The sequence below is a fragment of the Lissotriton vulgaris genome, chromosome 7 (genome assembly GCF_964263255.1).
Source record: "Lissotriton vulgaris chromosome 7, aLisVul1.2, whole genome shotgun sequence".
NCBI classification, from domain to species: domain Eukaryota; kingdom Metazoa; phylum Chordata; class Amphibia; order Caudata; family Salamandridae; genus Lissotriton; species Lissotriton vulgaris.
This window is the reverse complement of record NC_141695.1, coordinates 1,777,820,028-1,777,892,116: the sequence shown is the minus strand read 5'-3', so window position 1 is coordinate 1,777,892,116 and position 72,089 is coordinate 1,777,820,028.

Here is a 72,089-nt window from a genome sequence, read left to right as displayed (position 1 = left end):
CCCCCCTCCCCGCCCCGTGTCCAGCGGCCCCCCCTCCCCGCCCCGTGTCCAGCGGCCCCCTCCCCGGCCCGTGTCCAGCAGCCTCCTCCCCGCCCCGTGTCCAGCGGCCCCCTCCCCGCCCCGTGTCCAGCGGCCCCCTCCCCGCCCCATGTCCAGCGGCCCCCTCCCCGCCCCGTGTCCAGCAGCCCCCTCCCCGCCCCGTGTCCAGCGGCCCCCTCCCCGTGTCCAGCGGCCCCCTCCCCGCCCCGTGTCCAGCGGCCCCCTCCCCGCCCAGTGTCCAGCGGCCCCCTCCCCGCCCTGTGTCCAGTGGCCCCCCGCCCTGTGTCCAGTGGCCCCCCTCCCCGCCCTGTGTCCAGCGGCCCCCTCCCCGCCCCGAGTCCAGCGGCCCCCTCCCCGCCCCGAGTCCAGCGGCCCCCTCCCCGCCCCGAGTCCAGCGGCGCCCCCGCCCCGTGTCCAGCGGCGCCCCTGCCCCGTGTCCAGCGGCCCCCTCCCCGCCCCGTGTCCAGCGGCCCCCCGCCCGCCCTGTGTCCAGCGGCCCCCCGCCCGCCCTGTGTCCAGCGGCCCCCCGCCCCCCTGTGTCCAGCGAACGCCGTGCCCTGTGTCCAGCGCCCCCCTGCCCCGCCCCGTCTCCAGCACCCCCGCTCCGCCCTGTGTCCAGCACCCCCCGCACCGCCCTGTCCCGAGCGGCCCCCCCTCCCCGCCCTGTGTCCAGCACCCCCCGCACTGTGTCCAGTGGCCCCCCCTCCCTGCCCTGTGTCCAGAGCACCCCCTCCCCGCCCTGTGCCGAGCGCCCCCCTCCCCTCCCCCTGTCCAGCGCCCCCCCCCAGTCCAGCGCCCCCCGCCCCCAGCGCCCCGCCCTGTGTCCACCCGCCCCCGCCCCGTGTCCAGCACACCCTCCCCTCCCTGCCCACAGCGGCCTCCTCCCCGCCCCGTGTCCAGCGGCCCCCTCCCCGTGTCCAGCGGCCCCCTCCCCGCCCCGTGTCCAGCGGCCCCCTCCCCGCCCCGTGTCCAGCGGCCCCCTCCCCGTGTCCAGCGGCCCCCTCCCCGTGTCCAGCTGCCCCCTCCCCGTGTCCAGCGGCCCCCTCCCCGCCCCGTGTCCAGCGGCCCCCTCCCCGCCCCGTGTCCAGCGGCCCCCTCCCCGCCCCGTGTCCAGCGGCCCCCTCCCCGCCCCGTGTCCAGCGGCCCCCTCCCCGCTCCGTGTCCAGCGGCCCCCTCCCCGCCCCGTGTCCAGTGCCCGCCCCGTGTCCAGCGGCCCCCCCTCCCCGCCCTGTGTCCAGCGGCCCACTCCCCGCCCCGTGTCCAGCAGCCCCCCTCCCCGCCCCGTGTCCAGCGCCCCCCCTCCCCATGTCCAGCGGCCCCCTCCCCTCCCCGTGTCCAGCGGCCCCCTCCCCGCCCCGTGTCCAGCGGCCCCCTCCCCGCGTCCAGCGGCCCCCTCCCCGCCCCATGTCCAGTGCCCGCCCCGTGTCCAGCGGCCCCCCCTCCCCGCCCTGTGTCCAGCGGCCCCCTCCCCGTGTCCAGCGGCCCCCGCCCCGTGTCCAGCGGCCCCCTCCCCGCCCCGTGTCCAGCGGCCCCCTCCCCGCCCCGTGTCCAGCGGCCCCCTCCCCGCCCCGTGTCCAGCGGCCCCCTCCCCGTCCCGTGTCCAGCGGCCCCCTCCCCGTCCCGTGTCCAGCGGCCCCCTCCCCGCCCCGTGTCCAGCGGCCCCCTCCCCGCCCCGTGTCCAGCGGCCCCCTCCCCACCCCATGTCCAGTGCCCGCCCCGTGTCCAGCGGCCCCCACCTCCCCGCGTCCAGCGGCCCCCTCCCCGCCCCGTGTCCAGCAGCCCCCCTCCCCGCCCCGTGTCCAGCAGCCCCCCCTCCCCGTGTCCAGCGGCCCCCTCCCCGCCCCCAGCGGCCCCCTCCCCGCCCCGTGTCCAGCGGCCCCCTCCCCGCGTCCAGCGGCCCCCTCCCCGCCCCATGTCCAGTGCCCGCCCCGTGTCCAGCGGCCCCCCCTCCCCGCCCTGTGTCCAGCGGCCCCCTCCCCGCCTTGTGTCCAGCGGCCCCCTCCCCGCCCCGTGTCCAGCAGCCCCCCTCCCCGCCCCGTTTCCAGCAGCCCCCCTCCCCGCCCCCAGCAGCCCCCCCCTCCCCGACCCGTGTCCAGCGCCCCCCCCTCCCCGCCCCGTGTCCAGCGCCCCACCTCCTCACCCCGTGTCCAGCGCCCCACCTCCCCGCCCCGTGTCCAGCTCCCCGCCCCGTGTCCAGTGCCCCACCTCCCCGCCCCGTGTCCAGCGGCCCCCCCTCCCCGTGTCCAGGGCCCCCCCTCCCCGTGTCCAGGGCCCCCCCTCCCCGTGTCCAGGGCCCCCCTCCCCGTGTCCAGCGCCCCCCTCCCCGTGTCCAGCGCCCCCCGCCCTGTGCCGAGTGGCCCCCCTCCCCACCCTGTGTCCAGCACCCCCCGCCCTCTGTCCAGCAGCCCCCCCCTCCCCGCCCCGTGTCCAGCACCCCCCCCTCCCCGCCCCGTGTCCAGCGCCCCCCCTCCCCACCCCGTGTCCAGCGCCCCCCCTCCCCGTGTCCAGCGGCCCCGCCCCGTGTCCAGCGGCCCCCTCCCCGCCCCGTGTCCAGCGGCCCCCTCCCCGCCCCGTGTCCAGCGGCCCCCTTCCCGCCCCGTGTCCAGCGGCCCCCTCCCCGCCCCGTGTCCAGCGGCCCCCTCCCCGCCCCGTGTCCAGCGGCCCCCTCCCCGCCCGGTGTCCAGCGGCCCCCTCCCCGCCCTGTGTCCAGCGGCCCCCTCCCCGTCCTGTGTCCAGCGGCCCCCTCCCCGCCCCGTGTCCAGCACCCCCCCCAGCCCTGTGTCCAGCGGCCCCCCCCAGCCCTGTGTCCAGCGGCCCCCCCAGCCCCGTCTCCAGCACCCCCCGCCCCGCCCTGTGTCCAGCACCCCCCACCCCGAGCGGCCCCCCCTCCCCGCCCTGTGTCCAGCACCCCCTGCCCTGTGTCCAGCGGCCCCCCCCTCCCTGCCCTGTGTCCAGAGCACCCCCTCCCCACCCTGTGCCGAGCGCCCCCTCCCCGCCCCCTGTCCAGCGCCCCCCCCCCAGTCCAGCGCCACCCCGCCCCCAGCACCCCGCCCTGTGTCCAGCGCGCCCCCGCCCCGTGTCCAGCACCCCCTCCCCTCCCCGCCCACAGCGGCCCCCTCCCCGTGTCCAGCGGCCCCCTCCCCGTGTCCAGCGGCCCCCTCCCCGCCCCGTGTCCAGCGGCCCCCTCCCCGCCCCGTGTCCAGCGGCCCCCTCCCCGCCCCGTGTCCAGCGGCCCCCTCCCCGCCCCGTGTCCAGCGGCCCCCTCCCCGCCCCATGTCCAGTGCCCGCCCCGTGTCCAGCGGCCCCCCCCTCCCCGCCCTGTGTCCAGCGGCCCCCCCCTCCCCGCCCTGTGTCCAGCGGCCCCCTCCCCGCCCTGTGTCCAGCGGCCCCCCTCCCCGCCCTGTGTCCAGCGGCCCCTCTCCCCGCCCTGTGTCCAGCGCCCCTCTCCCCGCCCTGTGTCCAGCACCCCCCCTCCCCGCCCTGTGTCCAGCGCCCCCCTCCCCGCCCTGTGTCCAGCGCCCCCCTCCCCGCCCTGTGTCCAGCGCCCCCCTCCCCGCCCTGTGTCCAGCGCGCCCCGCCCCGCCCTGTGTCCCCCCGCCCCGTGTCCAGCAGCCCCCCCGCCCCGTGTCCAGCAGCCCCCCCTCCCCGCCCTGTGTCCAGCAGCCCCCTCCCTGCCCTGTGTCCAGCGGCCCCCTCCCTGCCCTGTGTCCAGCGGCCCCCTCCCTGCCCCGTGTCCAGCGGCCCCCTCCCTGCCCCGTGTCCAGCGGCCCCCTCCCTGCCCCATGTCCAGCGGCCCCCCCGCCCCGTGTCCAGCGGCCCCCCGCCCCCCCTGTGTCCAGCGGCCCCCCGCCCCGTGTCCAGCGGCCCCCCGCCCCCCCTGTGTCCAGCGGCCCCCCGCCCGCCCTGTGTCCAGCGAATGCCGCGCCCTGTGTCCAGCACCCCCCTGCCCCGCCCCGCCCTGTGTCCAGCACCCCCCACCCTGTGTCCAGCACCCCCCACCCCGCCCTGTCCCGAGCGCCCCCCCCTCCCCGCCCTGTGTCCAGCACCCCCCGCCCTGTGTCCAGCGGTGTTAGAAACGGGACCCTGGCCGGCCAAGACTCGCGTCGAGGTCAGTCAGGGATCACCATTCCTAAGGTCAGAGCAAGGGAGTTACACGCCAAGCTAACCCCTACTCGCCCTCTAGGTAACGTGGCGCGAGCAGCAAGGCTAAACTTGGAGGCGATATGAGTTAAGTATTTGCGCACGCACCCCAGCAACAACACCCAAGGCCCACCACAAAGGAAACTCCACACAAGGTTATATATAAAAATAGCCTTTGTATTCCAATAAACATACATTAGATAAACCACACACTTTACATTGTGCCAGAGGCACGGGCAGAATTTACAAGGGATATTTACAAGACAGGGCCACCTGGACCACTGTCAGGAATCAGCACTTTTAGAACATAGAATACAATACTTGTAGGCCTAGAACTTAATCAGGTAAGTACTCCCTACGCAATCCTAACCACCCTAGGAACAGGTCACGCAGGGAACCAGGACCTCACTAGCACCACCTGCACTAGCAAGAACAACCAACTAAATATCAACATACATTTAGGGGTATAGACCTGGGGACAAAACACATGATGTATCAACAACACATTCAGCGGTGTAAGGAACACATGACGCATCAACATACGTTCAGCGGTGTAAGGAACAAGGCACATGATGCATCAACAACACATTCAGAGGTGCAGAACACAGGGTGCGCAAAACATACTACACATTGTACATTTCCTAGCACCCAAAAGCAATAGGACATAGATCATAACAGCATCTAAACCTCAGTTAGCGCATAAATCACCTTTAGCGCAGAACTCACAAAGTCCAGGTTGCGCCACTGCGCCAACACCTAAACGTAGCAGCTGCCCACTACTTGCTGGGCAGCTGAGGGACAGAACAGGGGGCCTAAACGCTGCAGCTGGCACCAAGTGCTGCGCAGCTGGGGAAAGGCCAGGGATGAAGGAGTGCGCCTCACTCCTAAAGTCCAGAGTACATGTCCCTAGGAAGCAAAAATACCTAAACGGTGCAGCTGCCCACTAATTGCTGGGCAGCTGAAAACAGAACTGCGACAGGGCTCTTACTAGCCCTCTGGGACAAAGATGCGCCAAGACGTGGGAGCCCTCTAGGCTCTTGAAGAACTGGGCCCCTTGGAGCACTCTGGCTCCTCTACCACAAATGCTGCGCAAGCTGGGAGCCTACTAGGCACAACCACTTGCCCATCGTGGGAGCCCTCTGGCTCTAGAATCAGCTGGCTCCTAAATACTGATGCCCCAAAACGTGGGAGCGGCCCGCTGCCATCGGGGGCCGCTCAGTGCATGAGGAGGGGGGCACTGTGCCTTGAAGGCACCAACAACATAGGGCCCCCTTCACTGGGGCAATGCAGGGGACAACCGTTGGGGCAGCCCTCTGTCGAGCGGGGCTGCCCTAGAAAGGAAGCACCGACCAGGTCTCCCGCCCCCCCTCCTTCACTCACCGGGACTCGGGGGGACTCGCGGGTCTCCTCTCGGTGCTGGGGCTCTTCCAGGCGGCGGTGCGGGACATCTCGGCTCCTCTCGGTGGCAGTCTGGCCAATCACAGCGCGGCGGTGGGCGGGACTTCCTCCGGCAAACCGGAAGTCCCGCCCCGCATCAGGCACCGTCGTGCCTGACTTCCTGTTTTGCGGCGCTCGGGCCGCGGCGGTGAATCTCGGGGCATTTCAGAGGGGTGGCACCCTCGAGATTAAAATAAACAGCGAGGTGGGCACTCGCTCGTTTTAACTAATAAACAGGGGTAAATAACGCCGGGTGGGCACCGGCTGAGATCAATAGCGCTTCCAAGCGCTAACAGGCAAATAAAGCGCTCGCCCAGCGCTTGAGGCAAAGAGCAGCGCTCCCAGGCGCTTTAAGGCAAATAAAGCGCTCCTTGCGCTACGAGGGGAAAGAAAGGACTTTCAGGCGCTGGGAGGGTAAATACAGCGCTCCCCAGCGCTATGGCAAACAAAGGTCCAGCAAAAGGTCCTCAGGAGTCCAGGGGCTGGGCAGAGCCCAGGGGAGGCAAGCCTTCCCCTGGGCCCAAGCAGCAGCATGCCCCTGGTCAGATTCAAGCAGCAAACAAGAACATCTTCATGGGGTCACAGCCCCTCTTTTATACACCTTTTCCCTTTGTCTTTAGGTGCAGGGTGGGGGCAGAACCAGTCGCAGCTGGTCTGTGAGCACTGTTGATGGCTCAACCACCCCTTTCATTCATCAGGCAGGCTAGGGTCATCAGTCGCACCACAGGGGGCGGAGCCAGCATTGTGTGGGGGAAACCCAGCCTCATTCAGGACACAGGCGCAGCCCCTCCCTCACATCAGCATGCTAATCTCTCCATTCACCACTGGGGCAGACCCACACAGACTTCTGGAGCCTGGCATCCCAGCCAGCTCCAGCCAATCACACGCCAGCACCTTCACAGAACATACACAGCCATGTCTAGAAGTGCTGCTTCCGCACAAGACACATACACACCGCACATACCATTGCGTAGCATTCACTCTCACGAGTTCGCACATACCAAGCTTGACCATGCACGCCTCACGCATCAGGAACTACCAGGGACACAGACATTCCCCATGCATTCCTATGGGAGAGCAGGCCAATCTCACACACGCACTCAGGGAGAGGACGCACTTTACACTGCGCCAGTGTCAAAGTGCACAAAGACCAGAAATCACTAGGCAAAAAGTTCAGGGGTGAACCTGCCAGAAGGCCAAGTCCAACACAACCCCCTTCCAGCCAAAACGCAGGGGAGAACAATCACCACCGTGATGGACTTCCCTGCTTGGGGCGATAGAACACGGACGCGGGCCCGCACTGCAGGGACACCCTCCGGTTCTACGCCACGTTGATCCATAAGACAGCACACACTTAAAAAAAAACAGGCCCAACTAGGCTACCCCACTGGTACTCCTTAGTTGTCCACGGCTAGGACCAGGCCCTAGGCCACCCAGATACCACTGGTCCCTGCCAATACATAGAGTGGGGGATGGTAACCCCTGGCCTACATAGCCATTCTCCACTCCCTTTCTCAGTGTAGTTCCAAACTACCACTGATTCTTCAACCTAGGGTCCGCACCCTCAGGCTGACCAGAGGTCACGGGCAAGAATTTACAAGGGATATTTACAAGACAGGGCCACCTGGACCACTGTCAGGAATCAGCACTTTTAGAACATAGAATACAATACTTGTAGGCCTAGAACTTAATCAGGTAAGTACTCCCTACGCAATCCTAACCACCCTAGGAACAGGTCACGCAGGGAACCAGGACCTCACTAGCACCACCTGCACTAGCAAGAACAACCAACTAAATATCAACATACATTTAGGGGTATAGACCTGGGACAAAACACATGATGTATCAACAACACATTCAGCGGTGTAAGGAACACATGACGCATCAACATACGTTCAGCGGTGTAAGGAACAAGGCACATGATGCATCAACAACACATTCAGAGGTGCAGAACACAGGGTGCGCAAAACATACCACACATTGTACATTTCCTAGCACCCAAAAGCAATAGGACATAGATCATAACAGCATCTAAACCTCAGTTAGCGCATAAATCACCTTTAGCGCAGAACTCACAAAGTCCAGGTTGCGCCACTGCGCCAACACCTAAACGTAGCAGCTGCCCACTACTTGCTGGGCAGCTGAGGGACAGAACAGGGGGCCTAAACGCTGCAGCTGGCACCAAGTGCTGCGCAGCTGGGGAAAGGCCAGGGATGAAGGAGTGCGCCTCACTCCTAAAGTCCAGAGTACATGTCCCTAGGAAGCAAAAATACCTAAACGGTGCAGCTGCCCACTAATTGCTGGGCAGCTGAAAACAGAACTGCGACAGGGCTCTTACTAGCCCTCTGGGACAAAGATGCGCCAAGACGTGGGAGCCCTCTAGGCTCTTGAAGAACTGGGCCCCTTGGAGCACTCTGGCTCCTCTACCACAAATGCTGCGCAAGCTGGGAGCCTACTAGGCACAACCACTTGCCCATCGTGGGAGCCCTCTGGCTCTAGAATCAGCTGGCTCCTAAATACTGATGCCCCAAAACGTGGGAGCGGCCCGCTGCCATCGGGGGCCGCTCAGTGCATGAGGAGGGGGGCACTGTGCCTTGAAGGCACCAACAACATAGGGCCCCCTTCACTGGGGCAATGCAGGGGACAACCGTTGGGGCAGCCCTCTGTCGAGCGGGGCTGCCCTAGAAAGGAAGCACCGACCAGGTCTCCCGCCCCCCCTCCTTCACTCACCGGGACTCGGGGGGACTCGCGGGTCTCCTCTCGGTGCTGGGGCTCTTCCAGGCGGCGGTGCGGGACATCTCGGCTCCTCTCGGTGGCAGTCTGGCCAATCACAGCGCGGCGGTGGGCGGGACTTCCTCCGGCAAACCGGAAGTCCCGCCCCGCATCAGGCACCGTCGTGCCTGACTTCCTGTTTTGCGGCGCTCGGGCCGCGGCGGTGAATCTCGGGGCATTTCAGAGGGGTGGCACCCTCGAGATTAAAATAAACAGCGAGGTGGGCACTCGCTCGTTTTAACTAATAAACAGGGGTAAATAACGCCGGGTGGGCACCGGCTGAGATCAATAGCGCTTCCAAGCGCTAACAGGCAAATAAAGCGCTCGCCCAGCGCTTGAGGCAAAGAGCAGCGCTCCCAGGCGCTTTAAGGCAAATAAAGCGCTCCTTGCGCTACGAGGGGAAAGAAAGGACTTTCAGGCGCTGGGAGGGTAAATACAGCGCTCCCCAGCGCTATGGCAAACAAAGGTCCAGCAAAAGGTCCTCAGGAGTCCAGGGGCTGGGCAGAGCCCAGGGGAGGCAAGCCTTCCCCTGGGCCCAAGCAGCAGCATGCCCCTGGTCAGATTCAAGCAGCAAACAAGAACATCTTCATGGGGTCACAGCCCCTCTTTTATACACCTTTTCCCTTTGTCTTTAGGTGCAGGGTGGGGGCAGAACCAGTCGCAGCTGGTCTGTGAGCACTGTTGATGGCTCAACCACCCCTTTCATTCATCAGGCAGGCTAGGGTCATCAGTCGCACCACAGGGGGCGGAGCCAGCATTGTGTGGGGGAAACCCAGCCTCATTCAGGACACAGGCGCAGCCCCTCCCTCACATCAGCATGCTAATCTCTCCATTCACCACTGGGGCAGACCCACACAGACTTCTGGAGCCTGGCATCCCAGCCAGCTCCAGCCAATCACACGCCAGCACCTTCACAGAACATACACAGCCATGTCTAGAAGTGCTGCTTCCGCACAAGACACATACACACCGCACATACCATTGCGTAGCATTCACTCTCACGAGTTCGCACATACCAAGCTTGACCATGCACGCCTCACGCATCAGGAACTACCAGGGACACAGACATTCCCCATGCATTCCTATGGGAGAGCAGGCCAATCTCACACACGCACTCAGGGAGAGGACGCACTTTACACTGCGCCAGTGTCAAAGTGCACAAAGACCAGAAATCACTAGGCAAAAAGTTCAGGGGTGAACCTGCCAGAAGGCCAAGTCCAACAAGCGGCCCCCCCTCCCTGCCCTGTGTCCAGAGCCCCCCTCCCCACTGTGTCCAGCACCCCCCTCCCCACCCTGTGCCGAGCGCCCCCCTCCCCGCCCCGTGTCCAGCGGCCCCCCCTCCCCGCCCTGTGTCCAGCGCCCCCCCCCCGCCCTGTGTCCAGCACCCCCGCCCCGTGTCCAGCGCCCCCCTCCCCATCCCGTGTCCAGCGCCCCCCCGCCCTGTGTCCAGCAGCCCCCCCTCCACGCCCTGTGTCCAGCGCCCCCCCCTGACAGGTCCCCCCCGTGTCCAGCACCCCCCCTCCCCGCCCTGTGTCCAGCGCCCCCCCGTGTCCAGCGCCGCCCCCCCCCCGTGTCCAGGTCCCCCCCCCCCGTGTCCAGTGCCCCCCCCGTGTCCAGGTCCCCCCCCGTGTCCAGCGCCCCCCCTCCCCGCCCTGTGTCCAGCGCGCCCCCCCCCATGTCCAGCGCCCCCCCACCCCGTGTCCAGCGCCCCCCTGCCCCGTGTCCAGCGCCCCCCCCGCCCCGTGTCCAGCGCCCCCCCGCCCCGTGTCCAGCACCCCCCCTCCCTGCCCTGTGTCCAGCGCCCCCCTCCCTGCCCTGTGTCCAGCGCCCCCCCCCCTCCCCTGTGTCCAGCGCCCCCCCCCCTCCCTGCCCTGTGTCCAGCACCCCCCCTCCTCCCCGCCCTGTGTCCAGCGCCCCCCCCTCCCCGCCCTGTGTCCAGCGCCCCCCCCTCCCCGTGTCCAGCGCCCCCCCCCCCTCCCCGCCCTGTGTCCAGCGCCCCCCTCCCCGCCCCGTGTCCAGTCCCCCCCCCGCCCTGTGTCCAGTCCCCCCCCCGCCCTGTGTCCAGTCCCCCCCCGCCCTGTGTCCAGTCCCCCCCCCCCCCGCCCTGTGTCCAGCGCCCCCCGTCCTGTGTCCAGCGCCCCCCCCTCCCCGCCCTGTGTCCAGCACCCCCCCCTCCCCGCCCTGTGTCCAGCGCCCCCCCTCCCACCCTGTGTCCAGGTCCCCCCCCCCCCCCGCCCTGTGTCCAGCGGCCCCCTCCCTGCCCCGTGTCCAGCGGCCCCCTCCCTGCCCCATGTCCAGCGGCCCCCCGCCCCGTGTCCAGCGGCCCCCCGCCCCCCCTGTGTCCAGCGGCCCCCCGCCCCGTGTCCAGCGGCCCCCCGCCCCCCCTGTGTCCAGCGGCCCCCCGCCCGCCCTGTGTCCAGCGAATGCCGCGCCCTGTGTCCAGCACCCCCCTGCCCCGCCCCGCCCTGTGTCCAGCACCCCCCACCCTGTGTCCAGCACCCCCCACCCCCACCTGTCCCGAGCGCCCCCCCCTCCCCGCCCTGTGTCCAGCACCCCCCGCCCTGTGTCCAGCGGCCCCCCCTCCCTGCCCTGTGTCCAGAGCCCCCCTCCCCACTGTGTCCAGCACCCCCCTCCCCACCCTGTGCCGAGCGCCCCCCTCCCCGCCCCGTGTCCAGCGGCCCCCCCTCCCCGCCCTGTGTCCAGCGCCCCCCCCCGCCCTGTGTCCAGCACCCCCCGCCCCGTGTCCAGCGCCCCCCTCCCCATCCCGTGTCCAGCGCCCCCCCGCCCTGTGTCCAGCAGCCCCCCCTCCACGCCCTGTGTCCAGCGCCCCCCCCTGACAGGTCCCCCCCGTGTCCAGCACCCCCCCTCCCCGCCCTGTGTCCAGCGCCCCCCCGTGTCCAGGTCCCCCCCCCCCGTGTCCAGCGCCCCCCCCGTGTCCAGGTCCCCCCCCCCCGTGTCCAGCGCCCCCCCTCCCCACCCTGTGTCCAGCGCGCCCCCCCCCATGTCCAGCGCCCCCCCACCCCGTGTCCAGCGCCCCCCTGCCCCGTGTCCAGCGCCCCCCCCCGCCCCGTGTCCAGCGCCCCCCCCCGCCCCGTGTCCAGCACCCCCCCTCCCTGCCCTGTGTCCAGCGCCCCCCTCCCTGCCCTGTGTCCAGCGCCCCCCCCCCTCCCTGCCCTGTGTCCAGCGCCCCCCCCCCTCCCTGCCCTGTGTCCAGCACCCCCCCCCCCTCCCTGCCCTGTGTCCAGCACCCCCCCTCCTCCCCGCCCTGTGTCCAGCGCCCCCCCTCCCCGCCCTGTGTCCAGCGCCCCCCCCTCCCCGTGTCCAGCGCCCCCCCCCCCTCCCCGCCCTGTGTCCAGCGCCCCCCCCCCCCCTCCCCGCCCTGTGTCCAGTCCCCCCCCGCCCTGTGTCCAGTCCCCCCCCCCGCCCTGTGTCCAGTCCCCCCCCCCCCCGCCCTGTGTCCAGCGCCCCCCGTCCTGTGTCCAGCGCCCCCCCTCCCCGCCCTGTGTCCAGCACCCCCCCCTCCACGCCCTGTGTCCAGCGCCCCCCCTCCCACCCTGTGTCCAGGTCCCCCCCCCCCCGCCCTGTGTCCAGGTCCCCCCCCCCGCCCTGTGTCCAGGTCCCCCCCCCCCCCCGCCCTGTGTCCAGGTCTCCCCCCCCCCCCCCTGTGTCCAGCGCCCCCCGCCCTGTGTCCAGCGGCCTCGTCGCACCCACATCTTCACATCCATCGCTCGCATCGTTTCACTTTTCTCACATCGCATCTCTAGCCATCACCTCGTTTTCAGTCCGTGGATCTGTCGACGCCATGATTTACACATCACTTCCTTTTCAGCGCCAACCACATCTGTACCCGCTATAGCACTTCACTATCTGCCCAAGCCCCCCCCCCGCCCGTGGGGGAGAGACATACGGGGAAGGATCTTAGAGTGGGGGGGTGAGCGAGTGACTCACCAGGGCATTTAGCAGGGGGGGCAGAAGTCGGGGCCCCCCCAAGGCCCCCGACTTCTGCCCTGAAGATCCCCTCAGAGGTGCTACTTACGAGCAGGACTTCAGGGCGCTGTGAAGCTTCGCAAGCGCATAGAAGCAGCCAAACCCAGAGCTGCTACCAGCAAATTATGTCCCCCCCCCCCCCCCGGCCCCGCAGGCATGGAGACACCCCCGGCCCCCCCCCCAGGCATGGAGACATACCTCTCCCCCCCCCCCCCGCCATCCCCGCGCTACACCAGACTGACGCAGGCCCTGAAGATGGATTTTAGAAAGTTAAGGTGGGGGGAGGAACACATCTACCCACATGGCCCCTGACTCGAAACCTGTTCACCCCCTCAGAGGCGCTACTTACCGATAGATCCCCTCTCTGCAGGACTTCAAGCGCGGAGGCGCTACTGATGGATGAGAAGGACCAAACCAGAGCGCCCAGAGCCGCCACCTATGTACCTGCCTCATTTGCATAATTAAAGCCAGGTGAGGTACTCTGAAAGGCGACCAGTTTGAATTCTTTCTCGGTGCTTCCATTGGCTGGGCCTTTACTGTCATCACTCCTGCACTGAAGGATTGTGGGGGTTTTGTGCCTTTAAAAGCAGCAGCTGGCATCCTTCGCGAGATAGTTGTTTGAAACGTTCGACACCGTGTGGGTGTTTTGGGGGTGGTGGATAATGTGATGGCAATTATTTTTTTAGTTGTTCAGACACTTTTGTGTGTGGACTCTGTGTTTGTTTTGATATGAGAATAATTTAGCAAAATTAGTTTATTGTTCAGCTTTTTGAAAACGTTTACTCATTTTTTGGGCTACAAATGAAACGTTTATTGTGACAGTAGATTTTATTTTTTCTTCGCTAAAAAATGAGGTGTTAAGTGAGGTTTGTTTCAACGTTCAATGTTAATACAATCACTTCATCTGCTGGAATCTTTTTTACACGTTTTTGAGCGGGTGGTTACATTGCAGGGGAGGCAGTTCAGTTTGCATAACTACTGAGGGGTATAAAACCAACAAAGAGGGCGCGGTGGCTAAGCTGTCTACTTGTAAAGTGTATTCTTGGGTGCTTTTAAAAAACAAAAATGAAAGTTCAAGAAGAGGTTTATTAAGCAATATTAATATGGTCACAAAAACACAAAACTTCGTATAAGCTATTTTTTTTTTAGTTCAGTAAGACTTTATTGAAATTTTAAGAACGATGAAGCACATAAATACATACAAAAAGTGAAGAAGGATTTCATTAAAATACAAAGAAGCGAAAAAGACTAATCATAAAATATGCAGTCATCAATAAAATACATCGCAAGAAAAAATTAGACATTCTAAGGAGAAAAAAGGAGGGGAAGGGCGCAGGGAAAGGGGAAGGGAAATATACAATTCATAGCATAAATACTTATACAAGTGGAGTTACCAATACAATACAGTAGTAAGGAAGAACAACAATAGTTATAACTGTGCATATGAATCTATAGGAGACCAGAAAGATTGAAAAGTAGAAGAATTATGATGAACACCTTGTAGTGACAATTGAGCACCTCTTCTTGTAAAGATAATCCAAGACCACCAAGCATGGACTGAAAGGGAAGTAACATCCTTCCAACAAAATGTGATGGATTTCAATGCAGCCGATACCAAAAAGTTAAATAGTTTAGCTTCATTATCTTCAAGGGGTACACTCAACACAACAGATTTGCATATGATTAAAGTATAAGAGGGTGAATCTGAAATAGGTAGAATTTTCTGTATTACAGTCCATACTTCAGACCAAAATTTCAAAATAAGCGGACATTCAAATAACATATGACGTAAGGAACCAGGCTGCAAATTGCAATGCCAGCATACATTAGATGGTAATAAATGAGCTTTAAATAAACGCAATGGTGTCCATAAGGAATTAAATAAAATATAAGCATTAGTTTGATAAATTGACACTGGTAAGCAACCAGAAATAGAAAGAGTCCATATTAATGACCAGGAATCACTTGGCAAAGATAAAGATAGCTCATTGTTCCAAAAGGTAGAGATTGTATCAATATTGGAACCTAAGGATACAGTGAGCTTCTTATAAAATACAGACACCGCTTTAGGGGATAAAGACACAGTATTAACATATAGCATAAAATCAGCTGTCATTTTAGAAGGAATGCCATGTGGGAAAGAATCTAAAATAGAATTACAAAGGAATTGATATTTAGACAGATCAGTTAAAGGCAGATTAAATTTTGATTGGAGTTGAATAGTATAAGCTATTTTTTAATGCACAAATGCAAGAAGGTACAATAAAAAGTAGTAATGATATACTACACATGAAATAAAAGGAATTATAGAAGAGGATATGAGTGTAGTCGCAGGTTCACATGAAATGTAGATACCAATACTTGTGAATAATACATGATCTTAAAAGACATAATGGGAAATAATGAATTAAGCAAATCTGTAAAATGAGTAATGGGAAGTCCGGAGGCTTGAAGACTTCTTGTGAGAGATCGGGTAAAGAAGTTCTCTTCCCAGTATCGTCTGGATATTGTGTGAAAGGCCCCAGAGGTGGAGTCGTTTTTTAGCAAGAGAGATGGGATGGACAAATGCTGTATCGAGGAGATGGTTGTGACATACTGCATACCACCAAGTGAATAAGACCATTTAGAGGAATTTTTCTAGTTATTTGATATCTGCTGAAAAGAGACAGCTATTAATAAGTCAATAAGTAGCAATTGGGATCGGCTCCCTCCCAGTCCGGTGTTAGACTGCCTGGGAAAACATTTGTGAAGTAGAGGAGGATTGTGGTTTGAAAATAGTGTTAAATTGATGCCTCCAAAATATAAAAACATGTGGACAGGTGAATAACATACGATGAAGATCAGCGTTAACCTGGGAGCATGTCCAGCAAGTATTAATATTTGTGTTGTGAATTTTATTTATGCAGGTGTAAAAAGAATTGATTATAAAGAAAGGAAAGTGTTTGTGCTGTGCTGGCTGCTCTAGATGATTTCCTGATTTTCGTCCAAATTCTGTTCCAAAAAGAAATAGGCCATTCACTCCCAAATCAGATTCTCACAAAAGTTCCACTTTAGTTTTATCTCAGAGCTCAGGGGGAACCATTAAATGGGAATAAATGGTGGACGCTTTGGGGGTTATGCGGAGAAGATCATGCCAAGGGAGGGGGGGGGCTGCAGAAGAGGAAGATTTGAGTTTAGCACAAGTATCAAGTATTACATTCCGCAAGATCAAAAATGTAGGTTTAAAGGAAGAAGGTAGATGACATAGAGACTGTAATTGCGTAAATTGAAAAGGGGTGCCCCGATCAAAAAGTTGATGACCCCAGAGCAAACCCTTGTGTCTCCAGCTGTTCCAGTATATAGCTTTCTTGTTAAGAGGGATTTGTTTGTTGTGCCAGATTTAGAATCCCCCTCCCCACCCTGTGCCGAGCGCCCCCCTCCCCGCCCCGTGTCCAGCGGCCCCCCCTCCCCGCCCTGTGTCCAGCGCCCCCCCCCGCCCTGTGTCCAGCACCCCCGCCCCGTGTCCAGCGCCCCCCTCCCCATCCCGTGTCCAGCGCCCCCCCGCCCTGTGTCCAGCAGCCCCCCCTCCACGCCCTGTGTCCAGCGCCCCCCCCCTGACAGGTCCCCCCCGTGTCCAGCACCCCCCCTCCCCGCCCTGTGTCCAGCGCCCCCCCGTGTCCAGCGCCGCCCCCCCCCGTGTCCAGCGCCCCCGCCCAGCGCCCCCCCCTGTGTCCAGGTCCCCCCCCCCGTGTCCAGCGCCCCCCCGTGTCCAGGTCCCCCCCCCGTGTCCAGCGCCCCCCCTCCCCGCCCAGTGTCCAGCGCGCCCCCCCCCCATGTCCAGCGCCCCCCCACCCCGTGTCCAGCGCCCCCCTGCCCCGTGTCCAGCGCCCCCCCCCGCCCCGTGTCCAGCGCCCCCCCGCCCCGTGTCCAGCACCCCCCCTCCCTGCCCTGTGTCCAGCGCCCCCCTCCCTGCCCTGTGTCCAGCGCCCCCCCCCTCCCTGCCCTGTGTCCAGCACCCCCCCCTCCTCCCCGCCCTGTGTCCAGCGCCCCCCCCTCCCCGCCCTGTGTCCAGCGCCCCCCCCCTCCCCGTGTCCAGCGCCCCCCCCCCTCCCCGCCCTGTGTCCAGCGCCCCCCCCCCCCTGAGGTTCCGTGACAATTGTAAGTGGTGTTTTCGACTCGCACGAAAATGGGCAAGTCTAGTATCTATGAACCGCAAATGACGAGTTTAGTAAGTGTGCGCAGTTTCGCTGTGCTAACTTAAACCGTTCGTTTGTTACGTGGGTTTTTCATCTGTACCCACGGGTTCCATCTTAGATACGGCATCCATTTTGTCTCTTGCCCTCAAGTAGCCAGCGAACGGACGCTGTTCGCTTCGCGACCCTGGGACTCCCAAGATATTTGCGGAAGACACATGTTCTTTGAAAGTGTCTTTATGACGAGGGGGTTGCTGCTGTAAGGCAGATGACGCCGCTCGAGGCTCATCTTGCCGCACGGACTTATTGTCTCAGCCGTGCATCTCATTAGGCACGTCCCTTTGATGCCTGTATCTCGTGCTTCTCGATACCTCCCCTTTTTACACCCTTTCCGATCTCCCTACTGTCTCCGTCTTCCTCTGCACCTGTCTTCGTTCCTATTTCGATCTACTTTACTGCTGATTGGAATTTGCTAATGGTGGGAAGATGGGTTTTTACAGTTGGGAACCGCCAAATGTTTCCGCACTTATGTTCCGGACCTTGTGTGTTTCAAAGTGACCAAAGCGACCCCTCTGAGAGCGACTTGTGGGAACCAGGTTGTAAACTATTGTGTATCATGTTATCCTATGGGTAAAAACTGTATAAAAGGAGCGATCCACAAATACAATTTGAAGCAGTCTCCCCGAACTACACTCGATGTACTTCCTGTGACTTCTGTGTTCCCTGCAGTAAATAAACCTTGACTCTTTGACGCCGAAGGAAGTGTCCCGTGTCTCTGTGACTTGTACGCCGGAGCAGGTTACCCACGAAGGTTTCAGGTGTTGTGCCCTGGCACCGCTGGGTCCAAAAGAACCCAGTCCTTCAGTTGGCGCCCAACGTGGGGCTTCATCAGTGGTACCGGTCCAAGCCCGACGATCGTGAGGAACTTCGTGTGAAATCTCCGAGGGAAGGTGCACCCCGCTTCATCGATCCTGTTGTCGAAATAAGTGGCCCGAAGACTTTTCCCGCGAAGATTCCCGCCTCCTAACGGCTGCGACGGACTGCTGCCCTGACTGTAGACCTGTTTTGGCGCCTGGCGTAGACCTTGGTATAGCGAGACGATTGACGGGCCTTCCTGAGGACGCCATTGATCTTTGAGTTAAGTATTTGTGGGTCGCTCCCAGAGTTCTTGGTTGTAGACACTTTAGCGAGTGTCTTTGTTGTAAACACTTTAGCGAGTGTTTTTGTTGTAGACACTTTAGCGGGTGTCTTTGTTGTACACGCTGTGTGAGTGTTTTTGTCGGTGACACTTTGCTAGCGTACTTTGTTGTTGTTGTATTTGTTTGACGACTGCAGCCGCCAAAGACCGAGGGTTTAGTTCTTTGCTGGGACTTGGTAAATCCCGAAATCCCGTAACCCTTGAAGTTTGTGAAACTCGGCTAGTGTGCAAGATGCCTGGTCGTAGTACTTTGTTCAGTTGCTTTAGACCTTGTGGTGCGGATTCCCTGTTGGAGGACTCGTGTCCGATACCTCCGGTTGGAACTCCTACTTATGATTTATATAGCAAACATGGGCTAGGCCCGATTGCTTTTAACGATTATTGGATAAAATATACAAAGAAAGACGGCGATCTTCGTTGGCCACCTCACGGTAGCTTCGAAGCGTCGATCTTAGATAATTTGGAAATAAAGTTGTTCGAACGCAAATCTAGGCCGGCCATGTTTGATGCCTTTCGGTTCTGGCGCAAAGAAGCCCGACAGAAAGAGATCAGACAAAATAAACGTAGTCAGCGAGATACTGTTGCTACTATAGTGAAGAAAGCTGAGCAGTTTCAGCGTGATAAGGAGGATAAGGATAAGGAAGTGTTTGAGAGATTACAGCGTATGTCCATAGACAAATGCTATCCTGCTTTGCCTACGGAGTCGGATAAGAAGGAAGAGGCAGTTGAGGATTCTTTAATGTCTTATCTTATGAAGTCGCCACCTCCGTACGTACAGGGTACCGCAGCTCCCGTGGTCCCTGCCGTACCTGTTCTTCCACCTGTTATTCCTCCACCAGTTCCTCAACCTGCACCCGCTCTTCCGCCTGTTCCTGCTCCTTTGCCTATTTCTATTCCTACTGCTCCTCCGCTTCCACATGCTCCTGTTCCCGCTACTGCTCCTGTGTTGTTAACCCCTGTTGCTGCTAATGTCTCTACTCCTTCTCTTGTTAGTCCTGTGTCTTATTCTTCTCCCTCTACTCGTAATCGTAGTTCTCCCCTTGCGACAAACTTCTTCCAGTCGCTCGGACCTGTTTTTGGGTCTGCTGGTTCTGATGGTCCTCAGAGACGTAGCCAGCTTCCTGGTAATAGAGAACGTGTTGCGCTATACAATATGGCGATGGGTTGGATGATAAACCCTGTTAGAAATCCACCTCGTGTTGTCCTCGAAACGTTTGATCAATTCAACATACCAACTCAGAGATATGTGTTTGATGAAATGTGCAAGTTCTTACATGATCAGATAGTGGTTAATGCGCCTGACGAGGTGCTGACCGCCCTGTCTGAACTTCGGCTCCAGTTCGCAACTGGACTGATAGTCGACACTAATGTTCGACGTGCTGTTGAGCACTTACTATCTCTTCGTCCCGCTCCTATTCCTCATGCATTGTTCGTTGAGGACATTGAAAAACAAACCGAGTCTGGCCAATATCCTATGCGTGAAGTTCCGCCAGTTTGGATACCAATTGATAATACTGGTGCCCAGCCAGTTCCGGCACATTTCCAGAGAGTGTGGATACACCTCCCATGGAAACGATCGGAAGTGCTTCAGGTGAAACAAACTTTGCCCGATCCTCGCAAAAATCCTGCTGGGTATTACAAGGAATTATCGCAGCTCGTAGACGCTACGATAATGAATCTTGCCGATATTGACATGTTGTTCGGTAATATCGTACCACAACCGGTATGGGCGAAGATTCGTCACCAAGATCACGCAAATGAATTAGGTGGTGATTGGAATGCCATTACAGCGGCAGACGCTGGACAAGTGGCTGCCACTAAACCCGATCAGTTGATTGCTGAACTTCCTCAGCGAATCATTACATTAATGAAAACGCTTATGCCAGCTATGAAGGTAAATTGGGATAAGTTGTCAGCCTGTAAGCAAAAGAAAGATGAGAGTGTCTCGGACTTCTTTACGAGGTTCGAGGAAGCATTCGTTGATCATAGTGGACAGGATATGGGTACTGAGGGTGGACAGAGGTTGTTTGTGGATAAGTTTGTGTCAAACTTATTGCCCGACTTGAGCCATAAATTAAGGAATTCTGAAAGTGCGTGGGCCGTTTCTACCTCAGCTCAGATATTGGCTACGGCACAATATTACGAAAATAGAGAAAAAGAGGAAAATGACCGTGCCGATAAAAAAACAAAAGAGCTAAAAACTAAAGTGTTGTTACAACAAGTATATCCGCCGCGTTCTAATCAGAATGCGCCTCAGCAGAATAGATCGCAGTCGCAATCGAATCGATCGCAGCCGCGTAATGATTCTTCTTTCCAAAGATCTTCATTAGGGTACAACCAATGTGCTTATTGTAGACAGGAGGGACACATTAAATTCAATTGTCCTGCTTTAAATGACCGTAGTGGTGGTAATTCGTCTAAAGGAGGCCGTGGTGGTGCACAGCACGCATCACGTGGTAGAGGTCGTGGTGCTCAGAATGATCGCTCTGACCATTCATCAAATTCTAATAACTGTTTCGATCAACGTGGATCATCCCAAGGACGATCTGCGCAGTACAATGTAGACGATTATTACGTCGATCAGGGAACTGACGATAGTAATTACTAGGACAGCCTAAGACAAGGAGAGGGAGTGGTATCAGTTCCGGTTGATCAGAGAGGGCCTTACGTCGCAGTTGCTACATCGGGCGTCGTTGAGCCTTTTCTGTTGGACACTGGTGCAGCGAAAAGTTCTATCATGCATTCGAAACTCCCTGGCGCACCTTTGTCTGGCTTAACAAATGTTTCCGTTGGATTCTCTGGCGCCCCCGTTAGCAATCCAGTTTCGCGCCCTTTGCCCCTTAAAATTGGGCCTCGTGAGCTCGAAGCTCCATTGATTTTGTCTACTGGTTGTGGCGAAAATCTTTTGGGTCTGGATTTGCTTAAACGCTTGTATGCAACTTTGTATTGTTCTCCTGCGGGTGTAAAGCTTACGTTAGGAGAGAGAGTAGTCTCTCCCATGTACTTGTCTCTCGATAAGCTTCCACCGGAATTGGATTCTCTTCCTGCGTCTTTGTGGGCGACGGGTCCGAATGATGTGGGCCTACTTGATATCTCCCCTTATGTTGTTCAGTTGAAATCTAATGTGCGCTTGCCACGTATTCCCCAATACCGTATCTCCCTTGATGGTGAACGAGCTTTGTTAACGATCATCTATGATTTGATCGAGAAAGATGTCATTGAAGAAACTCGGGGAAACGTGTGCAATAGTCCTGTACTGCCCATTCTTAAACGTACTGATCCTACCAAACCGCCTGTTTATCGTTTTGTTATCGATTTACGGGAGGTAAATAAAATTGTGGTTCCTCAATTCCCTGTTGTGCCTGACATCACGGCGCTACTGACTCTGATTCCAGCTACTGCTTCATGGTTTTCGGTGATTGATTTGAAAAATGCATTTTTCAGCATCCCGATTGCCGAAGAGAGTAGGGACCTTTTCGGTTTCTCTCTTGGTGGACGTAGCTTCCGGTTCAAACGCGCTCCTCAGGGCTACTGTGAAAGTCCATCGATTTACAGTCAAGCTTTGAAGGGTCAACTAGATGCGTTTAGGTTGCCGGTTGGTGCGGCTTTAATCCAATACGTCGACGACTTATTGGTGGCTGCTGATACTCAAGACATCTGCAAAATCGCTACAGTGTCGTTGCTGCAACACCTCTGTGAGTTAAATCACAAGGTGTCACCTTCTAAACTCCAATATTGTTGTCAAGAAGTAACCTACCTAGGTCACTTATTGTCAAAGGAGGGAAGGAGATTGACCCCAGAGAGAATTGCAGCGATTGCACGCATGGCTGTGCCACAAACCCAAAGAGATGTGCGTGCCTTTTTAGGTATCACGTCGTACTGCAGGCAGTGGATTCCCAATTTTTCATTGCTAGCGAAACCATTGGTGGCTCTTACGTGCAAGGATGTTTCGACTCCTTTACCATGGACGGAAGAATGCCAGAAAAGTTTTTCTGAATTACGTGATTCATTGTGTTCGGCTCCTGTGTTAGGTACCCCTGATTACAGTAAACCGTTCACGTTATATGTTCACGAGAGGGAAGGTTGTGCTTTGAGTGTCTTAACGCAACCTTTTGGTGGTAAACAACGTCCATGTGCATATTTTTCCTCGACCTTAGACCCAGTAGCTAGAGCATTGCCGAGTTGTTTGAGAGCAACTGCGGCAGCTGCGGTCTCCATCCGACAATCAGCAGGATTGGTCATGGATAATATGCTTACGGTGATGGTTCCGCATGCAGTCGATACTCTTTTGAATCGTACGAAAACTCAGCACTTGACGAGTGCGAGGTTGTCTGGGTACGAATTGACGCTTTTGGCAAGCCACATTCAGATAAAACGTTGTAATGTCCTAAATCCGGCAACTTTGTTACCAGTTAGTGCAGAGTCAGATGAAGTAGCAGAACATGACTGTTACTTGCGGACAGAGGAGGAAACAAAAGGTCGTGTGGACCTTAAAAACACCCCATTGGAAGACCCGGATGGCACCCTGTATGTGGATGGGTCATGTTTTAAGTTGCCGAATGGTGATGTGACTACTGCTTATGCTGTGGTGACATTGAATACTGTTGTTGAGACTGCGAGATTGAATCAGAATTCTGCCCAAGCTGCAGAGTTGATTGCTCTCACTAGAGCATGTGTATTAGCAAAAGGTAAACGTGTGAATGTGTACACCGATAGTCAGTATGCTTTCGGTGTAGCGCATAGTTTTGGACGGTTGTGGCGAGAGCGTGGTTTCTTGACGTCGCATGGCACGAAAATACAGCATGGCCAGCTTGTGAACGATCTTTTGGATGCATTGACTTTGCCTGCTCAAATTGCAATTATTAAGTGTAGTGCGCATCGTAAAGTGACGGATGATGTTGGTCGTGGTAATGCGTTTGCAGATGAGATTGCTAAGGAGACTGCTCGGAACCTTAGCACTCGAATGTATGTGACAAGTTCGGTTAGGTGGCCTACAGAATCAAGTATGTGTGAAAATACCATAGAGAGTGTGAAAGCTATTCAGAATGAGGCCACCGACACTGAAAAGATGAAGTGGAAAGAAAGTACGGGAAGGTTGGATGTGAATGGTTGCTGGATTGATTTGTCGGATCAGAAAAGATGGATGTTGCCTGACGCGTATGTACTGGCCGTTGTGCAAATGGCACATGGGTTAGCACATATTAGCGCGAAAGGTATTTGCAAGTTGCTGGCTGATGTGTGGAAGAATGATGGAATTACTAAGTGTGCTGAACGTTTGGTGAAGAATTGTATGGTGTGTATAATGTACAATCCTGGCAAAGGAACCCCAACTCCTCCTGGCAGTTTTGCTCCTCCTTCGTATCCCTTTGAGGTGATCCAATTGGACTTCGTCCATATGGAGCGATGCAATAACCTGAAATACGTTTTGGTTGTGGTTTGCGCATTCTCCCGATGGATTGAGGCCTATCCCCTCAAAGACAATACTGCTTTGTCTACTGCGAAAATCCTACTGAAGGAATACTTTCCTCGGTATGGAATGCCTAGAGTCGTGTGGTCAGATAACGGAAGTGAGTTTGTTGGAAGTGTGATGAAGAGTGTGTGTAAGGGCCTTGGAATCAATCAGAAATTCCATAGCGCCAATCATCCTCAGTCAGCTGGATTGGTTGAAGGGTACAATGGCACCCTTAAACTAAAATTAGCGAAGATTCAAGCTACGACTGGACTTTCGTGGCCTGATGCTTTGCCCCTAGCATTACTGTCAACTAGGGCGACTGTACACTCCCGAATAGGGCTTAGTCCCTATGAAATAGTGTTCGGCCGTCCTGCGAATGTGTGGGGGGTTCCTAGGCCAGGAATATTCTCTGATCTTGAGTTTCCGATGTTGATCGATTACTTACATGACTTGACTGCTAAACTGAGGTTAATTCATCAACAGGTTTACGACGCCTTGCCGACGCAGACGGAGGGTCCAGGCCACCAGCTCCAGCCCGGGAACTGGGTGGTTACTCGTAACTTTTCACGAAAAAACAATCTGGACCCCCGATTCACCGGACCTTACCAGGTGCTCCTGGCCACGAGGACTGCCGTTCGTCTTGAGGGGCGGAAAAATTGGGTACATGCTACCCATTGTAAGCGAGTCCCTATTCCTTTGCCGGCAGACCCGTGGATAAGGAAAGGCATCGCGTCAACAGAAACAGAAACATTGCCGGCGTTTGTACCTTTTAGCGACGCACAGCTTGTTGGAGAACCCTCAGCGCAGCAGAAAGCCACTGTTGAACATTTGTCAGCAAAAGACTCAAGACCAGATCAACGAACTGATCAGCAGGACGCTGTCTCTTCAACAGATCCTTTGTTCGACGAGCAGACACGTCCAGGGAAACATCGATATTCTTTGCGATCTCACACTAAGGACAAATAAATTTGCTTGCTTTGCTGAGATTGATAACTGCAATATCCTCGTTTCCCATGATCAATTTTGAACATTCATATCATTGAAAGTTTTTGTATATATATATCAAACTTTTTCCTTGTATCTTTTTCCTTCCACAGCTGAGAAATATTGTGCTAAATAAATACATGTTGTGTATTGAGGGCCGTAGGGCCGCGCGCGTACTTCCTTCTGGACAGTAGGTCTTGACGCTAGGTTAAAGACCGTCGGTTCCTAGGAACTCCTGGGGATTGACTATTGCTGCACAGAACGAAGTGTGTCAAGAAACGTTGCGGACGGTCGTAGGGAAATGGCATTTTCGAAGCTGAATGATTTGGAAGGAGCTCAGGCGTATAGAGTCAAGCTGCAGAAACTTAGTCGTGCGAAATGTTTTGTATCCCAATTGTTTGTTTTGTTTTTGACTGCTTCTGCATTTTTGGCGGGTGGGGTGTATTACACTATGTCTTACGTTTTCCTTGCTCCTCCTACTCCTACTCCTTACCCTAACCTTACTTCTACTGCTTCTCCTCATTCTTTTCATATGTTACCAGAACACGAACAGGCTAGACGTGTAGAATTCCGCAATAATTCCTTTATCCAGCTCCTCCATCAGCATCAGTTAGTGGTTAACACTACTAATTGTTGGGTGTGTGGGTTGATGCCACATACTACGGGTAAGGGAATTCCATATCTGGTGTTACCGTATAGTTCCCAAGGGTCAGCTCGAGCATTCCAAACAATGTTTCGAAGCGCACTGGGTTCCCACCCCACGCAAGAACAACGTTCCCCCAACTTTGGTCCTACCTCGTATCAGAGGCTGCTATCGATGGCTATAGAGGATATGGAAGATGAGATCCATGATCCTTTTCTTATCCCTAGAGAAGAGGTACAAGCCTATAGGGTCCTAAGTAGAGGGGAATATAGTATGTTCACTAATGAAAAGCAGCTTAAAAGCTCGTCTCCAATATGGGTCGTACCCCACACTGGTAATCTTTGTCTTGTGGGTCGTGGCTCGCAAGCCTCACTTGGAGTAAGTGCTTGCACTGAAAGTTACGTTCTGCCAATGTCCCCGTCCCCTGTGTTTCTGGCTGCCAAGGGTACATACTTTATCTGTCATGATCGTGCATACACATGGTTGCCCGCAGACTTCATGGGCTCATGTTTCGTTGCAAATCTGTTGCCTCCGACGTTTACTGTAGATGCCGATTATCATAAGACTAGAGTTGTACGAGGCGTAATTAGCGAAGAGGATACTGCCGGTCAAGAGGCAGGAGACTTTTTCAAGGGTTTCCTCCCGTTTTGGGGACCTATGGTTAATAGTAGGAACCTGAGACATTTGACTCGAGTGGTAGAATCGACAGCTAATATTACTGCCAGTGCCCTTGGTAATATCACCACAGAACTTCAGGCGGAGAGACTTATGACATTACAAAACCGTATGGTTTTAGATGTTGTCCTAGCAGATCGTGGTGGGGTGTGTAAAGTGATCCATTCGAGCTGTTGCATTTTCATTCCAGATAATGCTCCTACTGTCTATCAAGCCATCTCGAAGTTGCATAAGATCTCCGAATCCATACACGTGGATGTAGGGGATTGGACGCTACTTGGTTGGTTTTGGGGCCTGGTGTCGGCTTGGGGTTGGAAGATTCTGACGATCATCGGGGTTGTGGTAGTGTTCCTGTTCACGTGTTGCCTTTGTGTGCAGTGTGGTCCTGCCTTATGTGGCCTCTGTGCTACAACGTGTATGAGACAACCATCTGTTACCAAGGGGACTCGATCGGACAGAGCTATGCTACAACGACATCTTGATGGTCTGATGAATATCGAATATGATTCCGACTAGTGCTTGCCTACATGAGGGCAAAAGGAGCGTCTGAGGTTCCGTGACAATTGTAAGTGGTGTTTTCGACTCGCACGAAAATGGGCAAGTCTAGTATCTATGAACCGCAAATGACGAGTTTAGTAAGTGTGCGCAGTTTCGCTGTGCTAACTTAAACCGTTCGTTTGTTACGTGGGTTTTTCATCTGTACCCACGGGTTCCATCTTAGATACGGCATCCATTTTGTCTCTTGCCCTCAAGTAGCCAGCGAACGGACGCTGTTCGCTTCGCGACCCTGGGACTCCCAAGATATTTGCGGAAGACACATGTTCTTTGAAAGTGTCTTTATGACGAGGGGGTTGCTGCTGTAAGGCAGATGACGCCGCTCGAGGCTCATCTTGCCGCACGGACTTATTGTCTCAGCCGTGCATCTCATTAGGCACGTCCCTTTGATGCCTGTATCTCGTGCTTCTCGATACCTCCCCTTTTTACACCCTTTCCGATCTCCCTACTGTCTCCGTCTTCCTCTGCACCTGTCTTCGTTCCTATTTCGATCTACTTTACTGCTGATTGGAATTTGCTAATGGTGGGAAGATGGGTTTTTACAGTTGGGAACCGCCAAATGTTTCCGCACTTATGTTCCGGACCTTGTGTGTTTCAAAGTGACCAAAGCGACCCCTCTGAGAGCGACTTGTGGGAACCAGGTTGTAAACTATTGTGTATCATGTTATCCTATGGGTAAAAACTGTATAAAAGGAGCGATCCACAAATACAATTTGAAGCAGTCTCCCCGAACTACATTCGATGTACTTCCTGTGACTTCTGTGTTCCCTGCAGTAAATAAACCTTGACTCTTTGACGCCGAAGGAAGTGTCCCGTGTCTCTGTGACTTGTACGCCGGAGCAGGTTACCCACGAAGGTTTCAGGTGTTGTGCCCTGGCACCGCTGGGTCCAAAAGAACCCAGTCCTTCACCCCTCCCCGCCCTGTGTCCAGTCCCCCCCCCGCCCTGTGTCCAGTCCCCCCCCCGCCCTGTGTCCAGTCCCCCCCCCGCCCTGTGTCCAGTCCCCCCCCCCTGCCCTGTGTCCAGCGCCCCCCGTCCTGTGTCCAGCGCCCCCCCCTCCCCGCCCTGTGTCCAGCACCCCCCCTCCCCGCCCTGTGTCCAGCGCCCCCCCTCCCACCCTGTGTCCAGGTCCCCCCCCCCCCCGCCCTGTGTCCAGGTCCCCCCCCCCGCCCTGTGTCCAGGTCTCCCCCCCCCCCCCTGTGTCCAGCGCCCCCCGCCCTGTGTCCAGCGGCCTCGTCGCACCCACATCTTCACATCCATCGCTCGCATCGTTTCACTTTTCTCACATCGCATCTCTAGCCATCACCTCGTTTTCAGTCCGTGGATCTGTCGACGCCATGATTTACACATCACTTCCTTTTCAGCGCCAACCACATCTGTACCCGCTATAGCACTTCACTATCTGCCCAAGCCCCCCCCCCGCCCGTGGGGGAGAGACATACGGGGAAGGATCTTAGAGTGGGGGGGTGAGCGAGTGACTCACCAGGGCATTTAGCAGGGGGGGCAGAAGTCGGGGCCCCCCCAAGGCCCCCGACTTCTGCCCTGAAGATCCCCTCAGAGGTGCTACTTACGAGCAGGACTTCAGGGCGCTGTGAAGCTTCGCAAGCGCATAGAAGCAGCCAAACCCAGAGCTGCTACCAGCAAATTATGTCCCCCCCCCCCCGGCCCCGCAGGCATGGAGACACCCCCGGCCCCCCCCCCAGGCATGGAGACATACCTCTCCCCCCCCCGCCATCCCCGCGCTACACCAGACTGACGCAGGCCCTGAAGATGGATTTTAGAAAGTTAAGGGGGGGGGGAGGAACACATCTACCCACATGGCCCCTGACTCAAAACCTGTTCACCCCCTCAGAGGCGCTACTTACCGATAGATCCCCTCTCTGCAGGACTTCAAGCGCGGAGGCGCTACTGATGGATGAGAAGGACCAAACCCGAGCGCCCAGAGCCGCCACCTATGTACCTGCCTCATTTGCATAATTAAAGCCAGGTGAGGTACTCTGAAAGGCGACCAGTTTGAATTCTTTCTCGGTGCTTCCATTGGCTGGGCCTTTACTGTCATCACTCCTGCACTGAAGGATTGTGGGGGTTTTGTGCCTTTAAAAGCAGCAGCTGGCATCCTTCGCGAGATAGTTGTTTGAAACGTTCGACACCGTGTGGGTGTTTTGGGGGTGGTGGATAATGTGATGGCAATTATTTTTTTAGTTGTTCAGACACTTTTGTGTGTGGACTCTGTGTTTGTTTTGATATGAGAATAATTTAGCAAAATTAGTTTATTGTTCAGCTTTTTGAAAACGTTTACTCATTTTTTGGGCTACAAATGAAACGTTTATTGTGACAGTAGATTTTATTTTTTCTTCGCTAAAAAATGAGGTGTTAAGTGAGGTTTGTTTCAACGTTCAATGTTAATACAATCACTTCATCTGCTGGAATCTTTTTTACACGTTTTTGAGCGGGTGGTTACATTGCAGGGGAGGCAGTTCAGTTTGCATAACTACTGAGGGGTATAAAACCAACAAAGAGGCGCGGTGGCTAAGCTGTCTACTTGTAAAGTGTATTCTTGGGTGCTTTTAAAAAACAAAAATGAAAGTTCAAGAAGAGGTTTATTAAGCAATATTAATATGGTCACAAAAACACAAAACTTCGTATAAGCTATTTTTTTTTTTAGTTCAGTAAGACTTTATTGAAATTTTAAGAACGATGAAGCACATAAATACATACAAAAAAGTGAAGAAGGATTTCATTAAAATACAAAGAAGCGAAAAAGACTAATCATAAAATATGCAGTCATCAATAAAATACATCGCAAGAAAAAATTAGACATTCTAAGGAGAAAAAAGGAGGGGAAGGGCGCAGGGAAAGGGGAAGGGAAATATACAATTCATAGCATAAATACTTATACAAGTGGAGTTACCAATACAATACAGTAGTAAGGAAGAACAACAATAGTTATAACTGTGCATATGAATCTATAGGAGACCAGAAAGATTGAAAAGTAGAAGAATTATGATGAACACCTTGTAGTGACAATTGAGCACCTCTTCTTGTAAAGATAATCCAAGACCACCAAGCATGGACTGAAAGGGAAGTAACATCCTTCCAACAAAATGTGATGGATTTCAATGCAGCCGATACCAAAAAGTTAAATAGTTTAGCTTCATTATCTTCAAGGGGTACACTCAACACAACAGATTTGCATATGATTAAAGTATAAGAGGGTGAATCTGAAATAGGTAGAATTTTCTGTATTACAGTCCATACTTCAGACCAAAATTTCAAAATAAGCGGACATTCAAATAACATATGACGTAAGGAACCAGGCTGCAAATTGCAATGCCAGCATACATTAGATGGTAATAAATGAGCTTTAAATAAACGCAATGGTGTCCATAAGGAATTAAATAAAATATAAGCATTAGTTTGATAAATTGACACTGGTAAGCAACCAGAAATAGAAAGAGTCCATATTAATGACCAGGAATCACTTGGCAAAGATAAAGATAGCTCATTGTTCCAAAAGGTAGAGATTGTATCAATATTGGAACCTAAGGATACAGTGAGCTTCTTATAAAATACAGACACCGCTTTAGGGGATAAAGACACAGTATTAACATATAGCATAAAATCAGCTGTCATTTTAGAAGGAATGCCATGTGGGAAAGAATCTAAAATAGAATTACAAAGGAATTGATATTTAGACAGATCAGTTAAAGGCAGATTAAATTTTGATTGGAGTTGAATAGTATAAGCTATTTTTTAATGCACAAATGCAAGAAGGTACAATAAAAAGTAGTAATGATATACTACACATGAAATAAAAGGAATTATAGAAGAGGATATGAGTGTAGTCGCAGGTTCACATGAAATGTAGATACCAATACTTGTGAATAATACATGATCTTAAAAGACATAATGGGAAATAATGAATTAAGCAAATCTGTAAAATGAGTAATGGGAAGTCCGGAGGCTTGAAGACTTCTTGTGAGAGATCGGGTAAAGAAGTTCTCTTCCCAGTATCGTCTGGATATTGTGTGAAAGGCCCCAGAGGTGGAGTCGTTTTTTAGCAAGAGAGATGGGATGGACAAATGCTGTATCGAGGAGATGGTTGTGACATACTGCATACCACCAAGTGAATAAGACCATTTAGAGGAATTTTTCTAGTTATTTGATATCTGCTGAAAAGAGACAGCTATTAATAAGTCAATAAGTAGCAATTGGGATCGGCTCCCTCCCAGTCCGGTGTTAGACTGCCTGGGAAAACATTTGTGAAGTAGAGGAGGATTGTGGTTTGAAAATAGTGTTAAATTGATGCCTCCAAAATATAAAAACATGTGGACAGGTGAATAACATACGATGAAGATCAGCGTTAACCTGGGAGCATGTCCAGCAAGTATTAATATTTGTGTTGTGAATTTTATTTATGCAGGTGTAAAAAGAATTGATTATAAAGAAAGGAAAGTGTTTGTGCTGTGCTGGCTGCTCTAGATGATTTCCTGATTTTCGTCCAAATTCTGTTCCAAAAAGAAATAGGCCATTCACTCCCAAATCAGATTCTCACAAAAGTTCCACTTTAGTTTTATCTCAGAGCTCAGGGGGAACCATTAAATGGGAATAAATGGTGGACGCTTTGGGGGTTATGCGGAGAAGATCATGCCAAGGGAGGGGGGGGGGCTGCAGAAGAGGAAGATTTGAGTTTAGCACAAGTATCAAGTATTACATTCCGCAAGATCAAAAATGTAGGTTTAAAGGAAGAAGGTAGATGACATAGAGACTGTAATTGCGTAAATTGAAAAGGGGTGCCCCGATCAAAAAGTTGATGACCCCAGAGCAAACCCTTGTGTCTCCAGCTGTTCCAGTATATAGCTTTCTTGTTAAGAGGGATTTGTTTGTTGTGCCAGATTTAGAATTGAGAAAAGTATCTAAATTATGTACAACTAAATGGGGTGCAATAGATAGTAATTTACAGGGTTGCTTAATCATGGGAGTAGAGAGCGTTTGCAGGGAGATATTCCTGAAATGAGAAGGGAACAAAATGTGAGGTCTCAAGATCTACCCAGAGAGGTTTATCCTCGGTCTGATTGGTAATCCAATTCGTTAGTTGGCGTAACTGAAAGGCCTTGTGATAATTGGAGAAATGGAGGAAATTGACACCGCCCTCAGATTTTGGTTTTAGTTATTTCTGTAACGCCATTCTTGATTTTTTATCATTCCATTAAAAAGGAGATCAGAATAGAATTGACCTTTGAAGGAATTTAGATGGAATAGGCAGTGGGATGTTGGAGAGTATATACAAAACTATTGGAGGTAGCATCATTTTGATTGTGTCGAGACGGCCCCACCAAGAGAGATGAAGGGGATGCCAGCCTGTGCTCAATCTTTTAAGTTCAGCAGAAGTATTCTTGGCTTCTAATCAATGATCCTGCTTTTGAGTTTATATAGTACGATTCAATGCATTTAAGGGAACATCCTTGCAATTGTAAATGCTTAATGTTTAATTCAATTTGCAGAAATGCCTAACATGTCATGGTTTAATTTGTTAAAAAAAAAATCTGGGCCCAAAATTTTGGTTCCTAAGAGCGCAGCTGGTTTTATGGAAGCTTGGGGTGCCCTATACCAAGGCTGTATAGTGTTTATTGTAGGTTATTAGACCTCGTTAATTCACTCTGACACTTCCTGACTTTGTTACTCTAGTGCAGTGGTCTTCAAACTGTGGGGGGCGTTGAGACATCTCAAGGGGGGCACCAGTCGACCATTTACAACCATCAGTGCTGCATGGTCCTTCACACACTGCTTCCACTAGCCGAATCCGGTTAAAGTGATATCCGTTGTAGGATAACTGGGTGTGATTTACAGATGGGGTCGTGTAAAATGTGCAGGTTCTACTCGGATGGGGTAAATCTGCCTTAAGTGGGACTGTTGCTGGCTAAATTACCGACAGCAGACCCGTACTACGGTCATTTAAGTTACTGAAACACAAACAAATTGTTGCAGATATAAACTACGTGCATTTGTCAAACACTGCTAAAACGTGAGAAACACTGCCCCGTTTACTGTACAACGGCTTTCATCCGCATTAGGACACGTGCATGACCCCATTGAAAGGCCCACCTACCTGCCTCACTCTTAACACAGTGCCTCGTCAAGACAGTCAATATGCTGAAAAATAGCGAATTACACGCGTTCAGCACTTATTACAGGCTGCAACCATGGTGTGGGACAGAAATGTTTCACGGAGGCACTATTTATTGCAAATATTAACTACACAGGTCCTGATGCTCTTAGATTGATTCCACCTTGTATACACAACCAGGTACACAAACATATTTAATGTAAATACTGTTTTAACTACTTTACTCTTTTGCTTGGCCGTAATATTTCAAATTGGTTGGAGGCCGCAGCCGAGATGAGAAAGGCGGTCCAGCGCCTAGAGCGCCAAAAGTCTAATGCAATTCTTATTGTTTTCAAACAATTGCTAACTATTTAAATAATTATATTGGGCATTATAATTTAAAAGATACAGTTTTCACAGTTATCTATCTATATAAACATGTAGAACAGTCAGCTGTTTGTTACTTTAACATTACATCGCGGAGCTCGAAAATTTTCACACTCAAAAGTGATTTGTACACAAGTTTAAAAATGAAAAAATATTCAGCATTAAAGGACCACATATTGACTAACATAAAATAATCATTTATGTCTTGATAAGCTTTATACACTTCCAGAAATTGTGCATTCGTACTAATGGGACATTGTTGGCTTAAAGGATGATATATATTATTTTCTTATTTATGATTGGCTGATGCAGGGAAATTCAAGCATCTGGGCAGACGTGTAGTTTTATTGATAGAATATGGCATTTGTTCAAGCTGCATTTTTGTGAAGTTAAAAACAGGTTTGCATACTCAGCAGTGGCTGTTTTTAGCCTGTAATATAATGAATAAAGTGAGCAACCCAGTAAACCTTTGGGGGCTGGGTGAAAAGTAATAGAATGGGTAAATGGCCTCCAAAGGAGTTTGTTTTACAGAATAAATTTGGTTATATGGATGATTTTGGTACAGGTAACTTAATTGTCCTGAGTAAAATTAATTTCAATGAATCAAATCATGTCACATAAATCTTAAACTACCAAAACAAAACAATACTTCACATTAAGACAATAGTTAACATAAAAACAACAACCAGTAGACATGTGTATAAGCAAAAAAATAGATTTTATCAAAGTTAAATTTTTGCAGGGAAAAATACAATAAACCAAAGTGTGCAACACAGGAATACAGGACAAGTGTCAGAAAATTAATCAAACTCTCTGTATAGTCTGTGGAAAGCTTATCCAGAATATAGATGTAAAAAATTGTCACTTCGGATAAAGCTGGAGGTCGACGTTTCGGTCTCTATGGGTAACTCGCTAAGACCATCATCAGGACAATAGAAATTAATATTGTAACTCCCTATTGGAAATAGAATAAAACAGTTTCAATACAACAAAAAAGGACTAAATCCATCACTTGTTATTGCACTATACACACAAAAAACAGACAAATGACATTAAACTTATACTGAGATAACAGTTAATCTAATACATCAATACACTCATAAAGACAGACCAACATTAAAACAAAATTTACAGTAAAAGCAAAACATTTTTAGTAGTTCAACTTGGCATAAAATTTTATTCAAAATTAGGAGCTGCAAGAGGAGCTAATTGTGGTAGATCAATTTAAGCAAATATAGTGTATAATTTAATCAAAAAAGCCACTTAGATTCCTCTGGACAAGGTTGTAATCAAACATTCACTTGATAACAGTGGTCTTAATTTATGCACCTTGCAGGGTTGAGCAGAACAGCACACAGAAAAAATGAGCTCAGTTGTATTTCAGGATTTTATATAGAGAGACATACCCAAAGGCGAGAATCACTACAGGTATCTTTATGCTTTAAACTTTGATGGCTCCAGTGGTAGTAATTATTCAATCTGAAAATATTAGGAAGATATCTAAGTAATTTAATAGACTTAAATTAACATACTTTGTTGGTTTTTACTGGCATAAAAAAGTACCTTGGTTCAATGACCACCTATCGAAGTCTTTTTGCAGGGGCTCAGGTAATGCGTGGAAATTGATCTGTAAGCTATAGAGAGAGAGGCGGGGGAGAGGTTAAGATTCTCCTCTGTAGTATTGGCACAGTAGTCTAACATTGGCTATCCTCTATAATTACCTCCAAAATAGCGAGAAAGAAGAGAATTAATGCTCTCCTTGTTCTTAGCACACGTCAATGCAGTCGTGGTATGCTAGCGCGATCGTCAAGTAATGAACGATCTGCAAAATGAGAATTAAAAATGGATAAGCAATTATGGTGATCCATCTCCGAAATGACGGAATGTAGATGGGTCTGGTCGATATTAAGCATTTACCTGTTGAATTTCTAAGAGTTCAAGTCGCGGGGGATCTCTGCCGTCACTCTGTAGGTAAGACGCTACGAGTGAAAGTCCCGTGTATTTATCTTCACTTGTGTTTGGAGATCGAAACAGGACTAGTTTAGAAGCGCCATCTTGTAGTGGCTAGGGGTTGGTGAAATCTAACTTAAATTAAATACTTGAAGTTTTACTAGCATTTACCATGAAAGCCTATTTTAATTATGAAAGCCTATATTAATTACGGACAAAGAGCCTGAAATAGTGTGCTAATGGATCGTTTGTTGAAAAATGAAACGCGGTATGGATAAACTCACCGCAACTTATACATAGATGAATAAAGATCAACAATTTAGTATCAACAGTAATTTTCAACAGACATCGTGTAATACAATACATAAAGGCATTAATAAAGGAAACACCTTATTAAAACTCAATGGCAATTAACAGTTTAGAAATGACGATCCGTCCAGACTGTGACCATACATTTTCTCGTGTCAATTAGAATCAACTCGTTTGACATTATATAACATAGCAAAAATCATTGTGTAGTTTACAGCTTAACTGGTCTAGATGTTGTTTAGACTCAGTTTATTTTTGGATCTGGATAGTGTAGACCCAGCTGAACTCATTAAGTTAAACATGCCAAAGCCTGCCATTCTGTCGATGAATTTAATCCTTTATTGACAGTGTCAGTAATACATATCAATTTGCCCTCTCTCAGAGAGAGTATTCTGTCCATGTTATTGTGTCTTTTATTTGGTTTGATGACCTCAAGTACCCACCAGGTCATATCAGTTTCTTTGTGTCCAAAATGTAAATAATGCTCAACTAGAGGCGCATTTTATTTTTTGCACCTAATGCGCGATTGGTGCTGTAAGATTCTTTTTTTAACCGGTTGAAGTGTTTTTCCGATGTAGTGCAGTTGGCACGGGCACTGGATGCAGTAGATTACAGTAGTGGTGTTACAGTTTGAAAAGCTTTTTGCTGTAAATTTGACCCCGTTGATTTCACATGACTTGACTGTTATGGTTGTGGAACAGGCTGTACAATTATTACATTTGAAATGCCTATAACAGGTGTAGTTTGTAGCATGTTGGTCAGAGAATTTTTTACAACGGGTTCTTTGTAGGCATGAATTAGTCTGTCTCGAATATTAGTGCCTCTTTTAAAGGCAAACAATGGTTTTTTCGATAATTCAGGGATAGATGTCAATAGCTTCCAATTTCTGGTTATTATTTTCTTGATGATATTAGAGTGTGTGCCAAAAGTTGATACGCATACTTTATCATTCTTATTTTGACGCTCACAAGTGTTTAATAGAGCTTCACGGTTGTAATACCAAGCACGTTTCATCGATTTACGAAGAAGCCGTGAAGGGTAGCCACGTGCCATGAGTTTCGGTTTTAGCTTATTTGCCTCAGAGAAATAGTCATTTTTGAAGGTACAATTTCTTCGCAAGCGGAGAAATTGACCAAATGGGAGGCCGTCTTTAAGAGCCTGGGGATGGTGACTTTTATAACTGAGAAGGGTGTTTCTGGCAGTTTTCTTTGTATACAGAGTGGTATATAGATGGTTATTGTCACCATTTCTGATGGTGATGTCAAGAAAAGGCATTTCTATCGAACTGTGATCTAGGGTGAATTTTAAGTTGGAGTTTCTAGAATTCAACCATTGATGAAACAGTTCTAGTTCCTCAGTGCTTCCATGCCAGATCATAAAGACATCGTCCATGTAACAAATCCACTTGCGTATGTGATCAACAAATGGATTGGTTACATCGAGGACATGTTGTTCTTCAAAGGAGGAGACATAGATATTGGCTATGTCAGGAGCATATACTGCTCCCATCGCTACCCCCTTAAGTTGCTGGAAGTAGCTATTCTGGAAGAGGAAGACATTTTCACAGAGAGATATTCTGATACATTCCGTAATGAAAAACGTAGGTACCGAATGTGGTCGGGGTCTTGACTCTAGAAGTTTCTCTAGGAGATCCAATACTTCGAGTTGGGGGATATTGGTGTATAAGCTTTCTATATCCATAGAAACTAGGATATCACCAATAGGATCAAAAGTTAGTTTCTCTACTGCATTAATTACTGACATAGTGTCCCTGATGTAGTTGGGATTGTTTACTGCAAAGGGTCTAATGAAGAAATCGGCATATTGTGCCAGGGGTTTGAGAATCGAATTACACCCTGAAACAATTGGGCGGCCAGGAGGGTCCAACGGATCTTTATGTACTTTTGGTAGTAAATATATTACTGGGACAGTCGCATTTTTATTAACAAGAAAAGCAGCTTCTTTTTCATTCAGCCATCCTCCCTCTAAGCCTTGTTTGCTAAGGCTTACGATTTCTTTCATTATGCGTGTGGAAGGGTTTCCACTCAATTTTTTATAGTTAGATGGAACAGTCTGTTGTTTCTGCATTTCTTTCTCATATTGTGATTTTTCCCAGAGCACAATTCCTCCTCCCTTATCTGCTGGTTTTATTAGAGTTGTAGGGAGATTCTGCAAATTAAGTAAGGCCTGTTGTTGTGATTTAGTTAGATTTGGTTTATAGCCTAAGGGTTTTTTAAAAAGATTCTCAATTTCGATCAATGTTGCATTTTCAAACGTTGGGATCTCTTTACGCACCATCGCATTTGTGGGGTAGAAAGTAGATGGATTTCTTAAGCCTGTGAAGCCTTTCTTGGGATCACTGTTGTTATTGGCAAAATAGTTGCGTAGAGGGATGGTGCGAAAGAAACGATATAATTCAAGTTTGGTATTAAAAATATCATTTCTGTATGTTGGTACATAACTTAACCCCTGTGATAATACAGATATCTCATGCTCTGACAGAAGATGGGTTGATATATTAAAGATAGCAATGGTTTGATCTGTTTCTACCATTCGTAGTATTGGTTCTGGGTTTGCCGGAATCCTGGGGTATACTGATTGCGGTACCATCCTCGCTTCGGTGGCTGTGGTCTCCGAGGGGGTCTGGTTGATCTTTGGTCCTGAGCTAAAAAACCTTTGTTAGATGTAGATGGCTGTTGATCGTACCGATGGTAATTGGGATCATAAGATTTTTCGCTCCCTGATTCCGAACCTGAATCAGAAAAAGTGACCCTTTTGGATGGCTGTTGGTTAGCCCCTTGGTTCGTGTAAAAATCTTTTCTGAGGTAGGGATACGTGCGTTCTTTATTATATCGCCTGATGTCGTTTTGTAATTTTTCAGTCTTTTTATGCAAATTAAATTCTTCGAATTCTTTTACTGTTTGTTTGACCTTGTCAAGGAGGGCTTTACTGTTGGTAATGGTGCTATCTCCCGTGATCTTATTTTCAAGGGTTTCGATTTCTTTTGTAAGGATCTTAATTTGACGAAGTGCTGTTTCGATACTAAGAACCATCCAGGTTCTCGAGCAGCGATTCGCAGAGAAGCTGAAACCTATTTTGAACTTCTCATCATCGACAAAGATGATTGGAATATTGCAAATCTGTAAACCCGCAGGTATGATGTTAGAATTTAAACAGTCAGTTAAGAACTTAGCGTGAAGCTCAGTTCGTACCAATTTTTTCTTTAGACGTTCCAGTTGGTTGATGTCTGACTCATAGGGAAGTTGTGTGACGGGACCTTTGTTGCCAAGTAGCGAAGGGCCAGAGGCAACTTTCAGGATATATTCATCTGAATAGGCTAGAGTTTCTGCCTCAGACATAGGTATTTAAAACAGAGAGAAAAAGCAACCACTTAATTAAGCGGCTCACAACAGACAGCAGTCTGTGCAAGAATATAATGAATAAAGTGAGCAACCCAGTAAACCTTTGGGGGCTGGGTGAAAAGTAATAGAATGGGTAAATGGCCCCCAAAGGAGTTTGTTTTACAGAATAAATTTGGTTATATGGATGATTTTGGTACAGGTAACTTAATTGTCCTGAGTAAAATTAATTTCAATGAATCAAATCAGGTCACATAAATCTTAAACTACCAAAACAAAACAATACTTCACATTAAGACAATAGTTAACATAAAAACAACAACCAGTAGACATGTGTATAAGCAAAAAAATAGATTTTATCAAAGTTAAATTTTTGCAGGGAAAAATACAATAAACCAAAGTGTGCAACACAGGAATACAGGACAAGTGTCAGAAAATTAATCAAACTCTCTGTATAGTCTGTGGAAAGTTTATCCAGAATATAGATGTAAAAAATTGTCACTTCGGATAAAGCTGGAGGTCGACGTTTCGGTCTTTATGGGTAACTCGCTAAGACCATCATCAGGACAATACAAATTAATATTGTAACTCCCTATTGGAAATAGAATAAAACAGTTTCAATACAACAAAAAAGGACTAAATCCATCACTTGTTATTGCACTATACACACAAAAAACAGACAAATGACATTAAACTTATACTGAGATAACAGTTAATCTAATACATCAATACACTCATAAAGACAGACCAACATTAAAACAAAATTTACAGTAAAAGCAAAAAATTTTTAGTAGTTCAACTTGGCATAAAATTTAATTCAAAATTAGGAGCTGCAAGAGGAGCTAATTGTGGTAGATCAATTTAAGCAAATATAGTGTATAATTTAATCAAAAAAGCCACTTAGATTCCTCTGGACAAGGTTGTAATCAAACATTCACTTGATAACAGTGGTCTTAATTTATGCACCTTGCAGGGTTGAGCAGAACAGCACACAGAAAAAATGAGCTCAGTTGTATTTCAGGATTGTTAATTTAAGTCTATTAAATTACTTAGATATCTTCCTAATATTTTCAGATTGAATAATTACTACCACTGAAGCCATCAAAGTTTAAAGCATAAAGATACCTGTAGTGATTCTCGCCTTTGGGTATGTCTCTCTATATAAAATCCTGAAATACAACTGAGTTCATTTTTTCTGTGTGCTGTTCTGCTCAACCCTGCAAGGTGCATAAATTAAGACCACTGTTATCAAGTGAATGTTTGATTACAACCGTGTCCAGAGGAATCTAAGTGGCTTTTTTGATTAAATTATACACTATATTTGCTTAAATTGATCTACCACAATTAGCTCCTCTTGCAGCTCCTAATTTTGAATTAAATTTTATGCCAAGTTGAACTACTAAAATTTTTTAGCTTTTACTGTAAATTTTGTTTTAATGTTGGTCTGTCTTTATGAGTGTATTGATGTATTAGATTAACTGTCATCTCAGTATAAGTTTAATGTCATTTGTCTGTTTTTTGTGTGTATAGTGCAATAACAAGTGATGGATTTAGTCCTTTTTTGTTGTATTGAAACTGTTTTATTCTATTTCCAATAGGGAGTTACAATATTAATTTGTATTGTCCTGATGATGGTCTTAGCGAGTTACCCATAGAGACTGAAACGTCGACCTCCAGCTTTATCCGAAGTGAAAAATTTTTACATCTATATTCTGGATAAGCTTTCCACAGACCATACAGAGAGTTTGATTAATTTTCTGACACTTGTCCTGTATTCCTGTGTTGCACACTTTGGTTTATTGTATTTTTCCCTGCAAAAATTTAACTTTGATAAAATCTATTTTTTTGCTTATACACATGTCTACTGGTTGTTGTTTTTATGTTAACTATTGTCTTAATGTGAAGTATTGTTTTGTTTTGGTAGTTTAAGATTTATGTGACCTGATTTGATTCATTGAAATTAATTTTACTCAGGACAATTAAGTTACCTGTACCAAAATCATCCATATAACCAAATTTATTCTGTAAAACAAACTCCTTTGGAGGCCATTTACCCATTCTGTTTTTAGCCTGGGCACTGGTTTCAGTGATGAACCAAGCGCCTAGATAAACAAGCACTGGCGTTGCCAATAGGTCTCGCAGTAGGAAAGTTTGAGCTATTGGTTTTCTAAATGACATTTTATTTTTTTGTTTTGTGATTTACAATGCCCATACTTTTAACTTTTCGCATTAGGAAAGTTTGAGCGATTGGTATTGTAAATGACACTTTTTAAATTTATGTGTTGGTTTTGAAAATAACAAAATTAATGGCTTTGTCAGTTACAATGTCAGTAGTTTTAACTTTCGCAAATGTGACACCTATAGCATTTGTAATGCAATGTGTGTTGTATTTACGTGACTTAGATGTATTGATATTACAAATAACAATGGCTTTTAATTTTGTAAATAATTAAAACTTAAATAAAAGTTATTGTAATTTATAATGGCAATAGCTTAAACGTTTGTAAATACATTTTGTGAAGATTATGTTCAGTGTATTTTATTGTGACGAAAATCCAAGAACATTGCATTCGGAGAGTGGAGGTCCTGGGCAATTGCCCACTTCGCCCATGCCTTAAAACGTCTCTGTTATTATGATAAATCACTTCACTTCACTGCCCTGGTAATTTGCCTCCCAATCTAAAACCACAGATTTCTAAATGCAGTCTTCCTTCATGCAACTTAATCGTCGGACGGGAGGACCATTTTTGTTAGCAATTTTTGCGCCGTTGTATACTAAATAACCCCCACCGTCATTAGAAAGCTGACATGTAAATTAATAAGGGGGTTCTCACCGCTCGCCACCACCATGGAAATACACTTTCTTCTCCTGCCTTTGCATGAGTAGGTTTATGTGCCTCGTCCAGGAAGGAAGGAAACAACCTGCAAAACGTGTGTGAATACCCACACACTGCACTTCATATGCCCACCCATGCCAACCGTAACCCTGAAATGAGCATGCAGATGACCCACAGTGATACCGCCTGGCTGCTGTACTGAGATATAGATGCGGGTACAAATGTTCGCAGTACCAGAGTCTGTCAATCAGAAGCCTGGCATCTGTGTGTTGAAAATATGTTTTTGTGCACGCAAGCTGTTGGTTGTGCGTAAGCCTTGCCAGTCAACCAATATACAACCAAGTGGACAGCAATTGGGGCGGGGGAACAAACCTAACTCAAACAAGTCGAAGCAGCTATGCGAGACCTATTGCATTTCCAATGCTTGTTTTATTGTTATTGCTCTGCCTTCCTCTTTCTTTCCCAGGCTCTTCATCTTTACCCGTTTCTTTCCATGGCCTTCTTCCCAGTCTCTCTCGTCCCATCTTTCCCTGTATTTCACAGACTGTCTCTTTCTCCTGCATTCCTCTAAATCTGAACCTCTGGCTGAGATTTTGCCGTTCTGTAGGCTTAAAATCACGTTAGTGTTGCTCAATTAACGATGTGTGTGGCACAGAAGACTCCGTTCGTGTTAGATATTAGCTATAATGACGTCGAATGCACCAAGCCATTTCTCAAGTTTACGTTTCAACAGAACAAGGGAACCCTTAAGGTATAGCATAGGGACCTTGGGCATTACATATTACAAAAAACAGTGGTCCCTATATGTGAATGGTATACAAGAAACAATGGTCATACACTTAATAAGTAGTATGTCTTCTGTCCGTCCGTACAGGGTTTTTATTTTTCATTACATACAATTAAAGTGTTTCTTAGAAAATGTCAAGCGGGCACAGCCGTGACCCTCAACATACAAGACACAACAAAGAAAAAGTATAAAAAATGCAAGAAATCCGTCTGCGCACTTGTACCTCAGTGAAACAGACTTAAAGTGTTCAGAAAACCACACCATTGCATTATTAAGTGTTACATAAATAAATTGCATATGGGGTTAAAAGTCGACGACGTTTCAATGCCTTCTAAAATATGGGCATCATCATCAGGACAAGAGTTGACATTATTGTTGTCTTGGACACGAGTAATAATCCAGATCGTCATACCCGCAGCAGTGCCGATGCACTTATTCAGTAGCCATTGTGCTCCTTGCGGCTTTCACACGACCGAGTCGTGATTATCTTCCCGGATATCTAGAGACACCGGAGAACTTAAAGTCGAGGTTCATACCCGACCTACCAGAGATAACTTAATTTAGCGGTCTTAACCACGTAGAACCTTCTACGGATGGCCACACTGTTACGACTAAATGTAACGAAAAGGCTCAAATATTATTACTTGTGTCCAAGACAACAATAATGTAATGAAAAATAAAAACCCTGTCCGGACGGACAGAAGACATACTACTTATTAAGTGTATGACCATTGTTTCTTGTATACCATTCACATATAGGGACCACTGTTTTTTGTAATATTTCTCAAGTTTACAGCAACACTCTCGACAAGGTTCAACTGGAACTGAAGCTTATGGTAGCCGCTGCGGGGGCACATGAAGTGAACACTATTGGCACTGTAGCTCTTTAAGAGAAATCTAGCACGAGAAATGAGGCTGGCTCAGTCGGCGCACATTCCGGGGACTAGTGTCTCTTGTTGTGAGCGCGTGCAATGGATCCGGTATGGTAATCCAGTCTTGTTGCTTGCTTCCTGTTGGCTTCGGTCAGGGAAGAGAGCAGTGTGGTTTGGGCTTGCTTCATCACGTTTCAGCGCCAGGTTTTCATCTGAAAATACCCGTCAAATAAGAAAAGAAATGTCGCTCAAGCTTTCAGATAAGGTGAGTCATGCTTTACATACAGATGACTCGGTGATGTGTGTAGCAGATAAGGCAAGTGATCCAGGCGCTAGGGTCATATGAAGCGTGGTGTTTCGTCTATCATCTAGAGAAAGTGAGCAGTTACCTTTATAGAGTTCAGATTAGGTAATCGAAATCATGCATACATACCATGGATCGATTTATCTAGACTTTGTGTGACATTCTCATGTTTAGAATGTGCTTGTGTAACATTCATATACCTAATGCGTGATATTTGGAGTAACACTTATTTTCTAGCTAGGCGGTACGCTGCTCCCCATGGTATATCATTGAAAACAATTCTCACTTCTTTACAAATCAAAGGGTCTTGGAAGGGATTTAAAACTCTTTCTAGTCAGTCAAGGATGCGATTAGCTGGGTTGGAAACGGGTTTGTATCAAAACAATGTGCTGAAACACGACCTGACCTGAAGGTGGACATTTGTCACACTACTAGTCAATCCAGCCACCAGGTGTGTGGCACTCATTACACCTCTCACCGAAATCCTTACAATGTCGAGAATTGTTTATTATTAATGTATTTAAATAGTGCTACCTACCCCTGATGAGGCGTTGAAGTGCCTTATGCCTGGGCGCACGCTGCTCCGGAACACATGGTAGTAATTGGTTGTTGTTAGTAACTTGGATTGACCTTGTTCTCTTAAGGAGACCATTCAGTGCATTTACTCTAGAGTCTGAGGTGGATTAAATTAGTAGGAGACAGGTGTGATCAGTACTTCAGTAGTGACGGGCGGGAGGTATTGTGAATTAATGCCATTAGTTGGTGGGATTAGTTGATGATGTTATGCATTGCTAGGTTGCAGAGTACGACTTTCAAAGGACGCGTTGCGATCTTTGAAATGAGGTGTAGGCAATTTGTAGAAATACAATAACAGATTAAGGCATACAAGCACATGAGTTATAATGGGCTGAACTCAGTGTGAGGAGGCATGAATTCAAAAGAAAATAAGGAGACGCGACAATCGGAAATCAAGTTCAATATTTTCATGCAGGATTTTAGGAACACCAAGTAGACTTTTGAGGTAGTATGCACTCTCAGGATGCACAACTGTTTGTAACAAGAGCGGGCGGGAAACTGAAAGTACGGCCGGCCAGCCATGATTAATTAGGGGAGGAGAAGCCGCAGAGCGCACGCTGGGCGAAGCCCTTTGATGTGGTGGTGGCCGTTAAAAAATGCAATTAGGAGGGAGGGAGGCTGATGCGCGTGCTTGTTTGGTCACGTGATTCACGTGAACTCAAAGAAAACCGCACCAAGAAGCCCTTGGTTTGACGAGTATTTTGAGCACTTGAATTCTCGCTCCGCTCAATGCGCATGCGCATTGATAGGTTGCAAGACCTAAAAATGGTTCTAATGGGTGTGAGGTGAGGATTAGTCAACCTAACAGATATTTTCACTTGTGCAACACTGTTAACGGGTGCATATAGGAAAACAAACCAACCACCTTCCACAATGCATCAGATCTCACCAAATCATCAGCCTATAGATTTATTTTACAGCCATTCTTAAAAGAGCCGTGCAGAAGTGTAGATAGTAATTTGTGACCCATGACTTTTGAAAATGTAAGTGTATTTAATTTGCAACTTTAGAGCATCACCATTGTTACAAGTCACCCATCCCTTGTTCTAGTGAGTGGCCAGACTATTAACCAGTAGGGAGGGAGGAGCTGCCTGGTTTACCATTCACCCTCCTATGCCATTGTCATTTCTATCCCTCTATATCTCCCATCTCATTCACAGACAGTTCGACAGAGAAGGATTAGAGAAAATTTCACTTTTCAGTGTTCTGGGAAAGCAAACTGTGGGGTGGAATTTGTGGAATGCTTACATTAAATCTGAAATTTTGTGAAAATTATGCATAACTACCCAAAATGCAAATCTGTCATTAAGCTCAATATTTTAGTGCAAAAGTGTCATTGTCCCAATTTTGAAAAAAGGACATACTTTGCACTGAAAAAAAAAAGTGAAAAACACAAGTGCTGCTGGCGTTCTCGTTGTTCGTGTTTTTCCCAGGTTTCAGTTCTATAGCATTACCTCAAGCAATGTCATAATTACGAGGTTTGTCATAATGGCATAATTTTGAGAAACTCGTGAAATATGAAACTCCAAAAATGACACAAATTATGCCAGAGCTATTTAAATTTCACCCGGACCTATACCAAAGCTACTGCGATTTACGACTGCTTCCTGAAACTGGATTGTACCCAAATGTAAAGCAAGGCTGCGCAGGGCCACTGTAGGGACCAGATTTAGTAATGTTTTGCTACAGGTTTGCGTTACGTTTGCAATGCAAACCCAGTGCAGAGTGTTATGCTGGGATTTACTGCTCAAAGCAAGTCAGGATTTGCATTGGATATTTTCCCAGAGTAACTCAAAGTTTTGCTCCATGCTGCCTTGCGTTACTTTGCATCAAGGGTGCCTTCCATGGGTAGCGCGTGGGTGTCTTTGCAAAAGGGACATGAGGGCTCATATTCCTTGCTAGCATTAGAGCAGAGGGAACCCTTGCTGCAGAAGGGACAATGTGCGGGAGCTTTTTCCTCTCAAAGGAATACAGAGCCTGTGTCCAGAGCAGAGTGACGGTCAGGCATGGTGGGGAAGGGATAAAAGAGGTACGCAAGACAGCCTGCTACTCAGGAATGCAGCTATTAATAATGAAGCAGGTGGTGTTGTATTTGGGCCCAGGAGTGTGAAGGGCTCACAACTCTCCTAAATATGAGCAGTGTTTATTCATCAATTTTTGTTTCAAGCATTTACTCTTTTATAAGTCTCAAATTACTGTGGATTATGAGCTACAGAATAAAAAAATGTGCAATGGTCTCACAAGCCCAGACCTCTGTGCTCGGCCTTGCCCCTCCAACTCTTCCAGTCCTTGCCATAAAGGTTTGGAGGGGGGCCCCAACGTCAAAATATTTAGCTTGGGGGCTCAAGGCAACAAAGTTTGAAGACTTCTGCTCTAGTGTGTTCTTTTTTCATCTTTGCTTTCATTCCTTGTCACTGGTGCTCTAGCTTTCTCTTCCTCTGTCGCCCCTTTTGTGTTTTTCTCTCTTTCTGTGCCTCAAAGCTAGCTGAGGAAATTTAAGTGCCAGTCTCCAAAAATGAGTGGCATTTGGCCAAACCTACATTCATCATGGCTCAAATGAATCACTGCTCATTACCAAATATAAATAAGTCATTCATGTCGGCTTAAAGAAGTATTCTTTATGTATGTTTGTTGGGAGTTAAAAAGAAAATGAATACAAAGCGAGAACTTGATGAAAATGAAATTTAAGAATCCAATGTTAAGCTGGTGCCAGAAGTCAAGGTTTCACCCAAAGCACATTTCTATGTCTGTCCAAGAGCTAGCATGAAAATATTGAGTAAAAACAATATTCGTACATGAAGGGTCTTCGGGTCGGCTGTTTACATTCTTTGGTCTCTCTAACTCGTCATTCATTATACTTGCGCCTACGAAAGCAGTCCCTCCTCTTAAGACTGTGATTGCTTTTTGCCTAATTACTGGTGCACAACTGGATTAGGCGTCTACAGACATTGCAGGGATTGTTCAAAAATACTTAAGCTTTTTTTTTTATTCTTTCCATTATTTAGTATTAAAATATTTTTCTTTAAGTCCTTTTTAGTGTGCCTAAATGCTCTGAAGTTTACAGTAATTTAAACACTAGGTACCGTTTCTTTGCTCAAATTGAAATCTTGTCTTCTGGTGAAGGGCACTTAAATGATTTCTATGCTTGTAATAAGTGTTAATAAAAAAAACCTTTCAGAAGCTTCCTTGCAACAGCTTCTCGACACCAGATCAGTCTGGTTTACTAATGCTTGTTTAATGCTAGTTAAATATAAGTAGACACATTGTTTCAGTATAAAAATACATATACAAGGCAAAGATGAGGGTATTAGCAAAATTGCAGACTTGTAATAAAGACAGGGTGAGGGGGGACGGGCAAGGGGAACGAGATGGGACGGCAAGTGGGATAAACACCCCTGCAGTTCAAAAAGAGAAAGCCATTCAACTCTTGGGGACTGAAAAATGAACAAAGTTTAAAGAGGCTACTGATTTCAGCATGTCTCTTTTCCTGAATACTGTTACACAGAGCCCATTGCTCTAAATGGACTCAGATCCCTGGCCCCACCTGCTGCCTGTGATGTGACCCGGGCTGCTGAAGCTTCCAGGACACAGAGCATTCGTATCTGATGCATGTGCAGGACTCTGGTATTTCACAGGCCATACAAAGCTTTTCAAAAGTAAATGAGGTTATGTTTCTTTTAGGCTTCGTCTGCACAGCACTGTTCCTGTAAAATCTATTGTATTTAATGTAGCTTAAAAGGGGCCTCTCTTATCAGTCCCCAAGGCTAAAGTACCCATCCACATCTGCTTTAGTAGGTGGAACTTTTTTCTTCCATTAAGGCTGCACAGCATGTACCTTTTACAGACACTTCCTCTGGCTGCACGCATTTACGATACTGATCTTCTAGTTAAGCTATTCACACTGCTTAAGACCCATTCACTGTCCAAACTTCAGGGACTGTTAAACTATACGATAAGATCTCTTCCCATGGAGAAGGCTGCCTCTAGAGTAAGAGGTCAAATACAACCCTCTTTTTTCCAAGCAGCAAACAGATTCACAAATGCCTCTGCATATTGAACGAGTAACAGTTTAACCAAAACTATAACAGACAGAATTATAATATGTGAAGAACTAGAAGAGATAGAAAGAAGAGGACAGGTATTAGGAAGTTATAAAAGACATTAATTCCTGAAAGAATATATGATACAGCGAGGAAAGCCAGCAGAGAACGATCCATATCTTTGATGTAATAATTAAACACACATTCCTGAAACTCCCCAATATGGGTGTGAAATCAAACCAACAATGCCAATAAAGGTATCCATTTACTCATGGGAGGGGTGCATCACAATCTCATAATTTCTTGTCAAGGAAGGTCTCTGTGGGAGGAGGGGCGAAACGGTACCCACACAAATGAATGTGGGCCTATTTGGAACACATGTGTCCCTAGATACATCACTGTTTATGATTGAATCTTTTTAATGGTATTTGGAAGGGTTATACATCTTCCGCCGCTAATAACAAGCATGAATGTATCACTCAAGTATTACAGTATATGGTGCATTCGGAGGTGACAAACGTGAGTCCTGGCATGAGGGTTCGTACAGATGGCGAGAGGTACATTATGCAGTGGTACATTACGGACTGGAGGATTAAGTAATTTTGGATTTTAATTATTAGGGGGTATCAACTGCAGAACTTATATTTTTTACTTGAAAGAAGATGTTAATAAATGACCAGCCGGGTCGGAATTAGAACCGCCGGAGAGGTAAGGGATGCAAGGCATAATGTGTAGCTTATAACTGAAGGGTTGTAACTCTGGATGAAGTGGCATGATCTACAAAATACATCAAGAATATTGGTTATGATTCACTCTCCCTTATAGGTGAGAGGAATAGATTGAGTTTACGAGCCTGACAGTAGGAACTGTGGAATTGACAGCGAGGTGTAGGGACATATCATGCGAGTGAGGTGTAGGGGCATATTACGTGTCACGTGTTTCAGATTGGTTCTCGATAGTCACAGCAAAAGCTGTGGTGGATTTTTTTATTGAAATTATTAAAGTATTAGGCATGGTGGATTTAAAATGATTCAAGTATTGTGCACCACAGAACTAGGCACTAGTCTTATGACGTATATCCAACATAACACTAATGGGAGATATTAGCATAAGATTTTGACATCGTCATAGACCACCCCACGTAAAGCATGGATTTCCACCTTACAAGGTAGGTTGCGATTTCTCCTCGCTATGTATGCATCAGCCGAATAAGGTACTGCACAGTGGTGAAATGTTTCTTCACCGTGTTTGAAATGCTGTGCACTATATTCTATACATGATTGGCTTTTGAAACTGATATCATGCTCTTTTAGCCCTGAAGAAGTCAACAAAACACGTGTTGGCTGGACGTAAAGAATTAAAGACAAAGAACAGAAAATAACAAATCATTCTTTCTTGTGCAACTCTTCATATATTTTGTTTATGCATGCGTGTGCTAAGGATTGAATCTATTTTGTGAAAGACTTTAGGGTCAAAATTTGGCGTGTTTAGAGTAATTCCCCTCCCCTTAAGCACCGCACCTAATAGGGGCCTATGCTACAGAATTAGGACGTAAGTTTATGACCGCCAGGACTATCCTAGTACAAATTCACCCCAATAGGACATTGAACTAAGGAGACAAAAACTAGGGAATGCAGCTCAAGCGTTGTACTCAAGAGTTAATCAGAACAGGAATGGACACAATGGATAGGGACAAAGTAGCAGAATTAATCAACAGTTTAGCTAAAAGAAATACAGTGGGGATATCACTCCACAGTGGAGACCCACAAAGGAAGAAAGATTTGAGGGAGAATGTCATTAGATTGGATGACTAAAGAACATCAAACTCACAATGGTGGCTTGGAATCACACTCAAACAATACCGGAGACGGAATAGAATCCCCAGAGGTCTCAGATCCCAAAGATTCCCGACTTATGATGACCTAGAAGATGATCTCCTAAAACTATGGGAAGAGGAGCTAACATCCAACTCAAATAAACAAATGGGGATCCGGATAGAAAGTCCAGAACGAAAGGTGGCTAAATTACAGACAGAAATTAGCAACTTGGAAAGGGAAATTAGAGACCTAAACCTAAAAGGGGCGACCGATAAAAATGATGTCATCATGAAAGATATACTGCAGAAACATCAAGATAACATTAAACAGAGAAAGGCACGAAAACTTAAGAGATTAGATTGATTATAAGGAAGGGAGGATCTTCACATTAGCAAGAAAATATGATCAACTGTTGCGGGCAGATAAGGATATGAGTAGACAAATCAGACCATCTTGGTCTCGTCGAGTTCCACTTCTTTGCGTGCTGCGCTCAATAGTGATAGCGATATTGATACTACTGCAGGTGCATCAGGAAGCAATCGGGCTGAGAGCACTTTATTAAAGGAGGTACGAAGAATAAAGAGGGGCAACCAAGACCTACACAGACGTGGGGGCTTAACAAGAAAACCTGTTGAGGAAAGAGCAGGAAATGGAGGAAGACAGGATGAAGTTGAGATGACGGTGCAAAAGTAATTATTCAACGCCTAGAACATGGGGGTGGAGGTGATAAATCTCTCCAACAAAACACTCACCTCAGACCTGATAACACTACTGGAAAAAGGTTTGGGTTTTTGTTCGACTGAGGCGTGGTAGTTCTGAAAATTTAAAGTGGATCTTTTCAAATTTGTAAGGAGATTAAAACAGAAATTTTCTTTTAGTAATAATCCTGTACATAAAAAAACCAGAGTAAATATTCCATCTTCTATAGTGTCAGATAGATTGAGTATACAGGATACACATGACGCTCCATTACGGTTGTCCATTACAGAACTAGAAGAAGCTCCCAGCAACATGGCCAGACTATTAGAGGACTTGAACATTGACACAAATCGCACAATAGCGAGCAGTTCAAAAATGTTATCAAAATGTACTCTGGTCCTAGGGGGTGGTAACACGATGGATACCGTCCACAAACCAGTTTTAGAGGATCTGTAGAAGCACTGTCGGAAACACCTAACTCACAAACACAGATTCAAAGACAATCTGAACAAGGAGGAACGTTCAGCACTCAAACAACCAGAGTCGGACAGACTGACCATAATTAGAGAAGCAGACAAGGGAGGGAACATTGTCATGAATATAGATGACTGTGATCTAGAGTCAATGACACAATTGAATGACACTAGGTGTTATGAAAAACTGATGTTGAATCCCATGTGGTCACTCTTGAGTAAAATCAATGCCAGTCTTAAAGAATGGCATGAAAAGGGCCTTCTTGATGATGTTGAATACATGTATTTAAAGGTGGTTAGACCAACACTCCCATGTCTAAATGCACAAGCTCCTACCCTTCCCACCAGGGAGACTGATTGTGTCCAGCATTGGGGTCCGACAGAAAGATTAGCCAAGTATGTGGCCCTCTTCCTTCAACCATTAGTACGGAAACTCCTCTCTTTGATCAGGAACACTAAGCACATCTTACGTCTACTTGCTGATTTACCATGGGAAGAAGGAATGATCCTGGCCACATTGGACATAGTTTCACTATACACAAGCATCAAATCGAACTTGAAAGCAAGGGAATGATATCTCAACATGAGATCGGCCTCTCAGTGGCAGGACACGGATATGTTGTTGACTATGGTGTATCTGATACTTAGCAATAACGTCTTCCTTTTTCGAGGGACAATGGTATAGACAGACACAAGGAGTGGCCATGGCATCCAAATTATCTCCATCCTTTGCAGATCTGTTCATGGGATGGCTAGAAGATGAATAGATTTGGGCCAAAAGAGGGCAAATGGAACGACTCAATCATAAATTGGGGATGCTACATAGATAATTGCCTAAAGGTATGGTCAGGGGCCTCTGCAAAGCTTATACAATTGTGTGAATTCGTAAATACAAACAACATGGACATTCAATTCACTTACCAGTACAGTAACACCAACAGTCTTTTTAGATGTGGAACTCTGTGATGGTTAACAAATGACAGAGTAGACAACATCGAAAACCTACCATGTGCCATTCCTTAAGGCATGCCACAAGTGCACATCCCACTCATCAGATTCAGGCTAATCCATAAGAGCTAGAAGAAATTGAGGCGTGGAAGGTTATTTCAGTTCTTGTGCAGAAAGCATGAAGACACGCTTCTTAGCACGGGCCACAACAAACAAATAATTGGGAAGGCTGAAGGTAGAATCCTGGGCATACAGAGACGTGACACTTTAAAAGATAAATCGCCACAAAAAATCAAGAACAAGAAATTAAACTTGTGACTAACTATAATGGTTTGTCAAAAACACCAATGAAAAGTATGATCAAACATTGGGGAGTACTTAGGGTGGACAAATAACTAAAGACGTGCAAAAGAATTATACCAGGGTCACATTTTATCAGAGGCAGGACATTAAAATCAATCTTGAGTCTGAGCGTCCCTCAAGATAAAAACTCGGCAAATTGGCTCTCACAGAACTCACTGGGATTCCACAAATGTGGCTCACGTTGGTTTGCAGATATGCAATAGACAAAAAAAGGACTTTAGGGGACACGATGACAAGACCTACATAATCAGACATAACATAAATTGCAATTCCAAATTTTTTAATCTACATTAGTGAATGCAAATGCAAAAGTATGTATGTAGGGAGCATAATCAGGGCATTGAGGGAGGGAATAAGGGCACACATAAGAACCTTAAAACAACAGGACGTAAGATCTCTCATGGCAATGCATGCCATAGAGCGTGAGGCACAGGGACAACATAAACAATTTGCTTTCTACGGGATCGATATACTAGCGTAAAACCCTAGAGGTGGTAATAGAGAACTAAAATTAAGACGCACAGAGGCACTGTGGATAATGCTTCTTACATATGTTGAACGGGGGTCTTAATATGGACCACGAATTACAGTATTTCCTAGGTGAGTAGGGGCTAGGCTTTCTTTAGAGACAACAGGACAGGATTTTGGAAACAGACTGGAGGTGCATGAAATTGTAAATGAATATGATAATTAATGTATCCGAAATGTATTACAAGGACCGCATGGATTGAAGATTGCATTACAATGCTCTCGTTACACAAACCTGGATGGCAGGAAATGGAGGTATCTTGCCAAAATAATGATTAAATATGGAATAATGTAATGTATGGCAAATATATGTTTACAATGTTGGTCTCATGGGTGTCATGAACGGAATACTGCAAATCAACAGTTACACTAAATTTAAAACTCACTAATGGGGGTGGACAACTTATTATGGAGGGAAACATGTGAATGGGTAACACATAGCCACGGCAATACGGACCAAGCATACTATTGCATAGACAATTGAGATATATGTGGTGCTTGATGCCCATGAATGTAGGAGAAATAAACATGAAAGAGATTCGGATATGGATCTACAATACAGTCTGTCATGAGCAGCGATGAAGGTGAGCGGTCCAGTCAATGAAGTGAGGAAATATAAATTTTATGGTCAAGAAATGTTCCCTAACGTGTACCCCACCGTCTCCATGTACGAGCTTAAAGTGCATGTAACTTCCCTCCTGTGCCAGCTATGAAGACGCAAATACATTTGCGTCCAACGTTAACATGTCCTCTTTCAGATCCACCCCGAACGGGTTGAATATTCCGTTCCTAAGTATGCCATGCCAACGTCTTTTTGTGGTGTACTTCACACGTTTTCCAGCTCTGGCGAAGTAGGCCCCTGAATTCTGCCATCGAGCCTTTTCCTGCCTTCTGACACTGAATGCCTCAGCCTGGGCTGCCTCTGTACCCGTGACCTTTACCTTACTCCCTGCGCGGCTAACGGCGCTTAGCTCAGCCTGCTGCCTGCCAAGACTGTATTCAACCTTCGAATTATCTGCTCCGCTCCTCAAACATACATTCCTGCCTACTAGTTCAAGTAAACATCCTTCCAGCTGCAGAGCAAAGGGCCCGGCCTCACTGTCTCCGTGCAAGTAATTCATAGCTCCCGTTACCATGGTAGGCCCATGCCCCCTCGCATCTCATGCAGACACGTAGATGCTTATACACGCACTCACAGTCAGTATAGGATAGCCTCTGTCCAAGAGACCTTTCCCTCTAGATAATATGGTTCCCAAACATCAGATATCAGATATGATATAGGTACAAGTTGATCTGACATGCCAGACTTCTGTCTCTTTCCGCCAGTGTAAATGTCAAGTCCCCTGCACCCTCCAGCTTCACGTCAATCACACGTCATGCAGCTGCGCGCGCATCCAGACCTCAGATTTCTGCTGACATTGCAAGATTCTGCTATGTACCCACCCACTTGTGACACTTTCATGTGACGTTTCTAGCACACACCTCTATGTTCACGCCTAGTTCACGCCTTCTGATTACGTATTGCTAACACGTGTGTGCTTTTATCTTGTTTCTCTCAGCTTTTACGCCTACTGTATTGGTATTCATTATATGGTTTAAGTATAAAAGTTATGTCTTGTCAATAAAGTATGCTCTATCCCTTCCTGCACCCCAGTGGTGTCAGGAACCCGATATCCGGTTCAAGAACCATTCCTTTTTAAGGAATAAAACCCCTAAGAACTCTAACACCACGGACTCTGCGTCTTTCTTTCTGATTGAGTTATTTTTGTTTAAGTACTTACCTGCATAGAAATTAGGACGGTAAATCAAATATTTACCACATTATTTTGGCGCCCGAACAGGGACCCCTCCCCCACCTTACGCGCCGGTTGGTGCGTTGCAACCTTTGCCCCCTGCCATAAGTCAAGACGGACAATTACGCGTACCCGCAGGATTTCCTGTATCTCCCTCTGGCCCACGGAGGTGACGGAGACTGCGATCAGCACCCAGACGAGGCGGTGAGGAGTGCGGAGGATCCCGACCAGAGCCTAGCCGAAAGAAGCAAGGTCCGAGGTGTCAAGAGGTCCACCAGTTTCCGAAGTATCCACGTGTCGAGTCGAGTCGAGCCGAGTCCGGTCCGGTCCAGTCCAGTCGAGTTTCCCGAGGCCTTCTGTTCCGTGCTTCCCGGTGAGTACCATTGCTGGGACGTATCTAGACGGGTGCATTATTATGTATCCGGTAAAGACGGGTTTGGGTACACAAACGCGGTCTGCACTGTTTTAGACAGTGTATCTGTACTGTTTAGCAGTATATCAAGCATTCAAGTTCTTGCACTGTTCTCGACAGTGTACCCGTGCTGTTTAGCAGTACATCTAGTATCAAGGGTAGTCATATATGTTCAAAATGTTTTCATGTGATTAATGTCGTGGTATGAGTGACTGTTTGATGTACATTACTGTGTTTTTGTGTAACTAGCTGTGTTCAGAGTAAGTAACAAGTATCGAGTATCCAGTACTAAGTAACAAGATGCCGTTTTTCAATAAATTAAGACAGATAGGAACTAGGAAAGGGATACTAGAGGAAGAAATTCCTATCCCCCCTAGGGACACTCCTGGAAATGTTATGTACCATAAGCATGGCTTAGATGCCATACTGTATCTAGATTTATGGGCCGATTATACCAAGCACCTAGACGAGAGACACAGATGGCCCGTTACAGGAACATGGGATGCCGAGTGCATCATGAAGGTAGAAGAAGCGCTATGGAAAAAGAAAGCCAGACAATCTCAGAAAGACGCCATAGAATTTTGGCGTAAAGAATCACATAAACGTGCCGAAAAAGCACTCCGAAAAGAAGACAGACATAGAGAAGAGTCGGATAGAGTCCAAGAAAACGAATTAGTTAATGAAGGGATCCGAGTAAAAGCAGAACAAGTGGACCGTATGCGAAACAATCTTGTAAATGGCATGTACTTTGTTGCCGAGGGTTTGCCTGAAGCCACTTCAGAAATACCAAAAAATCTGCCGCCGCCATTGGTTCCGACTAAAGTAAGTCACAGGACCACCAAAGACATATTCCTTGCTTCCTATCTAGACGATGTAGCACCCGCTTACACCAATCCACGTGCCCGCGTCCCGCCTACTGACGGTGACGGAGGTGGCAACCCACCTCAAGACCATATCCCGCCATTGCCGCAACAAGGTTCACCCGTTCGACAGCCTGCTCCGCCCCCTCCTCCACCTCCACCACTTCCCACATCTAAGATTAATATACCAAATCCGATTGCGCCTGATCCTAATAAGAGACAAGTTCAGGTACAGATACCGACTCCACAGACATACAATTTTCAAGCCCCCACCACAGGAGGTGCGACAGGAGGTCTCCAGACCCCGCCAGCAACACACAGATTAAACCTTAGGGACATGTTGAAGCAACGTACACCCCAATCACCCCGTCTCGACATGCTTAAAGAACCCCTTCCATTTTGCAGATATGATCCAGTACCCGGTAAAGACGATAGAATGTTGTTAGCATCACTACGCTTACGAAAAGTTGCAGATTACCTAGTGTTAATTCCAGGAATGACCGAACACCTAGATAGAATATATCATTTTGTCCAGACTGGGGAAGATCCTGAAAGTATTAAAGAGGCCCTGGCTCACCAGAAAGTTGACACTCAAGGTTGTATATTACGTTTCTTCATAAATTGCTTAATAAGAGAACGAGACAGGCCTGGAGTAGACCAGGAAGAGATGGAAGCACTAAACAAGTGGGGTCAAAATATAGCCGACGGAAACCATGATAAACTGAATTGTATAGCAAGTATGTACAAGAAAATTAGAAAAGCAGTAATAGAAATACATGAAAAAGAAAAAGAAAAAGAAAGTGACAGGAATGACTCCTCCGAGGAGGAAGGACCTGAAGAACCAGACACGACTAAAGAAATGATAGCGTATGTAGGTAAGGGAAATTACCTTAGGAAAGGCATTCGTCCAGAAAGCAAGAGAGTTTTTCTCTCCGGCATATCAAAACCAAGTTCTCCCGAATATCTGTTTCAGGTTACCGATAAAATTCTTCAAGAACAAATGGGGTACCATGTACTCAATTCTATGGATGAACAAGAACTAGCCCGGTCAGCAGTGCTATGGGCTGACAATCCTAGCACATCCAATGATGATACAGTAGCACAGACATTTCTGAACCTTTCCCCAGACGAGCAGAAATTAGCCGGTGTATACATGATTCAGTATCTCATCACGTTATACAGACAACAACATTCTGATCCAGGTCCTTTACCTGATACATTAGAAGCACTACTTATGAATAGATGGAGAGGCCTAAGTACCAGATTAATTCAAATAATTCTAGAACAACGACGCAAATATAACGCTTTCTTAGGCCCACAATATGTTTCAGCTCCGCCCCCCGAAAGAAGAATGTGTCGTTTTGACAGGCAGAATCCTTTACGAGAAGTACACCCAGTTATGAATGCCAATCATGCCTTGGAACGTGTGTTTGTGTACACACCTTTAACAAAGTTGGAATTGTTAGAAATGAAGAAACTAGTACCCTGTCATGATAAAGACCCTGCAGGTTTTCACCGAGAACTTAAAGACATGTTACTCATGGGAGATTACACGTATACGGATATCATGAAATTGTTAAAAGTACTGCTGCCCACCGGCATCTACGAGAAACTCAAGGAAAAAGAATGGGAGGTGGGAGATAAAAAGATTATATGGACTGAAATAGAAGACGAGGAAAAAGGTCGTACTCCAGGGCTAGGCCTTGGGGACAAAGCTAAAGCATTACCAGGTTTAATAGTACAGGTCTTGCCAAGATTATTGACAACTAAAAAGGAAGACTGGGACGCAATCTCAGCCTGTAAACAGAAACACGATGAAGATACTAGTGACTTCTATTCAAGATTCGAGAAATGTTTCATTATTAATAGTGGCCTAAAACCAGGTAGCGAGTCGTACCCACATCTTTTTGTAACAAAATTAGTCGAGAATTCCCTAACATCAGTTAAGAACCGTGTATATAAAGTTGAAAGTACATGGCAAGCAAATACGCCATCCCAGATGTTACAAATGTTACAATACCACCAGAACAGAATTAGAGAAGAACAGGATCACGAACAGAGACGTATGAAAGACACGAAAATGAAAATGTTAGTGGCCCAGTCAGTTCCAGCCGACGGCCAGAGAAAGGGTACGACCCAGACAGGTAATTCGGCAGCTCCCGTTAAAGGGACATGCAACTATTGCAAACAGCCAGGTCACTACGTACATGAATGTCCAGTCCTGAAACACAATATAGCAACAGGTAAAACTAAAGAAAGACCGCATCCGCCTAGACAAGACCAGGTCCAGCAACAGACTTCACAGAATGCACAACCTATGCATGCTCCACCACATACAGCACAGACCGCAGCGGTATCACAGCCACAGCCACAGCCCATTGCCGCGACGCAGCAAGTTTCACGACAGATGAACCAGTATGCCCAATCTGATTATCCCGATTATCAGCGATACACATGAAACAGCCTAGAGAGGGAGGTTGGCTTGCCTCTTATTGAGATTCCTGTAGATCAAGAGGGTCCTTATGTACACAGTCAAGTATTGGGAAAAGACAGAAAGTTTTTAATTGACACAGGGGCAAGCCGCACAACAATCAGCCATAATGAAGTCCCAGGGGCACCCCTCTCAGGCTCACAGAATGTTTCCCTTGGTTTTTCAGGACAGCCTATTGTAAATGAAGTATCGAAACCAGTCCCCCTAGCTGTAGGTCCATTATCACGTGTTACAGACTTGTTACTGACTAAATCATGTCCAGAAAACTTGTTAGGTATCAAAACATTGAAGGCTCTAGGAGCTGTGATATGTTGTTCTCCGGAAGGAGTTAGACTTTTCCTGCGTGACTTTAAGGGTCACTATGTATTACGAGAGTTTGATGCCAGATTGAAAAATGTACCGAAACACCTGTGGGCACAAGGCCCAACCGATGTAGGTTGCATGCACATTACACCATACCGTGTTACACTCAAACCAGGAGTTGTTTTACCACGAATCAGACAGTACAAGTTACCACCCGATGCTGTAGTGGCTTTACTGGAAATCATTGAAGAGCTCATTGCCCAAGGAGTGGTCGTAGAAACCGACTCCAATATCTGCAATTCCCCTATCATTCCGATTCTTAAACGTACTGATCCCAATGCACCGCCAGTATATCGGCTGGTGATTGATTTACGAGAACTCAATAAATGCATTGTCCCACAGTATCCTGTGGTTCCCGACATCTCATCCTTATTGACTGCTATTGATTCAGAAGCGACGTTCTTTACTGTAATTGACCTCAAGAACGCCTTCTTCAGTGTACCCATTGATCCAGAGAGCCAATACCTCTTCGGATTCAGTTTAAATGGACGAAGTTTCAAATTTTCACGCGCACCTCAAGGATTCACAGAAAGCCCCAGCATCTATAGCCAAGCACTGAAAAGACAACTTGATTGTATCCAAATGCCAGTTAACACTGCCTTACTACAGTACGTCGATGATCTGCTGATCACCGCACGAAGTGAACCCGAATGTGAACAAGCATCCCTGACAGTTTTACATTTTCTGGCCGACAAGGGACACAAGGTGTCTCCTTCGAAGCTACAATTCTGTGTTCAGCAAGTTGTGTACTTGGGTCACTTGCTGTCCAAAGTGGGGAGACAGCTCACTCCTGACCGCATCCAGTTAATTGTAAACATGCCACAACCCCAGACACAAAAGGAAGTGCGGGCCTTTATAGGCCTCACCTCGTACTGCAGACAATGGATTCCTCAATATGCATTTCTAGCTAAACCACTCATTCAGTTGACAACACAGGAGGCAGCGACTTCGACTGCCCTCCCTTGGACTCAGGAACATACACAGGCCTTTGAGGAATTAAAGAAAGCTTTATGTCAAGCACCAGTTTTAGCGACACCATGTTACAGCAAACCTTTTACACTTTTTGTTACAGAACGTGATGGTACAGCGTTGTCTGTCCTCACTCAAGATCAAGCAGGTTCACATAAGCCTTGTGCTTATTTTTCAAGTACATTGGATTCAGTAGCCCAGGCACTCCCTGCGTGCTTAAGATCAGTTGCAGCGACAGCCCTAGCAATCAGACAGAGCGACTCAATTGTATTAGGACATCCATTGACAGTACAAGTTCCACATTCTGTAGAGGTTCTTCTAAACCGAACCCAGACTCAACACTTGACTATAGCACGACTGACAGGTTATGAATTGACGCTATTCCAGCCACACATAGAAATCAGACGCTGTAACATTCTGAATCCTGCAACATTGCTACTTTCGATTATGACAGATTCAGCTCCGCATGATTGTATAGAAATCATTAATGCAGTAACAAAGCCCCGACGAGACTTAACAGATGTTCCACTGACAAATCCAGACCTGACACTTTACGTGGATGGTTCATGTATGAGAACAAGCACAGGAGAATTAGTGGCCGCGTATGCAGTGACCACTGAAACTGAAGTTAAAGAAACACATCGTATTGATACACTGTCCGCTCAAGCAGCAGAGCTCATCGCTCTGACCCGAGCCTGTATACTAGCCAAGAACAGAAATGTTAACATATACACAGATTCACGTTATGCTTTCGGAGTCGTACACGACTTCGGGGTGTTATGGCAAGAACGAGGTTTCTTGACCTCTCACGGTGCCAAGATCCAACACGGTCCCCTCATTCAAGCACTATTAAAAGCAATACATCTGCCTTCAGGCATTTCCATCATGAAGTGTAAAGCACATACTAAAGTTACAGACTCCATTTCCCAGGGTAACGACCTGGCAGACCAAACAGCAAAACATACAGCATTGACTCACACCCAGACAACTGATGTGACAAAGATAATAGTACCGACACATTGTATGACAGTTAGGGATCCCACACTAGATGTAATCGATATTCAGACACATGCTACTCCAGATGAAATCAAGAAATGGACTGAACTAGGAGGGATCCAGACAGATCAGGGATGGATGACGAAGGGAAAATCTACATGGTTTCTCCCCGACTCTATGGTTCAAGTCATAATAAATACAGCACATAGTCCAGCACACCTAGGAGAAAAAGCTATGTTAGACAGTTTACAGAATCTCTGGTACAACAAACATTTACGAGCAGCCGCAAAACAGAAAGTGCGTACTTGCATGATCTGTTGTCAGTTCAATCCAGGTAAAAGCGTCCCTGTAGAGCAAGGTGGATTTCATCCTCCCGATCACCCTTTTGAAGTCCTCCAGATGGATTATATCCAGATGGACCGTTGTCGAGGATTCAAGTATGTCCTCGTAGTTGTTTGTGCACTTTCCCGTTGGACCGAAGCATATCCAGTCCCAGATTACACTGCCCCGACCACTGCCAGGCAGCTGGTTCGAGAATTCTTCCCACGGTACGGCTTGCCTCGTATCATGTACTCAGATAACGGACAGCCATTCTCGTCCGAGCTCATGAAGCAGGTTTCACTTCTGCTAGGATATCAGTGGAAATTCCATTGCGTCCGACATCCCGAGGCAGCTGGCCTTGTAGAAAGGCATAACCAGACACTGAAAACACGTCTCGCCAAAATATGTAAAGAGAAAGGGGTCGACTGGATAGTCGCCCTGCCAGTTGCACTGTTCTATATGAGAATGGTCCCCCATTCGAGATCAGGACTATCCCCGTATGAGGTGGTCTTTGGCCGACCACCAAATATGTGGGGGACGCCCATGCCTAAGAAAATAACCGATGTTGACTGTAATATGCTGACAGATTACCTTGCCTCCTTGATGTCTGCACTCCAATCATGTCGTTCACAGGTTGCCGCAGCCTTTCCCGACAACACTGATGTGAAGCCACACGATGTCCGTCCTGGTGATACTGTACTGATCCGCAACTTCGATAGGAGGAGCCCGCTGGAGCCCCGCTGGCAGGAGCCGAAGCTCGTCCTTCTGACCACGAGGACTGCAATTAAAGTTGAGGGCCGAAAGGGGTGGATCCATACGAGTCATATTAAAAAATGTAATGAACTGTTACCAGAAACTGACTCTTCCACCCCCTCAAAGGACTGCCCCGATTTTAGTGACTTTAAAGTTCCCAAGAGAGAGAAAACTCCACAAGAGGAGTATAAAACAAAATTGCGGTCTAGCAAGTCAGACAGTTTAATTGTTTAAGTCCTCCCCTAGGTGAATCGGTTAAATTAGTTTCTGACATGTATCCCCTAGACCGAGATAGAGAGAGAGACAACTCAAGAAACATGCATATTGTAAATCACTTCGTAGTCACTGTATAGTGACATTATTGGTTATGTTTTTTCTAAGCCTTCTGACGATTGTTGCCAGTATATTGCTGCATATATATTACCCTATCTTCAAGCGTGAACAATCTGCTTACAATGTCACTGCCGAACATTCTTTTAGCGAATTACCCCCTCATGAGTTATCTTACAGACTTGCGCTGCGCAACAACACATTCATTAGTATGTTACATCACTCCCATCAGACGAATAATGCCACAAACTGTTGGATATGTGGCCGACTCCCTCCCTATCAGAAATACAAGGGAGTTCTGCCTCTCTTTCCATACCCGTTCACTCACAATGGCTCATGTGGAGCATGGTTTAGAATAATTAATTCCTTAGACCCTGATATTGCTGTTTTTGAAGGAAATTGGGTTTGGGGAAACCTGAACTTAGTTCTGCTTAACGCCTGTTATCCTGACAAGAAGGGACTTCCCACTAGGATAGGAACTGATCTAGAAAATGAAGTATATGGATTAGGTAATTATACAATTAACCTCATGATTCTTACTGTTTAGTCCGAAGCTGCACCAGTTCTCCCTGCTATGTCAGTATTACCAGTCACTGGTGATTTATGTGTCAGAAAGAAGGGTTCAGTACACTTAGGTCATAGTAAATGTACTACTGTGGTCGAATTCAGTGATCAAGGCAAGTCTTCATTTAGAGCTACTCGTCATTCCTACTTTGTTTGTGGCCATACCGCATACATACGCTTACCTCCAGATTGGGATGGTACCTGTTACATTGCATTCCTTCTGCCACCTGTTTTCCTAGCCCCTCCTGATTATCACAGAAATACAAATCTAGTAAAGAATAGACTCCGAAGAGATCTCCCGATTGTCGACTATACTGAAACGGCATGGGAGCAGTACACAGACTTCAATAAAGGTTTCTTCCCCTACTTAGGTACTGTCTTTAATAGTAAACTGATACAAAAATTAACTAGAACCCTCGAAGCAGTAGTGAATGAAACTACCTCCGCTCTAGGCAACTTAACAGAGGAGCAATCTGCCATGCGGGTTGTTGTTCTTCAAAATCGTCTTGTTATTGACGTCATCCTAGCAGATAGGGGCGGAGCTTGTAAGGTCATCGGGTCAAGTTGCTGTGTTTTCATTCCAGAAAACGCGCCAACAGTATATAAAGCTATCACACGTCTTCATAAAATTGCAAGTTTGATACATCAGAATCCAGGCACCTGGACTTGGTCCGGTTGGTTCTGGACAACGTTGACCGCTTGGGGATGGAAGATCCTATCCTTCCTAGGCATTGCCCTTGTCATAGTATTCAGTTGTTGCCTGTGCCTACAATGTGGGCCAGCGATTTGTGGTCTGTGCGCCACGTCATGTATTCCGCATTCAAGTTTTCACTCAAAACGCGAAAAGAAGAAAGAAGAGCAAATGATGTTACATGAACAGACTGATCGGTTCATGAGGATTGATATATCATGAAGGGTCCGTAGGGAACAAGGAGGGAATGAGGAAATATAAATTTTATGGTCAAGAAATGTTCCCTAACGTGTACCCCACCGTCTCCATGTACGAGCTTAAAGTGCATGTAACTTCCCTCCTGTGCCAGCTATGAAGACGCAAATACATTTGCGTCCAACGTTAACATGTCCTCTTTCAGATCCACCCCGAACGGGTTGAATATTCCGTTCCTAAGTATGCCATGCCAATGTCTTTTTGTGGTGTACTTCACACGTTTTCCAGCTCTGGCGAAGTAGGCCCCTGAATTCTGCCATCGAGCCTTTTCCTGCCTTCTGACACTGAATGCCTCAGCCTGGGCTGCCTCTGTACCCGTGACCTTTCATAGCTCCCGTTACCATGGTAGGCCCATGCCCCCTCGCAACTCATGCAGACACGTAGACGCTTATACACGCACTCACAGTCAGTATAGGATAGCCTCTGTCCAAGAGACCTTTCCCTCTAGATAATATGGTTCCCAAACATCAGATATCAGATATGATATAGGTACAAGTTGATCTGACATGCCAGACTTCTGTCTCTTTCCGCCAGTGTAAATGTCAAGTCCCCTGCACCCTCCAGCTTCACGTCAATCACACGTCATGCAGCTGCGCGCGCATCCAGACCTCAGATTTCTGCTGACATTGCAAGATTCTGCTATGTACCCACCCACTTGTGACACTTTCATGTGACGTTTCTAGCACACACCTCTATGTTCACGCCTTCTGATTACGTATTGCTAACACGTGTGTACTTTTATCTTGTTTCTCTCAGCTGTTACGCCTACTGTATTGGTATTCATTATATGGTTTAAGTATAAAAGTTATGTCTTGTCAATAAAGTATGCTCTATCCCTTCCTGCACCCCAGTGGTGTCAGGAACCCGATTTCCGGTTCAAGAACCATTCCTTTTTAAGGAATAAAACCCCTAAGAACTCTAACACCACGGACTCTGCGTCTTTCTTTCCGATTGAGTTATTTTTGTTTAAGTACTTACCTGCATAGAAATTAGGACGGTAAATCAAATATTTACCACAGAAGAAGAAAGCCTAAAAGTGGCAAATACGGTCACACTTCCACTTCCGGGTGATAGAAAAGTACACTGTCGCAGGATAATACAAATACAGGAGCGTACTCGCTTACAAGTATGTGCCAGAAGAGGATTTTGAAGCTATGGTTGTAGTGGATTTTGAAGCTATGGTTGAAGTTAGGCGTTCGCTTGGAGTACCGCAGTAAAACCAACCCTTTGTCATTTGAATACTTTGACTTGCCGGATTTGAAATTATTAAAGTATTGGGCACCACAGTACGAGGCACTAGAGGTATATGCAACGCAACACTAATGGGATATATTAGCATAATATGTTGACATCGTCATACACCATATCATGTGAAGCATGGGTTTCCACCTTATGAAGAAGGTTGTGATTCTCTCCATCATCCGAGGCACCCTGCCATGCAGCAGGCCCGAGGACGGCGCCTGGGGTGGGAAGGCTGCCCATCTCAGGGCACTCAGCGGCACTGGCTGGAGCTCCTGAACCCAGCTAAGCAGGGGGAGGCTCCCCTGGCACGACTGAACCCTGTCTCAGGCCTATGGCAGAGCAGCAGGCCGAGGGACGGAGTCCAGGGCTGGAGCTCCCAACATGGGCTTGCGCCTCTGGTCCCAGCTGGGGCTCCCAGGCCCAGAGGTGCAAGGGAAGCCTCGCCGGGCCCGCAGGACTCCATCCCCGACACCCTGCCACGCAGCAAGCCCGAGGACGTAGCCCATGGTGGAGAGGCCGCCCTCCCCAGGGCCAGCAAGGGCCCAGGCTGGAGCTCCGAGCACCCAGCCAAGCAGGGGAAGGCTCCCGAGGATTGACAGTACCATCTCTCGGGCCTTTGGCATAGCGGCAGGACGGGGCCCGGGGCTGTTGCAACCAACCGGGGTCCAGTAGGACCCCTAAACCCAGCCGGGGCTCCTGGGCCTGTGGAACCCCGTCCCGGGTACCCTGCCATGCGGCAGGCCCGAGGACAGAGCCCGGGGTAGGAAGGCGACCCTCCCCAGGGCCCACAGGGGCCCCGGCCGGAGCCCATGAGCCAATCCAAGTAGGGAGAGGCTCCCCCGGCCCGGGCCCCTGGCAGAGTGGCAGACCAGGAGACGGAGCCCAGGGTGGGAGCACCCTCCATGGGGTCCAGTAGGTCCCCTGGAACCCATTGGTTCTCTCGTGCCTAGAGGCACAGGGTGGGGTACCCCCTGGGCCTGCAGGACCCTGTCTTAGGCACCCCGCCGTGCGGCAGGTCCGATGACGGAGCCCGGGGTGGGAAGGCCACCCTCCTCAGGGCCCTCAAGGACCAGATGGAGCTCCTGAACTCAGCCAAGCGGGGTGAGGCTCCTCGGGCACTATGGAACCACGTCCTGGGCCCCTGGCGGAATGGCAGACCGGAAGATGGAGGACCACATTGGGGCTCCTGTGCCCAGAGGCACACAGTGGGGCCTCCGCGGGACCTCGTCCCGGGTGCCCTGCCATGCGACAACCCCAGGGACAGAGCATAACAACTATCAGACGATTTCTCACCGTTCCTTTTCCTTCTGAGATTGTCAAAAAAGCCATCAATCCGGAGGTAGCAGTATCTTACTTATAACTCAAGACTTGACACCTAACAATTCGGATTTATAAGTCAACATAGTACCAAACTAGCACTGATCACTGCCTTTGAGCAAATTAGCCAAACCATGGACAATGGAGGCAATGCTTCTTTAATTTTATTGGACCTTTCGGCAGCATTCGACATGGTCAACCATGGACCCCTCCCTCATCGTCTTTTCAACATTGGCATCAGAGGCAGGGCTCTTGAGCTCCTCAAATTGTTTCTGTCAGACAGAGATCAGTTCGTCAAACTCAATGGTTTCAAATCTCCCTCCTTCTCTTTCCCTTGTGGGATCCCTCATGGATCTTCTTTGAGTCTGACCCATCCGACCCGTCCGACCCTTTTTAACCTGTAAGTTACTCCTTCAGTCCACCTTATAAGATAATGTAGCTTGTATTAGTGCCTTAGACCGACCACACCCATATCATGGTGGCGTAGCTAGTAATCCTGACGATACAGCCTCAAGCTTCCACAATTGCATACTCCAAATTAGGAAGTGGATGGCAGGTATTGTTTAAAGTTGAACTCGGCAAAAACCAAGGTTCTGCCTCTGGGTCTACCGTTTCCCTTTGGGTGCCTAAGTGGTGACTGCAGGAACAAGGGGAAACACGCACCCTGTCACTAAAGTAAGAAATCTCAGGATCTACCTCGACAATAAACTTTCCTTTGAAGGAAATGTGAATGTCATCACCTCATCTTGAAACTCTTAGGAACATCTTTTCCTATATTCCCCTAGATTTGCAGAAGGCAGTGATTTATGCTCTCATTCTTTGGAAAATGTATTACAGCAGTGCTCTCTTCACCAAAATCTTTAAATAAACTGCAGATTTGAAAAAAAAGCTGCTGCTCGATTGCTCATAGCTATTCTGAAACACCAATCTGTATCTCATCCACTCTCTCACTGGCTTTTGGTTTGGAGAAGGATTGAATTTAGAGCCGTCTGTATCACTTTCAAAGCCCTTCATGACTCGGAACCTGACTGCGTGACCAATGTTTTCAATGTAATGTATATTCCTTGTAGAGCTCTGTTCCTCCACAGCACACAGTCTTGCTATCCTCAAGGCCAGGAAAGCAAATTAGGGTGGAAGACGTTTTATCACCTGCACGTCCATTCCATGGAGTTTGATTTAAAAAACAAGTCATAATAGCTTTATTCTCATAAAGCCCTTAAAACGTGGCATTTTAATGTATAATATATGCAGTTGATCTACTAGGTTCTGCTTAGGTTTTTAGTTTTTCTCTTCTTCTGAGCATCAGCACCTAGACACCCCTGGGTAGTAGCGCTCTTTAATAAATTTATTTTTCATTTAATTTCACATGCTTTCTGTCAAGGGTGCCCTTTTTTCCATTCTTGTCTGTACCTTAATTTCTGAGCTGTAGCTAAATCCTTGTTCCTTGAACTAGCATTTCTTTCAGTGCTACCTTGATTCCTGAACCAGTACTATTTAGTGCACCCTTGAAGTCTCTTTCCTTCTGTATTTACCATTTTCCAGTCCCTGCCTTTTTTTCTATTTTCTTGTGTTCCAGTTACAACCTTGCTGTCTTCTTGTTCCTGCAGTCTTCGCTTTCAGTATCTTGTGGGCTTTAGTTTCTTACATTCTGCCAAGTGTGAGTTTTGTTTTCCCTTCTTTCCTGTTAAGCACTCTTTCTTGCTTGCTCCTTGGTTATTGTGGCTGTATATTTAGTTCTACTCCCTTGCTGTTACCGCCTTGCATGTTCTTGTTTGATCGCCAGGATCTGTGAGCATAGATTACAACCTAGGTGGTGTTTCTTGTTCACTGTGAGTATTGTCTTTGAGTTACATTTATAACATCACCATAGGTATAAGCTCCACAGACCCTGTATTTGCATGTATATCCTTTATGTGGGTTTCTGCAGTCAGTATCGGTAACAGCGATTGTGGGTGAAGAACTTACTGAGCTTCAGTCTTACCATGTGGAGCTCCTGGGTGCATTACTTCACGAGCCCTTTATTGTTAATGTTGTTATATAATCATATATGTCTTGCACTTCCGTCTTGGGCATAGTTAGCCTGAATGCTACATTGCCTCTTGAGTGCCTGTCCTTTCTGAGCATTAGGTCTTTTATTCTCTTGTACAGAGTCTCCCCTTTGCATTTCCTTTCTCCTCTGACTCTTTGTCTGATCTTGGGCAGCTCTCTACCCAATGTTATGCCTACTGTGCCATCCCTGCCTCCAGTCCTTGCCAGAGTCCCTGACACATGCCAGTATCCCGGACTGAGTCCTGACAGTACATTGCAAACACAGGCCCTACAATGGCAAGCCTGAGACAGGGTTGAAAGGCTACTTGTATGGGTGGCACAACCAGTGCTGCAGACCCAATAGTAGCATTTAAATTATAATCCCTGGGTACATGGTATGCCACTTTACAAGGGACTTACAGGTAAACTAAATATGCCAATCTATTATACGCCAATGTCAACATGTTTAGGGGAGAAGCACATGCGCTTTAGCACCGGTTAGCAGTAGTAAAGTGCTCAGAGTATTAAGACCAACAAAAAGATACAGCATAAAGTGGAGAGAAGCAGGCAACAAGTTGGGTGAAGATGACTCTAAGGATGAAAGTCCAACAAGCACTTATGGCTACTAAGAACTAATTTGCAGTGTATTCTATAAACATTCACATCTCCAGTTCTATTTATTGGATTTTTGTCAGTTTGGTCTTGTTTTATTTATTAGATAAGAACTATTTTTCTAGGTTGGTGTGGAATCTTTTTTGTGGTCTTTTCAGGTCGAGCCTAGCAGCGCGTATGCGCTGCTCTGCGAGGCTTCTAGTGTCTACTCTGTGTGGGTCTGACTCCTTCCACACAATCGATTGGCTTTTGTGTGTGTCTTTCAATGAGGAAAGCATGCAAATGGCTAAAGGCGGGTGCATGTCCCACCTCTTTTGTAATGTACACTCCCACAGCGTTTTGCCTACGGGAGCGAACAGCGGCACGCAGGGTGGCAGCTTGACTATGGGCAACAGCCTGCACATGAAAATAAAGAACAGCGACAAGGGGCTATGGAAAGGGTATATGTTTCTCCATACAAAAATCATACAGCATAAACAAAATAACTATAGATTGAGATGTCTATGTTTCTATCATGATATTGAACAGGTTTTATAATGTTATAAAGGTGATTAGAACACACCTGCTTCCGTGCATGTTAGACAGCAGACCACAAGTCACAGAACGCATGAACATGTGAAACTTAGCAGGACTGGACAGGACATTCTTCTGACCACCCATCTTCATGTCCCACGAGCACGCACCTGAATCTTACTCCTGGCCCACACACCAGGAAACCCAGCTATCCTGCATGCTTGGAATGTTCTCCGCATCCATCAGTTTCACCACCAAACTCACTGACAATGTGTCACTTTTAATATAACCCTTACTCTACTCTCTGCACCTGCCGCCTCAACTGAGCTGCGTGCACGCGCACACGTAGACGCACACTCTCTCTCATTCTCTCACTCTGAGGTAATGAAGGCCAGCCAGCTGGAAATGTGTCTGAATACTACACATAATACATTTCGTCACCCTACAACATACCCTCCCCCGTCAGCTTTGCCCTACTGACGTCAGCATGCTCTTCATGTCATTTGCATATGTGCTTGCGACAACATGATTTGCACGCTAATGTGCACACCTGTTAACCAGCTGCCGCGTGCCACTCTGCCACCCCGGCCAACCAGCGCTGTGATGCTGCTGCCGCATGCCACTCTGCCACCCCGGCCTACCAGCGCTGTGATGCGGCTGCCGCGTGCCACTCTGCCACCCCGGCATACCAGTGCTATGATGCAGCACGCTTTCATAAAACCCAGAATTTGCAGTAAAGCATATTCAGTGCAACTCAGAAATGTGGCAATATGGCATGTGTAATGGGCCTAATTGCGCTCGTGCTGATTAACGCGGCACCGCCGCATAAAGAATGCACGGGACACTTCACTTGGTCTCGGCGTGATCCCGACTATTGTTGTCGGCCACGCCTCTTTTATTTATACTTTCTGCGCGTGACGTCATGCGTCAGCGCTGACGTGCCCCGGTCGGCGCGGGTAGAGTGGACCGCTCCCCGGCTCCCCGGGACACTACATTCCTTCTAACCTTTATTAAACAAAACTCATATTCGAACATAGTGAAAAACTATGGATCTGTTACCAGTCTCTTATTCAGTGTCCTCGGATCATCACACCAGGAAGTCCGCCAGTTGGGAGGAGGGTGCTGGGTTTCTTCGCAAACCATTTCTGGACTGCTCACCGCGGAATAGAGGCATAGGCGGTGTAGCCCTCTGAGGTGGGCTACTTTCCCTGCCGGCAGCCGGAGAGCTTGGGGGAGCTCTTCTATGGAGTCGGGGGTGGCAGTGGATTGTCTTGGTCCATCAGGTCCCCTTCTTCATGGATGTACTGTTCTGGTGGCTCCAATCTGTCGTCACCCCTGGGTTGACTTTCATTCACTCTGATAGGGTCAGATCCTGGTGGAGGTGGCATACCGGGGTGTACCTTTTTGAAGATTTGAAGAAAGAGATGTTGGGAGTGACAGTTTCGGTGCCTCTTTGAGCAGTCACCATGGTGCCGGTTTGGTGGAGGACAGTCCACGGCCTGTGTTCGAATGGGAGCCGGAATTTGCTCCCAGGACATCGATCCTTGACGTAAACCTGGTCTCTGGCCTGTATGTCAGATTCTTTGGCCCCACGCTGATGACTGGCTTGGTCAATGGAATGAGTTCGATTAGCCAGGGTCTTCTCTGCACCGACTTGGGTTGGGGTCCAGGTTGGGTGACTCGGGATGGTGTCTCTGATCACTCGCCCCATGGTCGCTGGTCCCGGCGCTGCTTCGGTTGTGAGGTGTGGGGTCAACCGGTATTCTCGCAGAAAGCTATAAATGGCTCTCTCCAGCGGTGATCCGTCCGCATGTGCAATGCGTATTGCCTTGTTTAGCGTGCGCATAAATCTCTCCACTTCCCCATTGGCTTGGGGCCAGCGCGGGGTCAAATTTCAGTGGTGGATCCCCCAGCTCTTCAGGTAGTCTGCGAATTTCTGCCCCTGAAATGGGGGACCGTTGTCCGTCTTAACGACCTCGAAGATGCCATGTGTGGCTATTGTCTTCTCGAACTTGGTGATTACCTCCATGGCCGTCTGATTTTCAACAATCTCTACTTCAGGATATTTCATGAAGTCGTCGATTATCACCAACGCGTAGTGTCCATCAGGAAGGTGTCTGAAATCCGCGCAAATGCACTCCCATGGCCTCTGTGGGTTGTCTTCCGTAATGACTGGGTGAGGCCGATCCAGTTGGCCCGCTGCTTGGCACCAGGAGCACGTTCTGACTACCATCGTGTCCATTCCAGGAAACCACACCTTGGCTCTTAGCCGGCTCTTAGTCTTCACCATGCCTTGGTGTCCTCTATGTGCCAGTTCCACTGCCTATTGTGTTGGGCTGGCGGGCATGACTAATCTTGGTCCTCGTAGTAGGCACCCTTGGCTATCAACTGACAGTTCATCTTTCACCCTCATGGTGGACTCAAGTGTTGATCTGGCTTGTTGTGTCCCTTTGTCCAAAGTGGCTTGAATGGGACGCCAGTTGTTAGATCGGACAGCGTCGGCCGCTAGCTGGAAGCACTCGTCATTCTGGGTGGCTTCCACGATCGTCTTCAGACTCATGGGTAGAGGTCTTGACCTTTCTAACACCATCCGAACATATTCCTCTGTATCCTCCGCCTCTTCCTTCTCTGCCTTGGTTGCCGCTCGGGGGTGCCTTGAAAGGTAGTCTGCTGGATTCGTCGATCACGGCTTGTACTCCACCCTATAATCATACCCTTGCAGTTGAAGTATCCACTTCTCAATCCTCGGTGGCGGTTTTGACACTGACCCTTGAAACAGGGGAATGAGGGGCTTGTGATCTGTAGATACCGTGAAGGAATGGCCGTACACGTAGACATGGAAGTGCCGGCAGGCCCAGTGGATTGCGATTGCCTCCCGCTCTATTTGAGAGTATCTCTGCTCTGTGTCCGTTAGGGAGCGGCTGGCGTAGGCGATGGGTGCCCATTCTCCATTGCTTTGAAGTTGGCCTAACACGGCCCCTAGCCCGTAGGGGCTAGCATCCACAGCGACGTTGGTGGACTTGGTGGGGTAAAAATAGGACAGTTTTGTGTCTGCTGACAGGGCGGCTTTCGTGGCTTTGAACGCCTGTTCCTGGCCCCATTGCCACATGGTGGTGGATTTCGTCAGTTCTCTGAGGGGTTTTGTGATGTTAGATAAATCAGGTACGAAGC